At 43.6% G+C, this 70370-nt stretch overlaps 2 protein-coding genes and 1 pseudogene across 3 annotated transcripts; all 3 read right to left on the bottom strand.

The window, feature by feature from the left end:
• Window positions 1–23849: 23849 nt before the first annotated feature.
• LOC310879534 (glutamine synthetase-like) lies at window positions 23850–25756 on the bottom strand (annotated as a pseudogene). The gene is made up of 4 exons: window positions 25643–25756; window positions 25039–25119; window positions 24653–24852; window positions 23850–24143 (listed from the first exon to the last, which is right to left on the bottom strand). The product of its transcript is annotated as a glutamine synthetase-like (transcript).
• Window positions 25757–31270: 5514 nt separating this feature from the next.
• Window positions 31271–57612, bottom strand: mamdc4 (MAM domain containing 4). The gene is made up of 30 exons (XM_083793287.1): window positions 57495–57612; window positions 55921–56077; window positions 54279–54371; window positions 51297–51467; window positions 50690–50815; window positions 50267–50506; window positions 49657–49782; window positions 48536–48688; window positions 46743–46849; window positions 45246–45401; window positions 43896–43989; window positions 43269–43385; window positions 42349–42447; window positions 41961–42098; window positions 41683–41822; window positions 41337–41445; window positions 41067–41171; window positions 40797–40931; window positions 39479–39606; window positions 38413–38626; window positions 37948–38085; window positions 37656–37783; window positions 36922–37012; window positions 35819–35968; window positions 35562–35687; window positions 34864–34988; window positions 34072–34177; window positions 33589–33776; window positions 32574–32660; window positions 31271–32360 (listed from the first exon to the last, which is right to left on the bottom strand). The coding sequence occupies exons 2-30, from the start codon at window positions 55973–55975 to the stop codon at window positions 32322–32324; spliced, it is 3684 nt and encodes a 1227-aa protein (XP_083649413.1). The 5' UTR covers window positions 55976–56077; window positions 57495–57612; the 3' UTR covers window positions 31271–32321.
• A 2177-nt stretch (window positions 57613–59789) lies between these two features.
• On the bottom strand, window positions 59790–62591 carry LOC310879511 (14 kDa phosphohistidine phosphatase-like). Its single transcript, XM_083794255.1, has 3 exons — window positions 62230–62591; window positions 60664–60791; window positions 59790–60109 (listed from the first exon to the last, which is right to left on the bottom strand). Exons 1-3 carry the CDS (start codon window positions 62393–62395, stop codon window positions 60017–60019), a joined length of 387 nt encoding a protein of 128 aa, XP_083650381.1. The 5' UTR covers window positions 62396–62591; the 3' UTR covers window positions 59790–60016.
• Window positions 62592–70370: the final 7779 nt, after the last annotated feature.

Here is a 70370-nt window from a genome sequence, read left to right as displayed (position 1 = left end):
AAGGTTCGGGGACCCCCAGGGACCCCCAGGGACCCCCAAATGGTAACTCTGTCATTCCTCTACCGTTTTGGACGGGGGTGGGCTCATTTGAATCGTGTCGCCCCCTTGGGGCGTCTTTGGGGGTCTCAAGGTTCGGGGACCCCCAGGGACGGTAGAGAAATGACAGTTACCATTTGGGGGTCCCTGGGGGTCCCCGAACCTTGAGACCCCCAAAGACGCCCCCAGGGGGGCGACACGTTTCAATTGAGCCCACCCCCGTCCAAAACGGTAGAGGAATGACAGAGTTACCATTTGGGGGTCCCTGGTCCCTATGTAGCCATGTGCTTGTTTGGTTACGCATGACAAGTAGCCATGTGCTTTTGTTTGGTTCAAAGTCGTGTGCACGAGTTTCAAAGTCGTGCGCACGACTTTGAAAAAGAGGTGGGTTTTTTTAGGAGATTAATTTCTTTTTTTCGATGATTTTTTTTTTTTTCTGCACAAAGTTTTTTTTTTTTCAAAGTTTGAAAAGAAAACTTGGAAGTGAAAAGAAATATATACAAAAAAACAAAAAAAAATAATTTGTCATCCCCTCAAAAAAAATATCTTTCCCCTTTAAAAACATTTTCATCTCCTAAAAAAAAATTGTCATCCCCTCCAAAAAAAATATCTTTCCACTTTAAAAATATTTATTATTTATGTAAAAATAAAAATAAAGCATTGCTGTTTTTACCTGGATTTCCATTTGGAATTTTGGATCTGCACAGTGTCAGTTTAACTGACACCTGTCATGGTCCAGGTTCAATGCGCACTCTGTGAATGTTGTATACAATGTTTCACAAGAGGTAATAAAGACCTTTTTTTGAGTGGTGCAACCACTCCTACAACCAGCAATGTCCGTGCCTATCTATGTGGCTACCTATGTTGTCATGAGCACGAGTATATGACTATAGGGTACCAGTAGGGGGCGCCAGAAACAGAGAGAGGGATAGTGCTGCAATGTTGCCTGCTAATGAGAGAGAGAGAGAGGTGGGGGAGCTGCACCACTCACACGGGTGTGATTTTTTAAATTCAGGGTGAGAACTGAAGAGCGGTCACACCCAATTCAACCACAGTTGTGGTAAATACATACACATGTAACATGAATGGCATACAGCCACTACAAAATACATAATGGACTAAATATAAACTCCTCTTATTTTTCCTATGCTCCAGCTGTTTAAGGTAAAAGTCACAGAGACACACAACCACTCGGCCAGCCCTGGTCAAATGCTCTGAGACAGATGCTTCCATGACAACAGACAAACGCCATGGTTGCCAAGTTACTGGCTGTATCCATGGAAATGGGAACTGATCGGGTCTGTCTGAAGAATCGCTTATTTTTTTCCTCCCCGTCCGGCCACGTTGTGAAGGCTATACCAGTATACCTTTACGCCGGTGCTTCTCAAAGTGGGGTCTAGAGATCTCCAAGGGTCCTTGGGGGGGTTCCAGGGGGTCCCCATGTTGCATGCAGGCAGGTTGATACTAGTAATGAGCCAAATGGTCCATCACAGGCCCCTGGAACATCACCTGTTCCAGGGGGTCCCCAGGAAAAATTGTTAACACATAGCGTCACAATCATTTTAACCACTTTATCCATTTATACGTTGGCTATATTTAAAAATATCAGACAAGCACTTCATGCCATGCTGTGAGCTTCTCTGCTAAATGTTGAAAATGCTTGGAAAATGTTGAATCATTTTGATAATGTTTTAACATCAATCTTCTCTTCTGGCGGTCCGTGTCCTTGACTTTTTTATGTATAGCCTACATCAAACGGTCCTGGTCCTTGCCATTAAAAGGTTTGAGAACCGCTGCTTTACACAATAAAAAAAATATTATCCATTCTGACAGCTCAAAGGTTAAAGGTCAGCCCTCAAATGATGACCTGAGTGTGTGCGTGCGTGCGTGTGCGTGCGTGTGCGTGTGTGAGAGAGAGAGATACAATTATGACACTTTAATAGTGGTGGTCTTGGTCTTGTCTAGTTTACAATTATTTGGGTCTGGTCTGGGGAATATGATCTCCTACACATCACTTCTCTCCTGTTTGGAAACCTAATAAGATCTCTTCTTTATGGATACACATTAAAGTCAGTGTTAATTGAACTCTGAATGTGTATTCCTTTATCAAACTCCCAGAGTTATGTTTGCACCCAGAGTCAGAAATACACGGTGTAATTAATTGTGGACTGGAATGTAATAGGCTACTGTACTACAGCTGAGAATGAGAACTATAATCTGGAATTAAAAGCGTAATCATTGCTCCACCTAGTGGGGAATTGCAGAATGTTTTACTGTACTGTCACAGTGGATCTTTATTTCATTATGTCGTATAGTAGGCTACAATACAATCAAGGAAGAGAAAGGATCCATTAATATGAACTAATAGCCATCAGTGTTCTCAAAGCTTTTCATGTCAAGCACCCCCAAGTTAATATGTATTTGGTCTCAGACCCCATCTGAAAATACTTTTTGCCAGGGACCCCCAAGATTTGTTTATTCAATATGGTTTTACACACATTGCGATGCTTTGTGAGCTTGTAAATCAACTATTTCTTCAGGGTTAAAGTGGCTAAACTAATCTTGAGGATTATTAACATTCTTTGCTGGGGAACTCTTAATTGGAACCCCTTCAAGGACCCGGATCCAACTTTGAGAACCACTGGCCTACATAACGTATAATGTGATTGTGTGCTCACTAAATCAACTGACAAGGTACTGTACTATTAACAGAATATCATAGGTATCCAATTAACAGCAGTGGTAGGTATATAATATATATATTTTACAGGAAGTATTTATAGATATTCATATGGCTCTAAAGTAAATAAGAATAAAACAATGGATTGATAAATAAAACCATATACCATTATTATCTCTTCATCTCGCAGAACACAGTAAACCCCTTAGTGTCTAATAAGTGATATTTAATTGGTACAATATTCTTTTAATATCTTTATTCCCTTATAGTATAATCAATATAAGAGAAATAAATAAAAGCAGAACAAATTGGAACTGAAAAAGTTGAATTTAATAAATTGCTCCAATCAGGGTCCTCCTGATCAGATGAAAATTGGTGTCCCTCTTTTTTGACAAAATAGCCTTTTTTTAACCAAAAACAATATGACTTTAATTTATCCATTTGGAACTCTGACTGAGGTGCTATTTACACGAGGATGGTGTTCATAAAAAACGGCAAAATAAAGTACCGTTTAGCGCTGTCATTTAGACGAGAACGGTGTTCTCAGGAGGTGAAAACGCATCGAAGTGAAACCGCCTCCCAGAGTGGAAATCATTCAGAACACCGTTTCCTATGGTCTCCATATAAACAGGCAAAACGGTGAATCCGCAAAACTTATGACATCATGGCTCATGTTGGTTCACAGCGCATATGTTTATTACATTGATGCAGAGCCATATCATTATGATATAATGGAGTTCCTGAACAAGCCTCCCTCCTCGCCTACAAAGTGCTGCTCATCAGCGATGTTGAATGTAAAACCATGATGTAAATAAAAAGCCTTGTGATAGACGGCAGCCGCGGCAGCAGCGTTTATGTAGCCTAATGTATTATAAACTAGAAAATTCGCAATTTAAAAAAATTGCAGAGTGTGGTTGCCGCAGTGGCTTACATATGCCCCTCCCACTAGTATTGCCAGCCAATTACAATTTCAAGTCACGCCTTAGATCATGCGTAAGTAATTCGGAGGGGATTTAACCCCCGAAATTCATGTTTTTGCGACAAACGGTTACATTTCTCGCATTTGCGGCGCCCCCTATGGATGAAAATGGAATTGCTTTTAGAACTTGGTTGATTGAACCACCCCGGACATGTGATTCAAATTTGGGATGGATTGGACATTCCGTTCGTGATTTATGGCATTTTTTGTGATATAGGCCCCTCCTACTAACTTCGGAAGACGGCCTGAACGATACGCACTTTCAAAATTCTGCAGTTCAGTTTTAATTGGATGGGTCCAGAGATCACGTGTGCCGATTTCTGTGAGATTTGGACAAAATCTGTAGGAGGAAAAGACAAAATTCAAAATGGCGGAAAATCTATCATGGCGGAAATGGGCGTGGCCTATATGGGGAGATGCGTCATGACCCAAGGAATCCAGGGAAAAAATATTTTTTATTTTACGACCTACGGTTCAAGAGTTATAAGCCAAAAGGTAAAGTGGGCTGTTATAGCGCCACCATGAGGCCGACCGATAAAATTTTAGGGTTAAATAATTTTAGGGATAATGTTGAATTATCCCTAAAAGTTTTGTAACTATAGTGATTACAGTCTCCGAGGAACAAATACTTGAATGTGAATTTTTGCCTTTTCCCATTCATGTCAATGGGGAAATTTAAAAATCACTTTCACCTAGAAACTACATTCACACTTTGTTATTCAGCTTACTGTGGAGACACATGCTGGAACTTTTTAGTATTGAGTTTGTGCTTGAAATGTACTGTAATTCGACAATCAATCAATCAATCAATGACCTTGAGCAGTATAAATGACCTTCATAAGATTAGTAAATGACCTTCACCAGTATATATGACCTTCACCAGTATATATGACCTTGACCAGTATAAATGACCTTGACCAGTATGCGGTCCGTGACCATGGACTATAGCCTTTCTCTTTTCCGCGATTTTCACCTTTTTTTTTTCAAATCCTCCGAAATCGAAAAAAAAAGACATACTATTGTATGACCTCCGAGACCATGGATTAATGACCTTGACATGTATAAATGACCTTCACCAGTATAAATGACCTTGATCAGTATAAATGACCTTCACCAGTATAAATGACCTTGATCAGTATAAATGACCTTGACCAGTATAAATGACCTTGATCAGTGTAAATTACCGTGACCAGTATAAATTACCTTGACCAGTATGCAGTCCGACACCATAGACTATATCCCTTCACTTTTCCGCGATTTTCACCTTTTTTTAAATCCTCAACAATGATGAAGAATCGCGCACTATAGCGCGCCGCTCAATGACCTCTGAGACCATGGACCAATGAACCATGTAAATACAACACATTGAGCAGGGCACTGCAGGGAGTTGAACCCCGTTCAATGAACCATGTAAATACAACACATTGAGCAGGGCACTGCAGGGAGTTGAACCCCGTTCAATGAACCATGTAAATACAACACATTGAGCAGGGCACTGCAGGGAGTTGAACCCCATTCAATGAACCATGTAAATACAACACATTGAGCAGGGCACTGCAGGGAGTTGAACCCCGTTCCGGTAAACCAGAAGTACGACACCAGTGCCTTAGGTTTTGTGTTGTCCTTTACAGGTCCTTTCGTTGAAATGTAAATTTTACATTTCAAACAGTAAAGTAATGTATAAAGAAGAGAAACACAAAAGCACAAAAATAACATTTTCGAATTACCTTTGCTTTGATTTTTTAAACTTTCTCTTTTGCCGACCTCCCACATTTCATTCGATGATTAACAAAAAACAGTGTTGGATCTGTAAGGATCCATTTGGTTACACATGCGTGCGTGTGTACATGCTTCGATAACCAGTGTTGGACCTGTAAGGGTCAATTTGGTTACATGTGTTACACTCTCAAAGTTAAAGACCTGTAAGGGTCTATTTGGTTACATGTGTTTGTTACACTCTCAGAATGACAGACCTGTAAGGGTCCATTTGGTTACATGTGTTACACTCTCAGACTTAGACATGGACCAAATGGTCCATTTGGTTACACTAGACCTGTACGTGCCCGTCGGCCACCATATATACTCTCAGAGTTAGAGCTGTAAGGGTCCATTTGGTTACATGTGTTACACTCTCAGAGTTACATTTGGTTAGCGTGTGCATGCACATGTGCGCCCGTGCGTGTGTAGGTGCATGTGTGTGTGCGTGCGTGTGTGCACGCTTCAATAACCACTGTTGGACCCCATGGGGATCAAGGACCTCAGGGAGCCACCCATAATTCACAACGATCACAGCGAACTCTGTTGCGTCACAACTGGTGGCCAACAGTCATAACCAACACCGCCGCCGACCCACAGGAGAATACCATCGCACAGTGGTATCAGACCAACCACAATCAGCCAGCCCTCAAACCAAACCCTTCGACCTAGAAGAACTCGAAACTGCAATGGGAAAGTTGAGCACCTGGGACCTAACGCAAAGACCTGGCTCGTGGGGATACTGAATAAATGCATGGCACAGAAAACCATCCCTTGTCTGGAGAAAGGCCAAAGTGGTTGCAAACCCCAAACCTGGCAAAGACCCATCATCCCCAAAGAGCTACCGACCCATTTCCCTCCTCTGCATCACCTACAAGAGAGGCTGCTACTCCAACGCCTCATTCCACTCATAGACACCAAGCTGACTAAAGACCAAGCTGGTTTCCGTCCCGGCCGTTACTGTGCTGGACAGAGCTCAACCTCACCCAACCTCTGGCTTGCTCAGCTCGCATTCTGAGCTGGCTGGCTTGCCAGAAAGGCTGGTTCTGTTGCTGCAAGGCAGGGCGGAGCAGACTGGGCCAGGCAGACAGAGAGCCAGGCCTCGAGAGAGGCCTGGCTGAGCTGAGTGAGCAAGGCTAGTATGGCTGCAGTGGCTGACTGCAAGGGCTGATATGCTCTGGCTTGGCAGCCTGACTTTCTACACTGGCTGACTGGCGGAGCTGACTGGGCAGGCTTGCTGGCTAGCTGGCTTGCTGAGCTCCCTGAGGGAAGCTTTGGGATGGATCTCTAGGGGCATCGGCTTGTGTTGAGCATTCCAACGGCGTCTACCTTGATCTCCGTCCTAAGAAAGAAAGACAGAAAAAGAAAGACACGCACAAACCCAACTATGCAGCTTCCACCTGAGGAACCGAGACGCGAAAAAAGAACTGAGCGTCACTTGGGATGGTCACAAATTCTCCAACCATACCCACCCCATGTATCTTGGAGTTACACTGGACAGGACCCTCTTCTTCAAAAAACACCTGGAGAACACAAAAGCCACGGTCAACACCCACAATAACATCCTGTGAAAACTAGTGAACTCCAAGAGGGGCGCAGACCCACAAACAATCCGTGCAACTGCCATGGCCCTGTCTTTCTCTACAGCAGAGTATGCCTGCTCAAGCTGGAGCCGATCACGTCACACCAAATTGGTCGACACAGCCCTAAATGACACCTGTCGCATCAACACGGGATGCGTCAAGACAACACCTGTCCCGTGCCTTTATGCACTAGCCGGCACCTCCCCCCGCACATCAGACAACTGTGTATCGCTCAAGATGAATGGAGAACACAGGAGATAGACAGTGAAGTTGGGAATGAACGAAGGAAAGTCTGGAATTAAATGATAGAGAACACCTCACACACACATAGTTTCCTTTTGTGGCTGTTTACATTCGAGGGTTGCCGGTCCTCTCGAACGGAACAGTTTAACGTCATGCCCAGGACGAAAAGATATAGAGAACACCAACATGACAAATAACAGCAGGAAGGCATGGGCCACAATCCACCGTCTTGGCAAAGACCACACCACCCATAATTCACAACGGTCACAGCAAACTCTATTGCATCACAACTGGTGTAGTTATTGGATGGAGCCCGCACACCACCAAAAAAAGAAAAACAACATACTATAGTATGCCCTCCGTGACCATGGACTTTAGCCTTTCGCTTTTCTGCGATTTAACCTTTTTTCAAATCCTCAACAATGATGAAGAATCGTGCACTATAGCGTGCCACTTAATGACCTTGACCAATATCAATGACCTTGAGCAGTATAAATTACCTTCAATAAGACTAGTAAATGACCTTGACCAGTATAAATGACCTTGACAAGTACAAATTACCTTGACCAGTATAAATGACCTTCACCAGTAGAAATGACCGTGACCAGTATATGACTGTGACCAGTATACATGACCTTCATGAGACTAGTAAATGACCTTGACCAGTATAAATGACCTTTATAAGACTAGTAAATGATCTTCACCAGTATAAATGACCTTGACCAGTATGCGGTCCGTGACCATGGACTACAGCCTTTTGCTTTTCCTTGATTTTCACCTTTAAAAAATCCTCAACAATGATGAAGAATCGCGCACTATAGCGCGCCGCTCAATGACCTGAGACCATGGACCAATGAATGAAATACAACACATTGAGCAGGGCACTGCAGGGAGTTGAACCCCGTTCCGGTAAACCAGAAGTCCGACACCAGTGCCTTAGTTTTTGTGTTGTTCATTTAAAGGTCCAGGTGTGCATACGCATGTGCGCCTGTGCGTGTGTAGGTGCATGTGTGCATGTGTGTGTGCACGCTTCAATGACCACTGTTGGACCCAATGGCGATCAAGGACCTCAGGGAGCCACCCATAATTCACAACGGTCACAGCAAACTCTGTTGCATCACAACTGGTGGCCAACAGTCGTAACCAACACCGCCGCCGACCCACAGGAGAATACCATCGCACAGTGGTATCAGACCAACCACAATCAGCCAGCCCTCAAACCAAACCATTCGACCTAGAAGAACTCGAAACCCGGAAAAGCAGCAGGGATTGATGACATACTGGCAGAAATTATACAGCACCTGGAACCTAACGCAAAGACCTGGCTCGTGGGGATGCTGAACACATGCATGGCACAGAAAACCATCCCTTCTGTCTGGAGAAAGGCCAAAGTGGTTGCAATCCCCAAACCTGGCAAAGACCCATCATCCTCAAAGAGCTACCGACCCATTTCCCTCCTCTGCATCACCTACAAGAGAGGCTGCTACTCCAACGCCTCATATCACTCATAGACACCAAGCTGACTAAAGACCAAGCTGGTTTCCGTCCCGTCCTGTGCTGGACAGAGCTCAACCTCACCCAACACATTGAGGATGGGTTTGAGGGAAAACAAATAACTGGAGCAGCAACTGGAGGGCGAAGCAAGCACGCAGGCAGCTTGTGCCTGCCTGCGTGCCTGCCTGCCTTCCTGCCTGCCTTCCTCATGTGGAAACTGCATAGTTGACTTTGTGTGTGTCTTTCTTTTTCTGTCTGTCTTTCTTAGGATGAAGATCAAGGTAGACGCCGTTGGAAGGCTCAACACAAGCCGATGCCCCTAGAGATCCATCCCAAAGCTTCCCTCAGGGAGCCCAGCAAGCCAGCTAGCCAGCAAGCCCGCCCAGTCAGCCAACGCAGCCAGCCAGCTCCGCCAGTCAGCCAGTGTAGAAAGTCAGGCTGACAAGCCAGAGCATATCAGCCCTTGCAGTCCGCCATTGCAGCCATACCAGCCTTGCTCAGTCAGCTCAGCCAGGCCTCTCTCGAGGCCTGGCTCTCTGTCTGCCTGGCCCGGTCTGCCCTGCCCTGCCTTGCAGCAACAGAACCAGCCTTGCTAGCAAGCCAGCCAGCTCAGAATACGAGCTCAGCAAGCCAACGCAGCTGGCAAGCACGCAGTTAGTCTAAACCAGTTTCAGACAGGCAGGCCAAGGCAGACAGACAGGAAGACCGAGGCGCCTAGGCAGGCAGACAGGCCAGGAAGGCAACAAAGTGCAGGCAGGGGGACTATCCGGCCTAAGGCTGCGCTGCAAGGGTTGGAGCCTGGCCAGCTCCTGCTGGTCTTGGCTGAGTGGCTGTGGCTGCACAGTAAGGCTGCGGTAACCTAGTCTGGGCTTGCTGCTGCACTGGCTTGCTCAGCTCGCATTCTGAGCTGGCTGGCTTGCCAGAAAGGCTGGTTCTGTTGCTGCAAGGCAGGGCAGGGCAGACCGGGCCAGGCAGACAGAGAGCCAGGCCTCGAGAGAGGCCTGGCTGAGCTGACTGAGCAAGGCTGGTATGGCTGCAGTGGCTGACTGCAACGGCTGATATGCTCTGGCTTGGCAGCCTGACTTTCTACACTGGCTGACTGGCGGAGCCGACTGGCTGCGTTCGCTGACTGGGCAGGCTTGCTGGCTAGCTGGCTTGCTGAACTCCCTGAGGGAAGCTTTGGGATGGATCTCTAGGGGCATCGGCTTGTGTTGAGCCTTCCAACGGCGTCTACCTTGATCTCCGTCCTAAGAAAGAAAGACAGAAAAAGAAAGACACACACAAACCCAACTATGCAGCTTGCACCTGAGGAACCGAGACGCGAAAAACCGCCACCGACCCACAGGAGAATACCATCGCACAGTGGTATCAGACCAACCTCAATCAGCCAGCCCTCAAACCAAACCCTTCGACCTAGAAGAACTCGAAACTGCAATGGGAAAGTTGAAACCCGGAAAAGCAGCAGGGATTGATGACATACTGGCAGAAATGATACAGCACCTGGGACCTAACGCAAAGACCTGGCTCGTGGGGATACTGAATACATGCATGGCACAGAAAACCATCCCTTCTGTCTGGAGAAAGGTCAAAGTGGTTGCAATCCCCAAACCTGGCAAAGACCCATCATCCCCAAAGAGCTACCGACCCATTTCCCTCCTCTGCATCACCTACAAGAGAGGCTGCTACTCCTGTTTACATTCGAGGGTTGCCGGTCCTCTCGAACGGAACAGTTTAACGTCATGCCCAGGACGAAAAGATATAGAGAACACCAACATGACAAATAACAGCAGGAAGGCATGAGCCACAATCCACCGTCTTGGCAAAGACCACACCACCCATAATTCACAACGGTCACAGCAAACTCTGTTGCATCACAACTGGTGTAGGTATTGGATGGAGCCCGCACATCACAGGTGTAAAAAAAACGTTCTGTATTGAAATACTGACAACGTTTCGATCTATTTGATCTTCATCAGGTCATGTGTACACAAAACATACACTTTTATACTAAGGGAGTGCCCCCATCAACCAATCAAAACACCACATTTTGGTGCCCCTCCCATCACTGCAGGTGTGACACGTCAACCCTGAGTGAGTATGTGGGGACCCAGACATATTGATGTAAATATAGTCTGTTCAGAAATGTTAGTGCCTCTCATAGAGCTTGTAGGTGATGCAGAGGAAGGAAATGGGTCGGTAGCTCTTCGGGGATAATGGGTCTTTGCCAGGTTTAGGGATTGCAACCACTTTGGCCTTTCTCCAGACAGAAGGGATGGTTTTCTGTGCCATGCACGTGTTCAGCATCCCCACAAGCCAGGTCTTTGCGCTAGGTCCCAGGTGCTGTATCATTTCTTCCAGCATGTCATCAATCCCTGCTGCTTTTCCGGGTTTCAACTTTCCCATTGCAGTTTCAAGTTCTTCTAGGTCGAAGGGTTTGGTTTGAGGACTGGCTGATTGTGGTTGGTCTGATACCACTGTGCGATGGTATTCTATGTGGGTCGGTGGCGGTGTTGGTTACGACTGTTGGCCACCAGTTGTGACCAACACCGCCACCGACCCACAGGAGAATACCATCACACAGTGGTATCAGACCAACCTCAATCAGCCAGCCCTCAAACCAAACCCTTCGACCTAGAAGAACTCGAAACTGCAATGGGAAAGTTGAAACCCGGAAAAGCAGCAGGGATTGATGACATACTGGCAGAAATGATACAGCACCTGGGACCTAACGCAAAGACCTGGCTCGTGGGGATACTGAATAAATGCATGGCACAGAAAACCATCCCTTCTGTCTGGAGAAAGGCCAAAGTGGTTGCAATCCCCAAACCTGGCAAAGACCCATCACCCCCAAAGAGCTACCGACCCATTTCCCTCCTCTGCATCACCTACAAGAGAGGCTGCTACTCCAACGCCTCATACCACTCATAGACACCAAGCTGACTAAAGACCAAGCTGGTTTCCGTCCCGTCCTGTGCTGGACAGAGCTCAACCTCACCCAACACATTGAGGATGGGTTTGAGGGAAAACAAATAACTGGAGCAGCATTCAGAGATCTCTCTGCTGCCTACGACACTGTCCAACACCGCACAATGGTCAGGAAAAGCCTCCTCAACAACAGGCGCTTCTATGTCCACTTAAATGACCAGAGGAGTAAATGGAAAGCCCAAAAGAACGGCCTACCACAAGGTAGCCTGCTCGCCCCCTCCTTTTCAATATCTACACAAACGTCCAGCCACTACCCAAAGTAGTAGTACTGGAATGAAATGATAGAACACCTCACACACACATAGTTTCCTTTCGTGGCTGTTTACATTCGAGGGTCGCCGGTCCTCTCGAACGGAACAGTTTAACGTCATGCCCAGGACGAAAAGATATAGAGAACACCAACATGACAAATAACAGCAGGAAGGCATGGGCCACAATCCACCGTCTTGGCAAAGACCACACCACCCATAATTCACAACGGTCACAGCAAACTCTATTGCATCACAACTGGTGTAGTTATTGGATGGAGCCCGCACACCACCAAAAAAAGAAAAACAACATACTATAGTATGCCCTCCGTGACCATGGACTTTAGCCTTTCGCTTTTCTGCGATTTAACCTTTTTTCAAATCCTCAACAATGATGAAGAATCGTGCACTATAGCATGCCACTTAATGACCTTGACCAATATCAATGACCTTGAGCAGTATAAATTACCTTCAATAAGACTAGTAAATTACCTTGACCAGTATAAATGACCTTGACAAGTACAAATGACCTTGACCAGTATAAATGACCTTCACCAGTAGAAATGACCGTGACCAGTATGTATATGACTGTGACCAGTATACATGACCTTCATGAGACTAGTAAATGACCGTGACCAGTATAAATGACCTTTATAAGACTAGTAAATGATCTTCACCAGTATAAATGACCTTGACCAGTATGCGGTCCGTGACCATGGACTATAGCCTTTTGCTTTTCCTTGATTTTCACCTTTAAAAAATCCTCAACAATGATGAAGAATCGCGCACTATAGCGCGCCGCTCAATGACCTGAGACCATGGACCAATGAATGAAATACAACACATTGAGCAGGGCACTGCAGGGAGTTGAACCCCGTTCCGGTAAACCAGAAGTCCAACACCAGTGCCTTAGTTTTTGTGTTGTTGTTCATTTAAAGGTCCAGGTGTGCATACGCATGTGCCCCTGTGTGTGTAGGTGCATGTGTGCATGTGTGTGCACGCTTCAATGACCACTGTTGGACCCAATGGCGATCAAGGACCTCAGGGAGCCACCCATAATTCACAACGGTCACAGCGAACTCTGTTGCATCACAACTGGTGGCCAACAGTTGTAACCAACACCGCCACGACCCACAGGAGAATACCATCGCACAGTGGTATCAGACCAACCACAATCAGCCAGCCCTCAAACCAAACCCTTCGACCTAGAAGAACTCAAAACTGCAATGGGAAAGTTGAAACCCGGAAAAGCAGCAGGGATTGATGACATACTGGCAGAAATTATACAGCACCTGGAACCTAACGCAAAGACCTGGCTCGTGGGGATGCTGAACACATGCATGGCACAGAAAACCATCCCTTCTGTCTGGAGAAAAGCCAAAGTGGTTGCAATCCCCAAACCTGGCAAAGACCCATCATCCTCAAAGAGCTACCGACCCATTTCCCTCCTCTGCATCACCTACAAGAGAGGCTGCTACTCCAACGCCTCATACCACTCATAGACACCAAGCTGACTAAAGACCAAGCTGGTTTCCGTCCCGTCCTGTGCTGGACAGAGCTCAACCTCACCCAACACATTGAGGATGGGTTTGAGGGAAAACAAATAACTGGAGCAGCAACTGGAGGGCGAAGCAAGCACGCAGGCAGCTTGTGCCTGCCTGCGTGCCTGCCTGCCTTCCTCATGTGGAAGCTGCATAGTTGAGTTTGTGTGTGTGTTTCTTTTTCTGTCTTTCTTTCTTAGGACGAAGATCAAGGTAGACGCCGTTGGAAGGCTCAACACAAGCCGATGCCCCTAGAGATCCATCCCAAAGCTTCCCTCAGGGAGTCCAGCAAGCCAGCTAGCCAGCAAGCCCGCCCAGTCAGCCAACGCAGCCAGCCAGCTCCGCCAGTCAGCCAGTGTAGAAAGTCAGGCTGCCAAGCCAGCGCACATCAGCCCTTGCAGTCAACCATTGTAGCCATACCAGCCTTGCTCAGTCAGCTCAGCCAGGCCTCTCTCGAGGCCTGGCTCTCTGTCTGCCTGGCCCGGTCTGCCCCGCCCTGCCTTGCAGCAACAGAACCAGCCTTGCTGGCAAGCCAGCCAGCTCAGAATACGAGCTCAGCAAGCCAGTGCAGCTGGCAAGCACGCAGTTAGTCTAAACCAGTTTCAGACTGGCAGGCCAAGGCAGACAGACAGGAAGACCGAGGCGCCTAGGCAGGCAGACAGGCCAGGAAGGCAACAAAGTGCAGGCAGGGGGACTGTCCGGCCTAAGGCTGCGCTGCAAGGGTTGGAGCCTGGCCAGCTCCTGCTGGTCTAGACTGAGTGGCTGTGGCTGCACAGTAAGGCTGCGGTAACCTAGTCTGGGCTTGCTGCTGCACTGGCTTGCTCAGCTCGCATTCTGAGCTGGCTGGCTTTCCAGAAAGGCTGGTTCTGTTGCTGCAAGGCAGGGCAGGGCAGACCGGGCCAGGCAGACAGAGAGCCAGGCCTCAAGAGAGGCCTGGCTGAGCTGACTGAGCAAGGCTGGTATGGCTGCAATGGCTGACTGCAAGGGCTGATATGCTCTGGCTTGGCAGCCTGACTTTCTACACTGGCTGACTGGCGGAGCTGACTGGCTGCGTTGGCTGACTGGGCAGGCTTGCTGGCTAGCTGGCTTGCTGTGCTCCCTGAGGGAAGCTTTGGGATGGATCTCTAGGGGCATCGGCTAGTGTTGAGCCTTCCTATGGCGTCTACCTTGATCTCCGTCCTAAGAAAGAAAGACAGAAAAAGAAAGACACACAAACCCAACTATGCAGCTTCCACCTGAGGAACCGATACACCCCATGTATCTTGGAGTTACACTGGACAGGACACTCTTCTTCAAAAAAACACCTGGAGAACACAAAAGCCACGGTCAACACCCACAATAACATCCTGTGAAAACTAGTGAACTCCCAAGTGGGGCGCAGACCCACAAACAATCCGTGCAACTGCCATGGCCCTGTCTTTCTCTACAGCAGAGTATGCCTGCTCAAGCTGGAGCCGATCACGTCACACCAAATTGGTCGACACAGCCCTAAATGACACCTGTCGCATCATCACGGGATGGGTCAAGACAACACCTGTCCCGTCCGTGCCTTTATGCGCTAGCCGGCACCTCCCCCCGCACATCAGACGACTGTGTAACGCTCAAGATGAATGGAAAACACAGGAGATAGACAGTGAAGTCTGGAATGAAATGATAGAGAACACCTCACACACACAGTTTCCTTTCGTGGCCGTTTACATTCGAGGGTCGCCGGTCCTCTCGAACGGAACAGTTTAACGTCATGCCCAGGACGAAAAGATATAGAGAACACCAACATGACAAATAACAGCAGGAAGGCATGGGCCACAATCCACCGTCTTGGCAAAGACCACACCACCCATAATTCACAACGGTCACAGCAAACTCTGTTGCATCACAACTGGTGTAGGTATTGGATGGAGCCCGCACACCACAGGTATAAGAAAGACGTGATGCAGAGGAGGGAAATGGGTCGGTAGCTCTTCGGGGATAATGGGTCTTTGCCAGGTTTAGGGATTGCAACTACTCCAGCCTTTTTCCAAACAGAAGGGATGGTTTTCTGTGCTATGCATGTGTTCAGCATCCCCACAAGCCAGGTCCTTGCGATAGGTCCCAGGTGCTGTATCATTTCTGCCAGTATGCCATCAATCCCTGCTGCTTTTCCGGGTTTCAACTTTCCCATTGCAGTTTCACGTTCTTATAAGTCGAAGGGTTTGGTTTGAGGGCTGGCTGATTGTGGTTGGTCTGATACCAATGGTATTCTATGTGGGTCGGTGGCGGTGTTGGTTACAACTGTTGGCCACCAGTTGTGACCAAGACCGCCACCGACCCACAGGAGAATACCATCGCACAGTGGTATCAGACCAACCACAATCAGCCAGCCCTCAAACCAAACCCTTCGACCTAGAAGAACTTGAAACTGCAATGGGAAAGTTGAAACCCGGAAAAGCAGCAGGGATTGATGACCTACTGGCAGAAATGTTACAGCACCTGGGACCCAACGCAAAGACCTGGCTTGTGGGGATGCTGAACACATGCATAGCACAGAAAACCATCCCTTCTGTCTGGGAAAAGGCCAAAGTGGTTGCAATCCCTAAACCTGGCAAAGACCCATTATCCACAAAGAGCTACCGACCCATTTCCCTCTGCATCACCTACAAGGCTATATGAGAAGCTGCTACTCCAACGCCTTGTTGCCACTCATAGATACCAAGTTGACTAAAGACCAAGCTGGTTTCCGTCCCAGCCGCTCCTGTGCTGGACAGAGCTCAACCTCACCCAACACATTGAGGATGGGTTTGAGGGGAAACAAATAACTGGAGCAGCATTCAGAGATCTCTCTGCTGCCTACGACACTGTCCAACACCGCACAATGGTCAGGAAAAGCCTCCTCAACAACAGGCGCTTCTATGTCCAGTTAAATGACCAGAGGAGTAATTGGAAAGCCCAAAAGAACGGCCTCCAACAAGGTAGCGTGCTCGCCCCCCTCCTTTTCAATATCTACACAAACGACCAGCCACTACCCAATGCCTAATGCCAGCGTTTCATCTACGCCGACAACCTCTGCATTACGACCCAACAAGCAGACTTCCAGAAGATTGAGTCTGTCCTTGAAAGTGCCCTCCAAGAAATGTCAAGCTACTACAATACAACCACCTGAAACCCAACCTATAGAGAACACCTCACACACACATAATTTCCTTTCGTGGCCGTTTACATTCGAGGGTCGCTGGTCCTCTCGAACGGAACAGTTTAACGTCATGCCCAGGACGAAAAGATATAGAGAACACCAACATGTCAAATAACAGCAGGAAGGCATGGGCCACAATCCACCGTCTTGGCAAAAACCACACCACCCATAATTCACAACGGTCACAGCAAACTCTGTTGCATCACAACTGGTGTAGGTATTGGATGGAGCCCGCACACCACAGGTATAAGAAAGACGTTCTTTGTTGAAATACTGACAGCGTTTCGATCCATTTGATCTTCATCAGGTCATGTGTACACAAAACATACACTTTTATACTAAGGGAGTGCCCCCATTAAACAATCAAAATACCACATTTTGGTGCCCCTCCCATCACTGCAGGTGTGACACGTCAACCCTGAGTGAGTAGGTGGGGACCCAGACATATTGATGTAAATATAGTCTGTTCAGAAATTGTAGTGCCTCTCATAGAGCTTGTAGGTGATGCAGAGGAGGGAAATGGGTCGGTAGCTCTTCGGGGATAATGGGTCTTTGCCAGGTTTAGGGATTGCAACTACTCCAGCCTTTTTCCAAACAGAAGGGATGGTTTTCTGTGCTATGCATGTGTTCAGCATCCCCACAAGCCAGGTCCTTGCGATAGGTCCCAGGTGCTGTATCATTTCTGCCAGTATGCCATCAATCCCTGCTGCTTTTCCGGGTTTCAACTTTCCCATTGCAGTTTCACGTTCTTCTAAGTCGAAGGGTTTGGTTTGAGGGCTGGCTGATTGTGGTTGGTCTGATACCACTGTGCGATGGTATTCTATGTGGGTCGGTGGCGGTGTTGGTTACAACTGTTGGCCACCAGTTGTGACCAAGACCGCCACCGACCCACAGGAGAATACCATCGCACAGTGGTATCAGACCAACCACAATCAGCCAGCCCTCAAACCAAACCCTTCGACCTAGAAGAACTTGAAACTGCAATGGGAAAGTTGAAACCCGGAAAAGCAGCAGGGATTGATGACCTACTGGCAGAAATGTTACAGCACCTGGGACCCAACGCAAAGACCTGGCTTGTGGGGATGCTGAACACATGCATAGCACAGAAAACCATCCCTTCTGTCTGGGAAAAGGCCAACGTGGTTGCAATCCCTAAACCTGGCATAGACCCATTATCCACAAAGAGCTACCGACCCATTTCCCTCTGCATCACCTACAAGGCTATATGAGAAGCTGCTACTCCAACGCCTTGTTGCCACTCATAGATACCAAGCTGACTAAAGACCAAGCTGGTTTCCGTCCCAGCCGCTCCTGTGCTGGACAGAGCTCAACCTCACCCAACACATTGAGGATGGGTTTGAGGGGAAACAAATAACTGGAGCAGCATTCAGAGATCTCTCTGCTGCCTACGACACTGTCCAACACCGCACAATGGTCAGGAAAAGCCTCCTCAACAACAGGCGCTTCTATGTTCAGTTAAATGACCAGAGGAGTAAATGGAAAGCCGAAAAGAACGGCTTCCCACAAGGTAGCGCGCTCGCCCCCCTCCTTTTCAATATCTAAACAAACGACCAGCCACTTGAAACCCAACCCATCAAAAACCCAACTATGCAGCTTCCACCTGAGGAACCGAGACGCAAAAAAATAACTGAGCATCACAAACTCTCAAACCATACCCACCCCATGTAACTTGGAGTTACACTGGACAGTTTAACGTCATGCCCAGGACGAAAAGTTATAGAGAACACCAACATGACAAACCCTACACTTAAACCCTCTATATTTAATAAAAAACAATTCTGGACAGGAATCCTGTATTGCAGGGGTGCCCAAAAGGTACATCGTGATCTACCAGTAATCACAAAGGCTGTGCAGGTAGACCATATGGCATGCCCCTGTATATAATCTATCACTTGAATTAAGGTGACTTGACACCAGCTCAAATGTTGCACACAAACATCAGTAGCAAAAGTACAAAGTTATTGTGACAGTAATAATTGCTATAGTGTGTGTTCAGTAACAGGAATATTCCTGTCTCTCCAGCTCTTTAATAAATAGAAAAGGGTTTAATCAGGAGTTGTAGTAGCCACAGGATAATCTAAGCGGTGGATATTGCTCTTGTCTTCATGTCTTTATGTATGTAAATTGTCTTGTTGTTTGTGTTATGTCAAATGCGTGTATATGTGTTCTGCATATACTTGGCTGCTGTGTTGCAAGTTACTGAACACACACTATAGCAATGATTACTGTCACACTATAGAGCTATTTAACACTGTTACTGAACACACACTCTATAGTAATGATTACTGTCACAATACAGAGCAATTTAATTTAGGTAACCAAATTGACCCCAATAGTAGATCTTTACACTCTCAATAGTTCAATTGTTGTTAAGCATCTGCTTAATTTCCAAAAAACTACACAATTAGAGAATGTAGAAGATTGCTACTTTTGATCCTTGGATTATATAATGCTGATTGTAGCATAGCGATAGTGGTTAGTGACTGAGCTTTGTTAACATGAGTGCCCGGGATCGTTTCCCACCAATTTCAAAGAATGTTTGTTGCTTCGTGCCAATTTTCACAGAATGTTTGTCCTTTTACCTACCAGACAATACTCTTCTCACCTCTAGTCGATTATTTATTCAGCGTTTGAGCCACGGACCAACATTTGAGGCCATCTAGTCTCTCAGACCCATTTGAGCCACTGACCACCATTGTGAGAGTCTATTAATGTGAAATGGTGGTCCGTGGCTCAAACATGTTATCACTTTTGAAGTTACTTGTTGTGTTTAGATATGTAAATACTACTCTTTAAAGCCGTGTTTCGGTAGTCGAGTGGGTACTGTCGACGGTTAGTAAACATTGAGGCCGGGCATAGTTGTTTATAAACCTTCGACACTAACCATTCGGCTACTGAAACTCTGTTTCACAGTTTCGTACAAACATCATATATAAACATCATAACAAGTAACTTCAAGTGATAGACGTTTGAACACACAAACAACAACAGCGTTAAGTATTAAATAACATTTATCACTTACTTGCTCCGAAGACCGATGGTGACGTGGCACGTTCCAAACAAACACTGACCAAACCTACCTCCACGCGTCTCTTCCGTATTTGAGGGCGGCGGCACTTCCTTCCGGTGTGAGGCCACGCCCGCGAGATGGTGACGTGGCACTTCCAAACAAAATTTTACAATAACGTTATTTGTCAGAAAGGAAGCCATTGAGGGTTAAAATGGGTCTTAATGCTTCCAACTCATATAACTGTCACCAACAACACTTTTAATGATATTACATGAAGCAGACAGCCCTGTGATGAAACCTTTAGCATTACACTGTGGTTAATACGTTTTTATTCACAATGGAATGTTATTGTACTCTTAATATATCATGGTGTAGCACAGCACAGTAGATTCATATTTCAATCGATCTGGGATGTTAAAATTGTGCAAAACTCTGTTCAATGAATGGCCTCTTCTGCTACATTAAAATTACTAAACATTAAACGTTACTTATACCTGTTATTGAGACTCCTATAGAGCATGTTGACATGGATAGCTTGGTTAGTAGTATCTCTGTTGATTAAATTAATAGCCTATTTTATTAGACAAAAATGTAGAACAGTAGTGTCATAGAGTGGAAAATGCCATTTGGTTTAATGTCACAGAATGCAGTGCCACGTAGAGCAGCATGATAAATGGTTAACTTTATAGTGTGTTAAAAAATGGCAGATCTGCAAGTTCAGTGTCTTGAATGAGATGTGCTGTGAGTTTGCATATCTGCTATTTCCCAGCATAGGACCGTTGCACAGTGAAGTATAAACAAGGCTTTAGGATTTAGAAAGTCGTTTTTAGAATCCTCCTCCTCAGGAGCATATCCACGGATATCCATCTCACTAGTTTTGTCACAAACTGATGTCATTTTGAATTCTGCAATTGACCGTTATTACCACAACGTGGCAGATAAGCCTACTTTTTGATTCAATATTGCAAATGGGGCTTTAAAATGTCTATGGCAATGTCAGTTTTAAGTGGTTGGTTAATTGGTCAGTTATTTATTATAAATAAGTGCATTTTATTGTTGGTGATAATAAAATAAACTACACTGGATCACGCGCACGCACACACGACATACACACACTTTCTTTCTGACAGAAAACATTACACCGCATTATACTACTTTAAGAATGTTTAACATGTTTTATCATCTGTGATTCTGTGCGAATAATGACATTAATAGCGAGCATTATAACTGATATTTTCCCTTTTATCATTCAACAGCTTTATTGAACGTAGATTCAATTACATTTGTCTTGCTGTGTTTGTTTCTGCTCAGCAGATACAATTTAAGTCATATCAGATCATCGGCATTAGAAAAATATTTAAAAAACAAAACGTTCCACACAGAGAAAAAAAAGCCCTTTAAATACAAATATAAAAAAAGAGTACCGGTATATAAACAGACCCAACTTTTCAAAATAAAATAAAGCACATATGACACTAATGACCTAAGCATGTGTGACGATCGTTGGTATGATTGATTGCAGCTGTTATGCGGCACAGTGGCAGATTTATCCTGACTGGCTAGGAAGCTTCTATCATTTTAACAACACAGATGTGGAGTAATGCTTCAATTATGCTCCGCCGCTAGCTCTGGTCCATACTAGCCCTAATGCCCTTTGCTGCCGTTGCATTAACTAAGGCAATGTGACTCTTGTCTTCCTGCCCTCGTATGAAATGCAGACCAGCCTCTCCTCCTCTGCTTGCGAAAATAAAAATAACGTTTTACCTATACTCACCAATACAAAGGCGGCTTGTGTTATTAGAAAGCTTACTTCCCTTAGTGGACGCACTCGGAGCCCCCCACCACACGTACACAATGCACAAGAAAAATAATTTGAGTTACTCTAGCGAGTTTCCTGCGAGGGCAAGTCACATAGCCGTAATGCAACGCAGCAAAGGGCATTAGGGCTATGGACCAGAGCTACTCCAACGCATGCCCATATCGTGCGCTAAAGATTGCCGCTCCACAAGCACCTTATAGATCGGCTATTTTTGGCCGATCTATAAGGTGAGTCGGAGCATAATAAGCATTACTCTACAGCTGCTGGCGTTGGACGTACAGTATGTATGTAGATCGGCTATTTTCAGCTCACGGCACCGCCAATACGACCCGAGTATAGGTGTAGATTTATTTTAGCTTTAGTAATCAATCATGTCATCATCCATGCCGATCTCCAGGTAGGCTACTGCTGCGTGGGCTCCGACTCGTAGCTATCCACAGGAAACCACGAGTCGTACCAGGAAGTTGTACTCTCGGGCGCAGGTGCTGTCGTCGTGGGCGCCGCCGTCGTCGTTGTCGTCGTCGTGGCTTCCGTCGTCGTCGTCGTGGAGGACTGTCGTGCTTTCTGAAGGCGGAGCCGGCGCAGGCGCATCTGCCGGAGCCTCCGGAGGCGCTCTGCGTTGTGCGACTGCGAGTCAACCGCCGTCCCGTCTCGTGCGCTCGTTGTTGTCGTCGTCGTCGTCGTTGTTGTTGTTGTCGTTGTAGTGGCGGTCGCTTTGGGCACGAGTCGGATGGGTCTCTTTCCGTGGAGCGCCATGATCTGCTTGATGCGGTCCCAGTTGGACTTGGCCAGGTGGAAGCCGCACTTGGTGGCTCCGCTGTCGTAGCCCACCATGCACAGCCGGGTCTGAGGGGTGTGGCCGTCGGCCTTGGCCGTCACCCGGTACTCCCCGGGGTTCAGCAGGCGCCAGTAATCACCGCCGGCAGCTGGATGAACACACGGAGAAGGGCACAGACGCAGAAATGTATAAGGTGTGTTCCAGTGTTGTACATTTCGTCGACTAATACTATGACGTAAAAATGTTTGTCGACTACCTTATTTCACTGGCGAAAACTGAATAAAAAACTAAATGAAAATGAAGCTATAATGACTGAGTAAAATGTTAGGGAGGGACTAGTGGACAAGAGATCCAGTTTAAGTTATTTTATACTTGGTTGCATGCTGAATTTTGGACCCAAACTAATATTGCCTACATGATTGTTTATTCCAATTCAGTCTGATCGTTTAAACCTTTTGATGTTTAGATAAAGAGGAAATTATCAGCAAGTAAACAGTTAGAGGGTACTCTTATTTTGAAGAGATCGTCCACCGGAAGTCTTAAATTAGCTCACTAGATTAGCTCACTAGACGCTGCCCTTAAATAGTCAATACAGACATGAGTCCCTTTGCTGGCAGCGTCCTCAGTGGTCTAGCGGTCTAGACGCCCGACTTCTTAATACAACTTTATAGAACTTCACGGGTTCAAACCCCTTTGATGTTTTTCTCAATCATTGATTCACAATATACCAGAATGCACGTTTAATCATAATACATAAAGCAGACAGCCCTGTGATTAAACCTTCAGCATTACATTACACTGCAACCCCACTGTGGCTAATACCTTTTTATTCACAATGCCAAGTTATTGTACTCCTAATAATATATCATGGTGTAGTCTAGCTCTGGTTTGATTGATTGATTTAAATATTTTATTAATAGTTTGTAGAATTACAGTAGGCCTACATTTCAAGCACAAACTCAATACAAAGACTGTTAACTGTGAGTGGACGACCCAATTAAGCATTACACTTGTTTAAGAGGGTCCACATTGTTCAATTCATCAAAAGTCCACATTGTTCAATTCATCAGTGAAATAATAAAGTGTCACAGTTACAAGAGTCTGGTTGCCCATTCGGGCAACCACACTAAATATATACCATCCCGTGGCGCGCCCAGAGCCGTGTTGCGCAGGCTTGCGTGAAGGTTTCTTCTTCTTGTACGTGGGTGACCTGTCTATTTGGCAGCCCGTTATCGCCACCTAGCGACAGTATAGCATAATAGCACATCATATCATAACGTGTGCGTTCTCGTGTAAAGGGTAAGAAAAAATTAGAACGCAACGGGACTTTGACGTGTTATATGGAGATGGTCGCCGTCTAAAAGAGGCCTGAGACTGCACAAATGGAACCATAAGTGTCCTTTTGGTTCATTTGTAAACTCTTGTGTTAAAATTACAAAATGGATAAAATGACACAGAGAGAATCTTACTGTGTATGCAGATTGTCAAGTATCCACTTGTGGACACATTCATTCCTCCAGTCCCTCGAGCAGGCATGTGTGTGCGATGGCCACCACATACGGGTCGCAGTTGGCCGCCGGGTGCCGGTCCTCGAAGTATAGCCACGCTGCTCCTGTCCCACCTGTAGCGGGATGCGGATGCTGGCCGCGCGGTTGGCCACGCCCACAGAGAAGTCGTTGATGTGGGCGGTCTCGTGCAGGCCTGTCAGACGCCTCTTGTTGTCCTGTCCTCCGCATGGGTCGTAGATCAAGATGTGTGCGGCGTGATTGTTGCCCAGCTTCTCTATGGCCTGCTCAATGTGTCTGCAACACAATAGTAGTAGAGAAAACAAACAAGCACACGCAGGTGTGAGAGGACAAAAATCTCTGTCTCTCAGATCTGGTATATAATAGTGTGTGTGTCAGTGTGTGTGTGTGTGTGTGTGTGTGCGTGTGCGTGTGCGTGTGTGGCGTGCGTGCGTGCGTGCGTGGTAAATGGTGCATTTATATAGCGTAGAGCCTTTATCCAAGGCGCTTTACGTAGATTGTGCATTACATTCACCCATTCACACACACATTCATACACCGATTGCGTGGAAGCCATGCAAGGTACCAACCAGCACATCGGGAGCAATTTGGGGTTCAGAGTCTTGCCCAAGGACACTTCGACATGTAGACAGGAGGAGCTGGGATTCGAACCGCCGACCCATGGATCATTGGACGACGTGCTCTACCTCTTGAGCCACAGTCGCCCCTCTTGCGTGCGTGCGTGTGTGCGTGAGTGGATGCGTGCATGCATGCGTGGATGCGTGCGTGCGTGCATGTGCACTCACTGCAGTCCACCTTCCTCCCTCATAAGCTTGGTGCTGACATTAGTATGACAGCCAGCACCATTCCAGTTGCCTTTCATGGGCTTGGGGTCCATGGTGGCGAGGACCCCGAAGTCCTCGCACACACGGTGCAGAATGAAACGGGCCACCCACAGATGGTCCCCTATCTCAATCCCCTCACAGGGGCCGACTTGGAACTCCCACTGGAATACGAGAAACAGCAGAGCAGGAAAGTGGAAAAGAGAGGAGAGAGAGGCGTAAAGAAAAACAAGATGAGTGCAGAAACACAAAATCAAGTTGTCATACAGTACAACTACGTTAATGTGAGAAATGTAATCCGGGGTGTATTTCCTTCCACTGTGCTACATTGTAATAACTAGACTACTTGCCTGAGAAGGCATAACCTCAGCGTTGGTGCCACATATTTTGTCCGTAAACATTGCCTGCGCCCACGCCACAGTAGTATGGGCCTTCAGATGGAAAACAAAGGATGACTGTTCAGTGTTGTTTCAATCCTTTCAAATCTAATGCGTATACAAATGTTTATTTGCCAATGCACTGTCCTCACTGTTCATTCATCCACTGCAAAGCTCACTCAGAGATACAGCTGCAATCTAGATCAGATTTTAATGAATACATAATTGTATTTTTCTCCTATCTGTATGGTATGGACTATGGACTATGGACTCAGTACAGCCTGGAGCTTGAGCCTGGAGCTCATAAGCGCAATATCTCCCCTGGCCGAGGATTGCCTCTTAAGCCCAAACCACACCGGTATAGAGACTCCTTGGGACAAAACCGATTTACGGTTTAATGGTGTGATTGACCTTAAAAAACGTCTCGTCCCGACCCAACCCTTTGGTGTGGTTTGGGCCAGAGCGGTAGGCATCTCTCATCTCTCATGAGAGTGACCCAAGTTTAAATCAAGGGTAGGACAAACATTAGTATTAGTATTTTATTGTGTACTTGAGCCATATGTGTGCTACAGTATACCTTGGGGTCCAGGATATCCATTCTGAGGCCAACTAAAAGGGTGTCCATCGATTCCTAACGTGTGTATTCTTGCTCCATGCCAAACCAGATGCAGTGCTCCTTAACCTTCTCCATCACTTTCCTGCACTGGAACCGTTGGTTTGATTCTGGATTTGGGGGGGAAGGCAGTGGAAGTGATTCAACTGATTGGTGGAAGTGAGTCCCAGGTCCCTATACCCAACAGGGACCCCTGGTTAATTACCATACACATTGGTGGTAGGCTAAAAAAACATACCAAGACAACAAGTAAAGCCTCACAAAACCCACTATGAAAACTATAACACACACACACACACACACACACAGACTCAAATCCCTCGAAACAGTCCCGTGCAGCTCTTTTACAGTTCATCCTGTAGCCCTGGCAATGACTCACTGGCTACAGAAGAAAAAACAACACTCATGCAGGCAGGCCAAGAATCTGCATAAATGTTACAATGTCCAATCTGTGCCTGGCAGTTGCAGACATAAACTTAGAACATTATCAGTTGGTAATACAACACAGCTTGCATGTAATTTCAATAAATGTTATGTTTATTTTTTCTCTCTCCTCATTCTCCATCCAAGATGTCTTTCCTGCCAAACTACCACCGAAGAAACATATCTACAGCACAGTCAGTCATCTCAAACTTCACCAGAGAACTTATAGAGCAGCAGCCCTACCACTGTGACCAGTGTGGGGAAACGGTTCACGATGGATGCTCATCTCAAATGTCAAAGAATTCACACAGGAGAGAAGCCATACCACTGTGACCAATGTGGGAAACAGTTCACAATAGACACTCATCTCAAACTTCAGATAATTTACACAGGTGAGAAGCCATACCACTGTGACCAATGTGGGAAAAGGTTCAGCGACAGCCATAATCTCAAAGTTCACCAGAGAATTCACACAAGAGAGAAGCACTACCACTGTGACCAATGTGGGAAACAGTTTAGCCACAGCGGTAGTCTCAAAGGTCACCAGAGAATTCACACAGGAGAAAAGCCCTATGAGTGTGACCAATGTGGCAAAAGGTTCACCCTAGACACTCATCTCAAACTTCAGAGAATTCATCAGAGAATTCACACATTAGAGAAGCCCTACCACTGTGACCGGTGTGGGAAACGGTTCAGCCACAGCAGTAATCTCAGACTTCATCAGATAATTCACACAGGAGTGAAGCCCTACCACTGTGACGAGTGTGGGAAACGGTTCAGCACCAACGGTAATCTCAAACGTCATCAGGGAACTCATTGAAGAGAGAAGACCTATACCACTGAGGCAAAATCTTCTCAGTAAAGTCTCACCTCTAAGCCCAAACCACACCAATGATTCACCATGCAACTCCTTGCAACATCCAACTATTTGCAACCATTATCCCCAATGGCAGTTGCATTTGTGTGGTTGACCATAAAATGGTTGAGTTGTGACCAGTTGCAGACTTGCAGTGAGTAGTTGCAACTGGTGTGATTCGGGCTTAACAAGACCCTTTAGTTGCACATGTTTTACAACAACTAGTGAAAATAGCAGATCTACCAGCTCGCAACGTTGTGAGCTTGTAGATTGGCTATTTTGACTACTTCTTAGACATTTGTTTTCTAGTCCAAATGGGGACAGAGTCAGTGTTCTTAGACAAGTGAGGCTACTTCATAATATATAACACAAAATAATGTGTGCCAAACTTGGTCAGTGTTTTGGATAAAGCAAGAGTCCAGAGGGAAGCACGCACATCTCTAAAGAATTCTTCAGGTGCTGAAAAAAAAATACGTACAGGGAAAAGGAAGGAGGTCCGCACACTGTTCTACAGCTCCCAGAGTAATTTATTTGAAGAGGACAAGGTTTCGACCAACAACAGGTCTTCGTCAGGTATACGTCATACTTGACGAAGACCTGTTGTGGGTCAAAACGTCCAAATGGACAAAATACAAAATGGGGCCAGACAAAAAAAATTACTTACACATGGAATAATACAGTGGTACATGGAATGTGGATACAATAAGGGCAGGTTTATCTTTACATTACAATTATTTTCTGCCTCACTAAAATATTACTTACAAATACTATACTAAAATGTGCTTGGCTCTCTTTCTCACTCTCTCTCCCTTGTTCTTTCTACTGCAGCCTTTATTCATACCAAATATACACCTGCCCAGCATGGGTAGGCACTAGTAGGCAGAGCCTGTAAATGCATACTGCTTCAATTCAATCTGATACATTTCTCTAATTATATCCACCAGGTGTGGGCGTGGTTTTTGCCCGTCTGCCCATGGCCAATCTCGCAAACCACTTCACCGATCAGCATCGAATTTCTTGTGCCAGCCCAGCAGGGGCTACGCTTGCTTGTGCCGTGTGTTAGTCTTGCCCAAAGTTTTGCCATCATCACTTAAATCATTCTTTAGTAGGCCGACACATTGCACTTATCACTGTTACACTTTCATAATTAGTATTTTTGTTTTCTTATTGGTTGTCCCGACTCCCCGGTATAGAGAGTGCACAGTAAAATCCTCAGTGTTAATTTACAACAATTACAATGGAACCAAAAGGACCCATAAGGGCCAGGGGTCCCTGTTGGGTAGGGACCTGGGACTCACTTCCACCATCGAATCAGCAACAAGAGCCATATCAAAATTGCACAGTAGGCTCTAAGGCTACTGTTTGTACACAGTACTTATATTAGGCTACATTATGTTTGTTAAAGTTTCATGTTGAAATTAAAGCATCCACATAATTGTCTTGGTCACAATAATGCTAGGGATTTATTTTCTATTCTATACAATATAAGGATCTGACACAAAAATCCTTTACACACACAGCCTACAAGCTAGGTCAAGAGACTCCACAGAAAGCAGAGAAAATGGGCCCCCTGCAATCATTACAAATTTCAGTGTGCACATCCAGCTGCACATCATCAGCATATATAGGCCAATTAGCCAATATATGCCTGACGTGAAACAATCAACAGCAGATAGCAGTCATACATACTATAAAGAAGTCACAAAACGACATTCTTTTGCTTAAAGATTCCACATGGTGCACAATATAGGCTACCGATCAGGAAAAATAAAATTAAAGAAGCCTTTAAAAGGAACTGCATATATAGGTCCCATTCATACAGCTACAGAGAGGGATGAGAGGTCATGTGTGTTGTTGTGAGTCTGTATATATCCGCCATATACCGTATGTTCATCTTGTCTCTTCATTATGCTTTTCTCACAATCCGACAACCCTTTCGTGATTGTCTCCATCGTTCCGTCCTGGTGGGCTGGCTGCTCACACTCCAGGCTCCCTGCACCTGAATACTGTAAGAAAGAGGAATTTCACAGTAAAGCTGATAAAAATGTTTTAGCAGGAGTCCTTGTGGGGGTCCCCATTTGATTGATAGTAGCCTTAGTAGGCCTATGAACCAAATTCCTTAACGGATCCATTGGGTTCTATTTGCACTTTCTCAGAGTTTTGTAGGCCTACATTGGGGTCCTAATCCAATAGGCTATAATCAAACTGGGGATCTTTCAAATTAAAGATAATCCTGGTCTGGTTTTTGGCTGTAGCATTAACACAATTCAACATCCTACTCCATTTCCCGAAATGAAAAGCATTGATTCGTCTAATACGGTACCGTTTAGTTTTTATGTGTAAATTCAAACCTCACCTTGAATACAACATGGGTCCTGGCGGCCGTTTGCGGGGCTTATTCGCCTGCCGCCGGTACTGCATGACTCCACAGAACAGCTCATGAGCTATCATCACATACAGCAGGAAGATGAGCACTGCAGGGTCCATGTCCTCTCTACGGTACCAACTGCGGTGCCGGTGTGCAGAGTGACTCGATCTGCAGAGTGCAGACACAGAACTGAAGGCAGTGCACTGTGCACGGAGACACTGACCGTCAACGTTTAATTGCCACCGTAGTCCCCGTAAAAAGCGTGCCGCGTGCGTGACAACACAGTCAATGTAAAGATAATTCTGCAGGTAGCCTATACGGTGCCCAGTCCAATTTGACCGTTAGGTCCTCAGACAAGCTGCAGCCGCGGCGCTGTCACCTGACCCAGTATCATAATCATACTCGATTCCATCTCCGGTAATAATGTCACCATGATCAGTCTCTTCATCTAAAGAGCATTATCGATATGTGCTACAAATACAATTAACAGTTCGAGCGGATCGGATAGGTAAATACGCTGAGCATAACAGTATAGCCTATATTGAATTTCTATCATTCAAGCGCGCCAATTATTAAGGAGTCAAGGACACATTGTTGTCGTAGACGTAGAGACTGGATGCTGACAGCCCAGGAGGTTGGTCAGCATCCCAATTAGTTCATGAAGCGAGAGCTGCGTTTATCAGAATCGGGCACAGTCAGCCAGCCTATCTGCAGAGTTTTCATATTAAGGGTACATGCACATTCTTCCTCAGCATGTGTGTGTGTGTGTACACACACACACACACACACACACACACACACACACACACACACACACACACATAGGCCTGAGTGAATAAAAATGCTCAAAAAAGGACCACCAACATAAGCAACATTCTTTAAGCATTTTGAACTTTAATTAGACAAATCTCAATTACAGGATTAAAATTAATTTGAACCCATGCAACATTCATCCATAACTAGACCTTTATACTAAACCATGCAGTCCAAGATCACAAGAGGTCAACTTCCTGGAATCCTCGATCACTTTCGGTTTCACTGACTCCCCTCTCTCTACACAACACTAAAACGGTAAAATCCTCAGTGATTCATTTGTAACTTGAGTGTACACATAAATATTTAGTCACACTAATTTTTGACGATTTTATCGTTTGTCTAATTAACTTCTCTCTCGACTAGCAGCATTGCTCCCAAAATAACAAGCCTCACTTAAAGTCAACTTCTGCATGGACTTTACATCAGCTGTCAGTTCTGCACTTTATGGGCTATATAGTAGACCTTGATGTTAAGGAGGTTCATACTACTTCTATCCATACTATGGTAGCCTTTGTCCATCTGACTTTCCAACATGGTCTCATCAGAAAACATGCACTGGATACACTTAACACCCAGTAGGCCCGTTTTCAACAAAACAATATATTTTACTTAGTTTTACCTATATGCCCAACTTATTGTCTTGTATACTAGTCCTAATATGTTACATTATCTCTTCGTATACACAGTAAAGAGCTGATTATTATAACTTATAGCTGTTGAATTTATTGAAATAAAGTGGTTATTTTATTGCTGGGAAATATCCCTGAAGAGTTTCTAATACATATTATTGATATTTAATCAAGATCCTCAAGTAAGAAAGCGATCACACGACGCTGGTACCAACAGGACCCACCAACGAAAGAACATTAGATGGACATTAATGAGGAACTGTATGTTATGGAAAAACTAACATTCATACTTAAGAGGATAAGTTCTATAAAGAGTGGGAGAAGTGGGATCTCTTCTTTCAGCCTGGCGATAATGTATGACGATTCCAATGAATGCATCTTGTAATATGAATAATGAAGCCTTGTTTTTCTTTTCTTTTCTTTTTTCGTATTGTCTTTTTTCCCCCCGTCTTTGTCTTTTCATCAATACAAATTAAGTGAAAAAAAAAGAAATTAATAAAGTGGTTCTACTACAGAAACATTACTTTTTTACACGTCCTTGATAATAGGTGCGCCGTCAGCGCAGGCTTGAGCCTCGTGAGGTAGGCCTATACTCTCCTGAGTGAGCAGCTCTCCGAGTGAGTGGCCACGCTGAGCAGCCTTCCTGTGTGGACCTATAGCCTACCAACGGTATCCAGAATGCTCAACTTAAAACGTGCTTGCCCTCGTTTGCTTCCGCCGACTGCTCGGTGGGGCGGTTCTTGTATTATTGAGAATAAGATTATAAATAAATTGAGGGTTAGGCATAGTTTTACTCGGGTTAAAACAAGTTTAGGAGTTAGCTTTTGGCACCATTTTACTGAGATTAAGGTTAGGAATAAGGTTAGGTTTAACCGTTTAATTAAGGATAGTTTACTTATAGGTTACATTTAGGAATACCAGCCTGAGCAGTTGATAACCCGCTAACCCGGGGAGACTGTGTTTTGAGGCGAGTTTGTTGGTATTAATACCAACCAGTTGGACAGTAACAAAGTACATTTACTTGAGTACTATACTAAAGTAACACATTTTGAGTATCTGTACTTGTACTTGAGCATTTGTATTTTTGGATGACTTTCAGTCCACCACAATTCATAGATGACTCTGCATTTATCTTTCACAGACTTTAAGAACGCTGCTGCAGCCCTCCTCTTTTACTCATCTGATACAGACATTGTATTTTGACTCCACTATATTTCTAGGAAGAAGGAAAGGTACACTATGAATTAACCACTATTTCAAGTATAGTGAAAATTGGAGATCTACAAGCTTTGTCCACCACCGACATGTTCACAGGAGAGCTCCGCCTCGTAGCCAAATCTATGGCGGCTTCACTAATTTATCCTTCACAATGGATCACGGTGTTTTCCAGTGTGTGTGTGTGTGTGTGTGTGTGTGTGTGTGTGTTTGTGTGTGTGCGTGTACGCGTGCGTGCGTGTGTGTGTGCAAAGACGACACAAGCAGTTCTGCTGCTGTGATATCGCCTCAATTGTTGAGCGCCACCTCCTGGTGGCAGGAACCCATTTTGCCGACTCAGGCCACCTCCATCTCCCTGACCACCGGTTCACTCTCCTGTCAGGACAGCAGGAAGTACATCAAGATGAGAACAACCTACTGCAACATCAATCAGCTGTGAGGGAAACATCCCCACAGCTGTACTGTATGTGTGTGATAAGGTTTATAACTGCGGCTAAAGTTTGGTGTGTCCTCACGCTCATAATCAATATAATGCAAAACATAAAAAATAAACAAATATATAGACTATGGATATTTAAATTCCCTTACAGAGATTGTCACATTGACATTGTCGAACCCAGCCATCATTTGAGGATTCTGCACTGTTGGGAGTGTTGGCACAGGGACGCGGTCCTGCTGTGGAATAGTTAAATGCGACATTTATTTACACATCAAATAATAGTAGCACCAGTAACATAGGACTATTTGTGCAGGATATTTCATACAGTTCACAGATAGATGCTAGACCATTTTGTGATCTACTGATGCCCATTGCACAGATCAATGCTCATATAAACTAGCGTGTCATTATTGTCGGGCAGAAACATTGTCTCCCTATTTCAACTCTTTGGGTTTTTTTGTTTAGTTCTTTCTGCAAATTAACACCAACTTGTCATACTACAGTGTCACACAAAGTAGCAAAATTAAGTTGCTTGTAGATCTGCTATTTGTGAAACTTTTTTCAATTAAAAGTATTGAGAAGAGTACAAGCTTGTGAAGAGATTGTGACTAAATAACTACATTGGATCCATAGAAATAAAGGTTATTTTTTCCATTTCCTGAAAAGTGACTAGTACTGTATTTTGACATAATTATAATAATATTAATAATAATACATATTATTTATAAGGCGCCTTTCAGGGCACTCAAGGTTGCCGTACAGGTTAAAAACAGTACAAGAACACAGTTAAAACAAAACACAGCTTGCAGCAGAAGACACAGAGATCACACAGAGTCAAAGGCCTGCCTAAACAGGTGGGTTTTGAGGTGAGTTTGAAATATGGTGATAGAGTCCATGTTTCTGATGTCAGGGGGGAGGGAGTCCCAGAGGTGAGGGGCAGAGCGGCTGAAGGCTCTTGAGCCCATGGTGGAGAGACGGGCTGGGAGGACTTTCAGGGTGAGGGAGGAGGCAGACCTGAGAGACCGGGTGGGGATGTTGACGTGGACAAGGTCAGACAGGTATGGGGGGGCGAGGTTATGAATGGCCTTGAATGTGTGGAGAACACACAAGGTTTCCACTGACGTACAACGTCAGTGTCCATATAAGGATGACTGATATACTCACTGTGAGATCAGGCTCATATATTTCATTGCTGAAACCATCAGCTCCAGACACCGGTGGGATAGCATCCATCTTGGCTCTCTCACGTGTTCGCAGGTAGTAGTACAGTAAGCCACACAGTGTGCCCACCAGCAACAAAACAACAATGACCGATGCTGCAATACCTCCTTTATCGTCTTGGGGTGGATTGGCTGAGGGAGATTGGGTACTGTTAGATATTATCTGAAGTAGATATAACTAAATATGCAATGAAGAGAACTTAAATGTTTCATATACTGTGGGGTTGACGATAGGTAAGTCAGGCATACAGTGGCTATAAAAAGCATACACTTCCATTAACATAAGATTGCTCCTGTGTCTTTGAACACTGTAGGGAAAGCACCTGGTCTTGACTTTCAAAGTCTTTCGACAGCCACTGTATGGATAGAGAAATTATGAGGATACTGTATTATTGCCTGGTGGGGAATTTGTTTGCTGTTGTCTTACTTGTCAATGGATCTGTTACTTTTCCAGCACAGTCGATACCTATGGTGTATTCAATATCATCCAAAGCCAGAACTCCTGCAGAGCCTTTGATTCCTTCAAGCAAAATCTGATAACATATAGGAACATAGGATATAATCAACACTTAAACTACATACACAGTAAGGTTTGTGAGCATGCTGTATATCTAGAACAGTGGTTCACAACTTAACTTTGGTTCCTCGGATCCCCAACAACTGCCGTTATATTAGTTTTCTACCGATCTTAGCCGGGCAAACTCATCCCGATTACATAACTAGAATTACAATAATACCAGGTGAATGCAACATCCTGGGACTGCAGGATGGAATACCAGTTGTACTAAGGGTCCACAGGACCAGGTTTTGGGAATCACAGATCTAAGTTGTATACAGAAAGGTATGCAGGATATATTACAAGACATCGCTGAAGGAAAAAATCTGATTTAAAGCTGTTGCAGGTATCTGGGTTTGAAGCACCTTGGTCCGGTTGGGTTTAAGGAGCAGCACAGCATCGTTTTAAGTCTCTAGTCTTGCTTTCTTTTCAAAGACTATGATTATTTCAAATAAGTGGGACATTACATTACTGGTGGTTGAAAAGGTAGTATCCATTACGTCCATTATTGAGAATGAGATCAATATGTCAATGATGTTTAGTTATGTTCAATTTGAGAGACTGGATAATTTGTATTGTACTGTATATCTCACAGGTTTATTTATTCATGTATTCATTCATTCATCTATCATATCCAGACATTACACTTGTGTTGAGTCTCACCTGGTAATCCTGAGTAGAGATAATGTTAATGTCAAAGCGTTGCCACACTCCTCCCACCTCAGTTAGTGTTAGCAGCGTTACTACTTCAGCTTTAGTTCGCTTCTTCACCTTCAACTGGCTGTCAGCTGTATACGCAGATGTAACATATTACAGTATTCATTATTATTATGTCTTTCCAACCAATCACCACCACTAAACAATTTAAAACGTGCTCGGACACAGCCAGGGACACAGCCAGGGACGCACATAGCTGTCTATAGGGGGGTCGCACCACTCAAACCAATAATAACCCTACCAATTTGTTTGTGTGTATTTGTTGTAAAAAATGACAACTGATTTAGGTGACCCCTCTAGTGCCACCACTTTGGTGGGTGGACTGTATTAAACTTAAACATGCTCCCAGGAGGAAGAACCCTAACAAATTGAGTGATTACCATGTGCTATCCTGTAACAGCACCCTCAAATCATGACATGTCAACTTTGCACGCAAGATATTGCATGATAATCCAATGGGAAGATTGCAGGATGAACCATACGGAACCATTTGTACACACTCAGAGTTAAATGAACACAGAGGACGCCACATTGTACATTGAGGTCCTAGAGATATAATATTTTATCAAATGGGGGACCAACGCATATCAAACTGGGTGTCCTTGAAACTCAAAAGGTTGAGAAGCACTGGTGTAGTTGCTTACAAGATGATGGCCTGTGAGCCCAGAATCTGAGGCAGGTGCCCTTGGTTGGGGGAAGGTGTGCACTCAGCAGCAATGCGTTGTCAGTGGCTGGGGTTCGACTGCTGCTGGGAAGGAACAGGAAGTGACCTGCGTGGAAAATGAAAACGTGTCAGTCTTGCTTTACACCTTGCATATCTTGGTTGCAAACTATGGGTCACGACTCACACACACGCACGCAAGCCGACGCACACCCGCATCACATGATGTTGTTTTGTTACCTCTCTCGGTCTGCAGGGTGTGGTCATGAGCAGGGGTAGGGAAATGTTTCTCTGCCTCTTGGCTGGTCAGCTCCCAGTCCAATTTGTCCTGATGGTGACTCTGAGTGTTGCTCCAGCCACACAGACCTCGCTCCAGGCTACATTTGGAACCTGACACATTGGATAACACAACAACACATTGGTTGTATTTAAAATTTTTAAACCGTTTTCTTATACTGTCGTGTAAAATGTTTTCATGTTATGTAATGTCATTTATTTCCTGGGGACCCCATAGGAAGAGCAGCTGCTGCAAAAGGTAGTAGTAGCTAATGGGTCATTGTTAGGCACCAAATGGACGATTACAGGTCTGTAACCATGAGAGCATACAAATAGAACCAAATGGACCCTTACAGGTCCATTTGTACGCTCTCAGAGTTATGGGGGTCCGAGGCCTAATGCATACCAAACTGGGGTCCTTGAAACTAAAAGGTTTGAGAATCACTGGTCGAACACACCACAATGACACAGGAATGCTATAACAGTACATTACAGTAAGCCCATTACATCAAATTATCAATGAATTAATAAGTCATCATTCATTTCTATAATTTTTATCACACAATTTTGTTACTCATTTTTTCACCCAGTGTCAATTATCTAATGTAGTCCTGGGCTCTACACTCTCCCCGCCAACCTGGGGAGAGCAACGGCCTGACCTCATGCCGCTTCTTTTCACCTGACAGGGAGGAGTTTCCCCGGTTGGACTTAGCACATGGAAGGAACACGTTATTCCGACCAGTTCCTTTCCCCTCCACCAGGCGCCCTGGCTGGCCAGGGGGAGGCAGTTTAGAGACCAGGATTACTGCATGTTTTTTGTGAGGGTATACCTACCCTAGGGCACACAGGGAGAACATGCAAACTCCACACAGAAAGGCCCTTTGTGTCATATCATTAATATTATAATTATGTTTCTAAATTCGAATCAAATATTTTGTATTAGTATACTCTCCGCTCATCTATTGGACAATACCTAGGAATTGCATATGCAATGGAAGTCCATCAAGTGGGCTGATCCAGAGAAACACTGGAATTAAAACCGCAAGCTAATAGGCCATTGTACAAACCTTGATCTTGACATGGGTGACCTGAGAGAACGACGTCATCAATTGCAATGTGAGTGTTGTCACCCCCTGCTCCAGATGCCTCAAATTCCAGCTACAACAACAAAGTAGACCGTCATGTTGTGAACTTGTAGATTGTCTATTTTCAGGCTAAATAGATTAGGCATACAGAGAAAAAAGGAGGGGAGCCTAGTGTACACGAATCCACGGAGCATCATAACTGCGCTGTCAATCGGCTCTCATTATGGTTATGGTTGCCAGCTGGTGGATTCGTCTATGGGGGGACTCCAGTCAACAATATCTAAAGTTTAAGTGGTTAAAATATGAGCAAAATGCAGTGTCTGATGCATTTTTACAAAATGTTTCTTGACTAGCATATCAATGTACGTACTAGGCTCTCAGCTCAAGTAGTATGTATTTACTATATTTTGTTTTGTATCTCTTTCTTTCTATTTTATGTAATACTCCTTTTGCAAACTGATAGTTTACCTTATGTAAAAAATAAAGCAAAATTATTTAAAAGAATTATCTATTGAAATAGATATTCAATAGATAATAATAAAAATAATAGATATCCACAATTCAGTAAACAAATAATTTAAATGAAATGAAATAATAATTAACTAATAATAATTAATAATACATTTTCTATCCTCTATTGGCAAATTAATTGGCAAATTAACTGAAGCCATGAATGAATTAAGGACAGTGCTCCTGTGACGTCCATTTGTCTGTACCTGCCAGTCCACAAGGGTAGTGGTGATGTTGCCGCTGGCATGGCGCCACTCATCTCCCTGGTCCAGATTATCAGAGAAGACCACGACTCTCTCCCCCTCCACCGGCTTCATGTACACAGTGAGAGAACCTGGCATACACGTAGAAATGCATAGGAAACTAGGGTGGTGCGGCTTATATTCAGGTGCGCTTCATAGTCCGGAAATTACGGTAAAAAAAATTGTAATCGATAGATTAATCCCTATAAAATAATGCATAATTATGTGCAGCCAGTATCTAGCTCTACTGTCTTACCAGGATAGTCTCCACCATTGTGATACCAGAAATGGACACACTGTGTCATCAAAGATCCAATGCGTACAGGGGACGACAGAGTAGTTGTACTTCCTGCCGCAAGGACACTCTTGCCGGTTTCTGCCATCATGTAGAAACCTACAAGTCAAATATAATCACAGGATTAGTATAAATGGATCATATGAGTCTGCAAAATGAAGTCTGGTACTGTACATGTTGCTTAATAACCAGCTAACTTGTAACACTGTGTAACTGATAGACTTCAATGATCCAATACAACGAGAGTCAAAAGCAACAGCAGAATAAGCTGTTTGGCATTTGCAGATTTATTCATGGACACAACCCACCTAGTCAGCTCAACTCATAATCTAACAAACACAAATGTCCTTTTTTTCCTGATGTTAACATACCAAACTAGGGGTCCTTGAATTGAGAACTTTGAGCCTTACATAACTTATTTCTCACCCTTTTCAGTCTCCAGAGTGTGATCTACGCTAGGGCCATTGATTGAGGTTTTTCCGTTTCTGAGGAGCCAGTTGATGGCACCAGTGCTTTTGTAGCCACAATGCTGGCCTTCGAACGAACACATCCTGGCCACCGAGCAGGTACGCTCCTGGAAAGCCACGTCGTCGATGGCCACCCGTCCATCAAAGCCGAAGCGAACAGCCTCGAACACCAGCTGTTCAGAGTTTAGTGTGTGTAGAGTGAGAGTAACAATGTATAGAGCAAAATGTGAAGCTAATGTTAACTACATTAACACTGACGAAAAAAAAGAGAAGCTAACATAGATCTACAAGCTTAAAACATGTTGGGATTCAAGAAGGTGTGAGCTTGCAGATCTGCCATTTCAGCAAATTCGTCATAAAACTACAGTACCGGTAAGTAAAGGTTGAAGCGAGTCGCAAGAAGAGCTCACAGATCAGGAATGGAGTTTATGATCTTGTTTTACTCAGCCCTTATCATAGTAGTTGCCCATGGCAGACGTCTGTCCTCAGCTCACCAAAAATCTAAATCTAAAAATTTAAAGTAAACTGTTGGAATCAGCATATCTCACATTTCTGTGCTTGTGACATGTGCTATTGGGGTTGACAGATGAGCACAAGGTGGCGCTAATGTACAAGTCTTTGTTTAGAATGATCACAGAGGTTTTGTTGAGGGGGGATTAACAAAATAACTAATTCTGGATATGGGAAGTAAATTTGTCAGGTTTAGCTTGGTTTTAGATACATTTAATTAAATAAGTTTGTAGCAAACAAACGCTTATGATATTAACATGTTTTGCAAGATAATCTTTAGCCTGGCATTAACAGACTGATCGCGTGGATCACTCAAAGCCTGTTATATAGTCCCCTGCAAGCCATCTACAAGCTCACAACGGACAACGTGCCATGTTGCGAGCTTTTAGATCGCTATTTTTGCTTCATTTTAAGAGGTTTTCTTGGATGACATAGGGGTAGTTGAGTTTTTAAAGAAAAAAAAAAAGAAAAAAAAGAAAACATGAAACTTCATGGGGTTTGAACTCATACTGTACCTGGAACCTGGAGTGCCGGTCGGGTACTGTGCAGTGGCCCTCATGCCATACATTTCCATGGGCACCAGTTCGGGTCCAGAGCAGATCTTCATCTCCTGAGCTATCCAGCAATTTAACATTAAGCACACCTGCGTGGAGAACAGCAGTGTCAAGTATGAAGGAAGCAATGGGGAGAAAGATGTGTGAAACTGAGAAAATAGTCATAGATGCAGGACAGTCTGACCTTGTTTTGTTTTTACTTTAAGCGATAATTGAAAAGATTCACATAAACCATAGTATACAATGTAAAGGTTTCATGACATTAATCTTCCTTTATTTTTGGATTTATGACCTCAATTACACCCAAACAAACTGAACTTTGAACATTCAGTGGACTTTCTGTGTGCTGGGGTTTTCTCTGTGTGTTCTGAAGCCTTTTGAGCTGCAATAAAAACAGGAGAAATCCCTCAACAGTGACATCTGCTGACAAATTGTTATGTCATATATGGGATGTGTGGACTGTTACATCATCACAGTCCACAGGCAAATCAGAACTAGTTTGAGCCAAATTATTCAGACCACAGAAAATCTACTGAAAGTTCAGGTTTTTCCTTTTTCGGGTGGCCATGGTAAGAAAAATTACCTCGTTTGTATTTGTTTTATTATTCCAATTAAGTTCAAGGACAAGATAATATCTCGTCCGGACAAGATATGATCTCATCCGGACGCAATTATCTCCTCCGGACAAGATGTTATCTCATCCGGACAAGATAATATCTCGTCCGGACAAGATATTATCTCGTCCTTGAACTTAATTGGAATAATAAAACAAATACAAATCACACCTGTGTGAAGTGAGGGGCGCTAATATATTAAAGTCTAACTCATGTTGATTAGGTGATGTAATGGTGATATAAAACAAACGGTGCCAACACAAACATTAAACGCCCCCACTTTGAAAACCACTGCTCTAAGTCGGTGGTTCCCAAACTTTTTCATGTCAAGGACCCCCAAATTGACAGTAATGAGCCTGCGGACCCCCATTTGAAAAGATATGCCAGGGATATAGCAGTGATTCTCAACCCGTTACATTTCAAGGACCCCCAGTTTGACATGCGTTAGGCTACGGACACCCATTTAATGGCATTTCTATCTCTGAGACCCAATTTACATTGTAAAATCAATGTTAATTTAACTCTAAGAGTGTACACATGGAACCAAACGGACCCGTTAGGGCCTATTTGGTTCCATTTGTACACTCTGAGTTACAGACCCATAATGGTCCATTTGGTTCCAAACTATCATTTAGTCCACTTTGGGAACCACTGCTCCAGCTCACCCGTCTGCGGCCCATAGAGTTTGTAATAGAAGGTGAGACAGCGTTCTTTAGAGCTCCCTGCTTGTGGAAACGACAGCAGGCGGCCGATGGCACCACGCAGTTCTGGATCCCAAACGTCTACAACTAGACTTTTACCTGGATGTGGAACGAGTGGGAAGGGCATGAGGGTCAGCATTGGTATAGTAGTTTGTTTGGATGAATCCTAATGGTTGGTTGGTAGCTACGTAGTAAGGCAGGCAGGCAGGCAGACAAGACAGGCGTTTATCGTACCGACTCCAATGGTGTGATCCATCCCAGGAAGAACAGTCCAGTCAAAGTTATCAGTCTTATCCTGGTACCAGCCACAAAGGCCATCTTCAAAGTTACATGCCAGCTCTGTCCAGAAGAGAATCATTTAAGTCAGATAATGTATTCATGTAGAAATGGGACCAAATGTACCCAAACTAAAAAAAGGTTTGAATTTTATGCTGAAGCAGTTATGAAACACATACCCGTATGTACAGTATGTACCATGTAAAACCACATTTCAGGCTACTGCACCTGTTGGAGAATGTGGCAGATAGTCGGCGTGGCAGTTATGGTAGCGCACGTTGCTCACTTTGAGCAGAGCGCAGTGGCACAGCTTTTTAGCACGAGCTTCAAACGCCAGCTAGGGAAGGGAAAGCCCAACACAGATTGATTAATTATTAAAGCTTAAAGTTTGTTCAGGCCACGAGTAATTACAGTACAGGTGTCGACATGCCGACACCATCACGCAATGACGTCGGAATCAGGCGAGGAGTGTCCACTGAGACACATGTTAAGGAATCTGAATTGAATGGCATTGTTTGGTTTTTCATGCGTGCGTTTGAAGAACTGATCAACCCTTGGCCCAATTAAAGTGTACCTGGAAACGATATTTCCTGGCTCCTAAGGGGACCTCAGCCGACATCCATGCTTCTGGATCTTGACCCGTCTTTCCACTGTACTCCCAAAGCTTAGGCTGGATGCCCAGCCGGCTGTCTATCACCCTGAGGGACACCTCACCTACAGGACCCAAAGTACAAAGTTACCAAGAATATCAACACGCATGGATCAGGGGTGCAGCAGTTTCTCAAAATAAATCGATTTAATCGATTATAAAAACAATTATCAATAATTTAATTTATGGTAAGTAGTGTGTACCAATGTGTATTGGATTTCCAGTCAGGGCATAGGAGAAACTGACGGTGCATGCTGGACCAGAGGGACCCAGGAGAGGAGTCAGTGTCTGGGCCTCTGTTAGCTGCTGGCCTGGGGCACCGGTTACATACAGGTACTCATCTGAGAGAGACACGGAGAGAAAGTACTGATAACGTTTAAGAGACACAGGTATCTCCTATCTATATCTATAATAAAAAACAATGAAGTTGTTAACACACACGTGTGTGCACACACAAATGAGGAGTGTGAGCGACCGAGAGAGAGAGAGAGAGAGAGAGAGAGAGAGAGAGAGAGAGAGAGAGAGAGGAGTAATGCTAAATATATGTATCTAGAATATATCTGTAACACGCGCACACACACACTATTGTACCGTTGTCAGTTTCATTGTACTTCTCGTGCAGCACCCATTGTTGACTTCCTACACTTGCATCAGTCCAACCAGCACTCCCCCGAGCAGTGGAGAAATCACCTGAGGAGCAAACCAATGTCATTCTACAAAATACAAATAACACAGTAACTTGCAACAAAAACTAAAATAAATATTAATTGGAAATGGAAATGGTTTGAAACAGATATTTTCCAACACAAACACAAATAATACATGAACAAGATAAAATACAAATCATGGGGTTAATGCCTATATTCTAAATAACACACCGTCATAATCTGTAACTCTGAGAGCGTACAGATGGAACCAAATAGACTCTCAGAGTTGGGATTCTACAGTGTAGATTGTGGTCACAGAGATAGAAAAGTTTATCAAATCAAATGGGGATCCCTGCATGGCCACTTGCATATCAAACTGAAATGACAATAATAACTGTCTTATAACTGACTTTATAGACCGCACAAAGTGATCAGAGCCACACTGTAATTAGACCCTTAATGTTAAAGAGAGCTCCAGGAGGACTATGGAGGACTGGATGGTATGTCAACCACCATGGCCACAGTTCCATTCCATCTGGAGGCCTATGTTGCATGTCTTTCAGCCTATCTGAATTCACTCGACACTGACACAAAAAAGAATCCTGAAGATATTGTCGGGAAGAAACGGCTTTTCCCCCTATTTATTTCTTATATGAATGCCCTCTCTCGTCACACAAAAGTAGCAAAAATAGCTTGTAGATCTGCTGTTTTAGTAACAATTCTGTTTGTGCTCTGGTGTCATTACATAGTTGGGGAGGAACGCTGAAAATAACCTTTAGTTTAGTTGAAAAAGTTATACAGTATGAATTTTAAATGGAACATGCTTATATAACGAATTATTCAATCAGCGTAATAGGAACTGACCGCAGCTGGCTTCATCCTCTGCATTCTCACAGTCAGGGTTGAAATTACACATCAGCTCAGGCTTATCAGTGCAGGGATGTCCGGGGGGGTCCGGGAGGGTTGTATTAGGCTGAGAGACTGTTAAAAGAAGAGAGTGAGAGTGTTTACCGGTCCCCTGCAAGGGGAGAAATTACTTTTCTGCATGCACCCAGCAGATGGATGCTGGGATGGCTCAGATGAGCACATGGGGGATGCTGGTAGGAGTCAAGTGTCGTGCTTGGGGACACTGCCACACGTAGACTGGGCGAGCCACTGCAGGTCGAAGCAGCGACCTTCCAATTCCCAGACGGCCGCCCTCAAGACAGAGATCATCTTACTGTGAAATCCCCAGTGTTCAATCCTCAATGTTCTCTGAGAGTGTACAAATAAAACTCTGAGAGTATACAAGTGAAACCAAATGGACCTGTGAGGGTCCATTTGGTTTGATTTATATACTCTCAGATATATAAATGGATAAAGTAACACTGAGGAGTTTACTGTGTACAGAGGACATACTGTTTCAGATGTTAACTGTTTTTCAAAGTCTTATCCAGCAGAAGAATGCTTGTATTTTCTTGTGAGTGTAGTGGTGATCTTAAAGGCTGATACCGTTTATTGCCACACGGCATTCAGGAGACATCATAATGCTGTCGATTGCAATCCCTCCATACGCGAAATCCCTCATTGCTGCCATGAATATAATCTATAAGGAAATCATTGACAGAGAAACACTTGAGAGAAGAACGGTGGATACGGTGCCAATGAACTTAATTCCACTTCATACGTGCCGTTACAAAGGTCATCTCACAGGCAAGAAACCAAAGACTGTATAGAGCGTCGCAGTCGCGCCCCCTACCAGGGCCCAGGAAATTATTCCCTGTTGATTTTCCTCATAGACTTTTCAAAAAGTATTTATTTAAAGACCTTTTTGGCCTCGTACAAAGCCAACTCGAGTTGTGACAAATCATGACAACAAACACAATTCTTTGGGCCAAACTAATGGGCCAAAGAATTAGAAAGAAGAAAAAAACGGCAGGTTAAAAGACTTTTTTTGTTGTTTTTCTTCTTTGTACCGTAATTTCCGTACTATAAGCCGCACCTGAATATAAGCCGCACCAGCCAAATTTAGGGAAAATCCCATATACAAGCCGCACCGGACTATAAGCCGCACCGGACTATAAGCCGCAGCTACGTTAGCTCAGAGCCTGAGATGGCTCTGCGTTAGCTGTAAAAATCCATAGATTAGCCGCACCGTTGTATAAGCCGCAGGGTTCAAATCATGGGTAAAAAGCCGCGGCTTATAGTCCGGAAATTACGGTAATTATTTGTTTGGTCCAACATGTTGTGTTTATTGTCATGATTTGTCACGCCTCGAGTTGGCTTTGTCCGCGGCGTAACCGTCTTTAAATAAATACTTTTTGAAATGTCTATGGGAAAAATGCTTTGGGAATCATTTCCTGGGCCTGGCATCGTCATGAAAGGGGGCGGGATTACGACGCCCTATAGCTTTACATAAAACAAACTAGGCATGTAATGCTAAGTTCCTATAATTTCATATAATTTCACCATCTATCAACACAATGAGAGAATATAAGAATATCCAGATCATAGGTTTAACTATCAAAAATATTATCTCCACACCTATAGTATACTATAGTATAGATAGTTGTAGAATTCTGTACTAAATCTACAGTATAGTAAAGTTTGTTGTAGAACTCTGTACTAAATCTACAGTTATTCTGACAAAAAACATATATGTATCTCTTATGGGCATCCCCGCTGGCACAAGATATTTTCAAATTGCGCGGCCCTTGACATAAAAATGTTTGAGAAGCGCTGATCTTGTGTACACTAAACAGACGGATCTTGTGTACACTAAATAATTAACATATTAGTATTTATTTACATATTTATGATACTGTACATCTTGCAAACTTAGACATCTGATCAATTACTCACGTGAAAATGTGAGTCAGAGACAATCTCCACTTCTGCCTTCACCCAAAGGTCCCCCAAAGCACCACCCCTCTCCCACACAGGGTAGATCTTAGTATCTGCCACAAGTACAGTTAGACCGCCGGACCTTGGGCCAAACTGATGTGTGTACATCACCATCTACAGGAGGACAAATATGTTCAACATGTGGTTCATGTTACAAATGGGATCATCAATGTATCCGACATGATGTACGTTAATTATGTAAAACACGTCTCAATTCTCTAAAAATTTAATTTTTAGAGTATTGGACTCTTTAATCAGAAGGGCTTTCACTCAGGCCATGAGGACGATCAGATGAGTGTAGGGGTGCAACATTAGTTGATCAGACTAATCTATTTAGTTGATTATTGACACACAAACAAATCATGTCAATTCTTGATAGCTATAAAATAATCACACCTATGTGAAGTGATGGGCGCTCTTATCAATTCACCACACATCATCTCATTCCGTCTGCACTTTTATCTTCAATGTTTGCGTTTACACAAACCCGGAAAGCTGGGCATAGGAGGAGCTAGCGCCACTCAAAAATGTACCCCGTTTTTATCCTCAATTTAGTTAATATGCCAATGTATTCCTCCCCACACACATTTCTTTTTTTTTTTTTCTGTTTTTGGCTTTTCTGACTTTATTGATAGTATCAAGTGAAGATAGACAGGAAAGAGGGAGAGAGAGAGAGAGGGGGAGACATGCAGCAAAGGTAGTCGTGAACGGGACTCGAACACGCAACGCGCTGTCAGGGAAGAGCCTACAGTATATGTGGCATGCGCCTGGACCACTAGGCCAGCCCCCCCCCAAACACATGTGTGTTGTCGCCGCAGCCCGTTGGAATACATGCAGTGACCAATATCACCGTCCCCACCCCAGAACACGGGCCAATTGTGTTCGCATAGACGCCCGACAAAGCCGGTTGCAGTAAGCATACCATTTTCTTTTTATATACATATAAAAAGAAAATCGCTTCAAGGGGCATGACACCCTAGGGCTGTTCCACTTCAAGTGAAAAACTACAGCAGATAAAAACATGTCAGACTATTAATAATCAATCAATTAATAATGATCTTACACCTATGATCTTCATAGGTGTGTCCAGAGCCAAAGGTTGCATGCCAATGTACAAGTGTAATATTTTAATAATTTATTGACACACCTCAAATCGAACACACCCATCATTAATTTGATTTGCTGCAGCTGTGTTGCTTAAATCACAGTGCACTATTAGTACTAGTACAAAGCATTATAGTACTGTGTACTATAGTGCACAGTGATGGCAGCCTGCCATGTTTTTACCCTGCTGTAGTTGTTCACCTGAAGTGGAAACAAACCTAGGGTGACTTTCAAGATGTTTCGCTTGATCAGCTTAGTAATCGGTAGAATAATCGCTAAAACAAGAAATAATAGATAGTTGCAGCTAGATTACTGCAATGACAAAGGACAGGTGTGGGTGGGCGGGGTTACCTTGCAGGGATGTGTGCTATTGGTAGGCTCAAGGAGAGGACTCTGAAAAGATGCCCAATCCATTCCCAACAGACCCCCATCAGGCACGGTGACATAAAGGAAGTGACCTGTAGTGGAACAAAATGTACAGTACAGTACTATAAGAATGCATACAAATTACAAATTACGTCTACCAACTCGAGAATGTGGAGAGAATTCTGTTGGAAGAACCTAATGAGATTTTAAAATTTAAAATTAAGTCAAGACAAGTGTGGCCACAAGGAGGCGGGCCACGCTCATATATTCTGGTCTTGTCCTAAAATTCAGAAATACTGGCAGGATATCCACTCCACCATTCTGAGTTTTAAGATACCTCAGACTTGTTCCTTTTTATTGCTGGGAAATAACCCTGAAGAGTTTCTAATTTTCTAATACATACATAAATATTTAATCAAAATCCTCTTAGCAACAAGTAAGAAAGCGATCACACGACGCTGGTACCAACAGGACCCACCAATGAAAGAACATTGGATGGACATTACTGAGGAACTGTATGTTATGGAAAATCACACCTGTGTGAACTGACTGGTGCAACTTCCCCTCTCTCTCTCTCTCTCTCTCTCTCTGGCAACAGAGCAGCACTATCTCTCTGTTTCTGGCACAGCGCCCCTACTGGTACTAATAGTCATATGTTTAATACTGGTGCTCAGATACACATAGGCGGGTGAACACGGACATTGCTGGTTGTAGGAGTGGTTGCACCGCTCAAAAACTAACATTCATACTTAAGACTACAAGAGGATAAGTTCTATAAAAAGTGGGAAAAGTGGGATCTCTTCTTTCAGCCTAGCGATAATGTATGAGGATTTCAATGAATGTATCTTGTAATATGAATAATGCAGCCTTGTTTTTGTTTTTCTCCCTTTTCTTTTTTTGTTGTCTGTCTTTTCATCAAGTTAAAAAAAAGAAAAAAATAATGCATACAAATTAAAATACAAAATATCTCTGTAACGCACACACAAAAACGTTGGCATGTTTTTATCATATTTTAAGTGAAAATAGATCCGCCAGACACTACAGTACATTATCATGCTTATTAGACGGCTAGTTACCTAAGAATTAAATCAATGGCAGAGCTGCCAACCTGCACACATTATGTGTACCAACCACGCAATTCTAGGTGTCTATACGCCTAGAATTGCGTGGTTGGTACACAAAATGTGTGCAGGTTGGCAGCTCTGCAATGGCAACGTGAATGATTGATTAAAAAAAATAAACCGTGAGCTTACAAGCTTCTGTTGTCATAGCCGGGTAAACAAAGTTGTATGCTATACAGAACAGACTTGCCAGAACGCCTTAATCAACCAATCAGAATCGAGTACTCAACAACATTGTTTAATACAAAGTGATAAATGTGTAACAAGAAATGCCAAATGTAGATTAAAAAGCACTGTTTGTCAACCACCATGGGATCTAAATGTAGTGTTATGGGTCTATAATTACAAATGTACAGTACACCCTCAGAGTTAAATGAACACTGAGGATTTTAACCACTTACAATCTGTGTTGTGGGGAAAACAGCTATTTTCAGGAAAGACATTTAATGTAAAGTGAAAACAGAAAAGTATAATTTAACCCTGGGGGACTTTTCTCAACCAGGTATGGGGTTGAAGTGGTTAAACTAGTGTAGTTTGGGGACCCAGAGATAACCAATTGTATCAAATTGGGGTCCATGGCCTAATCATGCATATCAAACTGGGAGTCTTTGAATTTCAGAATTTTAGCATCATCATCATTTCTGAATTGCCACCGACCTGAAGCACTGTTTTGGGAATGGTCCCTTCCTGGTCCTTTCAGGGGATCGGTGGTAGAGATGTTTTCCTGACTGGTCAGCTGCCATTTTAAACTGGAAAAAGACCGCAGGTCCCAATTGCACAAGCCTGTCTCAAAGTCACATCCCCAATAGTCTGAAGGCACAAGAAAGAATATCTCACAACAGCGCAACTTTTGAATTGAGCACATTTTTATATTTTATTTAAAAAGAAAACTCCTCTCTCTCTCACACACACACACACACACACACACACACACACACACACACACACACACACACACACACACACACACACACACACACACACACACACACACACACACACACACACACACACACACACACACACACACACACACACACACACACACACTTACAATGCCAGTGTGCCAGTAATTTCCCTAAGACAAGTGGAGAATTAAAAAAGTACATGCTTACATGCCCTTTTATCAGTATGTGCCATAAAGATACAGCACGTTCCTGGAAATCTTCTGAACATGGCAACTAGCATTGTTCGTGAGCATTATTGATTCATATTAACTCCAGTGTTTCATTATGCATCTGAATTATTATTATCATCATTATCCATAGCATGTCATGTTATGTACTGCATGTAAAAAAAACAGAGGTGACCGGAGCTTTTGCTGTGGCCGACTCGAGGCTTCACGTTAAAGCTGCGCAGTCGATGGACACTTTTAAATCCTGCCCAACTCTTTCCGTTATGTGCTGTTTCTGTGCCTTTATAGTAAGGACCAATTATATGATGATATGTTGAAAATGGGCAAAGGGCATCCGGCCTGATTCACTACGTTCGTCTTTTTCTCACTTCGCTACTAAGTCTGGCCAGGGTCCTATATGAATCCTATTTCCATTACATAGACAAGTCAGAAGAAGTGACTTGAGTTTTACATTGGGCAACACTGGTCACAGACCAATCAGAAGCCACAAGTGGTTTTCTCCCATATGAGCACGGAGATAGGAGGCTTTCCAGTGAACTGGAAAGCTGTGAAGCGAAGCGAGAAAAAGAAAACGCTGAATGTAGCAAGCAGTCTGGATCCCAGGCTACCTTTAAGCGTACAGGATATCTCCCTGACATCTTACCACATGCCTCCTCGTCGCTCCGGTCGCCACAGTCATCGCTGCCGTCACAGACCAGGCGCATGGCCACGCAGCCCTCACGCTTACATTCATGCATCCCTTCTGGACACTCCTTTCCTGGAAGTGGTACTGATGACAGGGAGAGACCAGACCAACATACATTATCAGAACCACTAGACAACATAGAGAAGACATGGTGAATGACAATGAGGAAGACTGGGATACCATTTGTTTTAAAAAACAAGATTAATACACTCAGTAGAGTGCACACAATGTCAAATAAATGTAGCTCATAGAATAGAATAGAGTATACAAATGTTTCTCTGGATAAGAGCACCTGCTAAAAGCCCCAAGAGGCCGTGGTTTGCCATAGATTTTGGTGAGGCACCACCACGCGGAGCAGAGTGCCTTTTATAAAATCGTTGAACAGAGAAGAGAGGTCGCACAGCTCGTAGTCACGATGCAAATAATATACTTTTATTTACCAACGTTTGACAGGGTATTATGTTATAGGCCATTAGGGTATATGTTATACCCTGTAATATCAGGGTATATGTTATACCAATATACCCTGAAGAAGGGTATATTATCGACACCTGCATTGACTACTTACTGGGCAGGGCACAATCCAAGAACTCCATGTGGTCAACAGCGACATCACCTTTATTCCCTTGCGAGCGCTGGGAATGGAGGTGGATGCGGAAGGTCGAGGGAATGCGGCCAAGGAAAACGGTGGCCTCCCTCCAGCCACGCACGCTAGTTATCTCTGGACGCCATGTAATAGTCTCGTGGGAGCCTGAACGCACCACCGAGGCCCACAGAGGTGTGGAACCCAGCGGCTGCCCTTTTTTACCTATGACGGGCAGAGAGAAACACTTTGTTAGGCAGGATTTGTCACCGCAAGTCAGATGATCAGTTTTGTGAAAAACAAACAAAATGATACACACACACACACACACACACACACACACACACAAAGAGAGGTTGAGAACAACTGTACTAGTTTATGTTGAACAACATACAGTAGCAGGCCTACCTGAATCCCAGAGGAAGTATTTCAGGCGAAGGCGGCACGTTGGTGCAGAGTCCCGCATTTCTGGTGACACCAAGACTGTAGACATCTGAACATCCGACGTCACCGCATTCACTCCCATATAAAAGCCTGTAAAACGTGTTATTGTACATAGTATAGTTCAGTGGTTCTCACAGTGTGGTCCGGAGACCTCCATGGGTCCTTGAGGGGGTTCCAGCTAAATGAGTTTATATAGCATCACAATCACTTTAAGGCTGTTTAACCCTATTTTATGATTCAGAAGTTGGTCAAAAATCGACACGCTCATAGTGCATTGAACAGCATTCCGCAAGTTGTGAACATTTTAACACAAATCTTCACCTATGGGTATCCCTGGCTGGCACACAATATTTTCAAATGGTGGTCTACGGCCAAATACATATTAATTCATCGACACATTATTGAAAATGAACGCCTAATAATGCTTGGCAGCATGAGGTACTGTTCATATGTCAACATATCATTCTACCTACAGTATTGAGCAAAACAGAACTGTATGTGTATTGGATTAGGATAGGATAATTGGTTAAGGGATTGTGTATTATTATCTATCACGTAAACAGCACTATACCTGAGCTTGTCCCAGTGGTGAAGTCTGAAGAAGGTCCAATGTTTGCATGACAGGGACTGGGGTTTCCTCTGCTATACTTCTGCCATTGATATGTGGGATCCGTAGATGGGACAGTCCAGCCACAGTCTCCGGGGGACTCAAAATCACACATGAAGCCCCTTGATGTATATCCTGAGGTTTTGGGGTGGAGACACAACAACAATTAGACACACATGGTCTACTACTGTTACAGTGCTGTAGCTCAGCAGCAATAGTAGCTTGTTTGAAATGGAGGTTTTTCACTCAGGGCCCGCGACACCGCTTAACCCATTCAATCCGGGAAAGCCGTGTCATTTTAGACTTTACAGCTATACAGAATATAGAACATTGTTGGCTATTCAAAAACAGCAGATGAATGGCCTGGGCCGTGGCTCAGCGGTCCAGGCCCCTTGGCTGGTATGCCAGCTTTACAGTGTGTCATGCGTTCGAGTCCCGAACTCCCCCCTTCCCCCCCCGTCTACCTACCGTCACCTGTCAAATAAAGGCAAAAAAGCCCCCAAAAATATGTTAGAAACTAGACAAAGTGCCAATCGGCACAGGTCTCCACCAGGGCAGGTCAGGTTGTGGCCTCATGGTGGCGCTATAACAGGCTGTTGAGGAAGATTTGGGCCGGAGGTTCGTGTTGGAGGGATGCAGGTACAATGTTTTTTCATGTGTGCATACATAAGTTGTACAGATCGATGCAGTTATAGCTAAAAACAGGAATTGGCCTGTTATAGCGCCACCGTGAGGCTGATTTTGAGGAGAAAATTGTGGCATGTCGTCCTCGGCCTAGTGAAAATGTGCGTGTATAATTTAACGGAAATTGCACACTGTGTTTGTGATTTGTGGCCTTTTTTCGAAATGGACGAATCGTGTGAGCTTTGGAAGCCAATCTTAGCCAATCAGGATGGAAGATGGGAAATGGTGGCGCTCCGTGTTGATCACATGACTATGGAGATAGTGTATACCGATTTGCGTGAAATTTGGATAAAATCTGAAGGAGTAATAATAGAAAATGTGTTTTACATATGTCGGCCTCCTGGTGGCGCTATAAAGAGCAGATGTGAAAAATTCCAGGCAAAGGTTTTTCCTTGGCCTCTAGGGAGTTGGCATACAAAGTTATCCACAGATCCGTGCAGTTAGAGGTAAAAACACTTTTCGGCCAGTTATAGCGCCCAGAGCCGAAGAGTTTGATCAATCCTCAAGGGCCCCCCCCCCCCCCCCCCCCCCGCAGCCCCGCCTCCCCGCCCCCCCCCCCCCCCCCCCCCCCCCGCCGCAGCGCGGAAAAAAATAAGTTGTTTTCGCTGGTACTTTTAAAGCAGCTTCTATAGGCCAATGTCCAAGCCAAGGTGAGGACTTTCAGGACTATATTATTATTATTATGAGAGAGAGAGAGAGAGAGAGAGAGAGAGAGAGAGAGAGAGAGAGAGAGAGAGAGGGAGGGAGATATAGAGAGATACGGAGGGAGAGAGAGAGAGATCATAGGCGGCGGGTGCGTTTTACCTTTGCGTAGGCTACAGAATTGCATTGGGGGGGGGGACTGCCGCCGCGGATTTATTTATTTATTTCCCAAATATTCTAAAAATGAGTTCTTTAGCATACTTTTACCAATGAATTAGCCTATACACAGACAGCGACTGATCAGCCTATTTTGGACGATATGGGTCTTTTCTCGAGTCAGTGTGTAGTCTCACTAGTCTGTGGTTAGGTCTCTTTGGTGGATCAGTGTTATTATGTCACGCCTCAAGAACTACTACAAAAGAAACCCGATTAGCACTTTTTAACACCTCTTGGACGGCCGGTGTCTCTCAAGACAGACTGTTGCCTGAGGAACAACAGGGGAGGCGCTGTTTTCCCGAATATTTGACGATGGGATTCTCAGATTGCCGGCGGAGAGGTCCAAAATGTTCGGAATTCCCAGAAAATATGTAATGTAAATGTAAAATGTCCACGAAAATCTTCATGGGGGCCGAAAGGGGCCCTAGGATTCTTCATGGGGGCCATGGCCCCGTGGCCCCCACAGACTCTACGTCGCTGATAGCGCCACCTTGAGTCTGAGTTGAAATTGTTCATGTGGAATTTCATCCTCGGCCTAGTGGGAATGTGGGTGCACAATTTCACGGAAATCACGCGATGTGTTCATGATTTGCAGCATTTTGTTTGAAACTGAGCACTCCTGTGAACTTTGGAAGCCAATCTTAACCAATCAGGATGGAGTGTGAGAAATCTGAAATTGAATTGAATGGCTCTAGAGAGACTGTGTACCAATTTGCGTGATGTTTGGACAAAATCTGTAGGTGTACTGTGCAAAAACCTTTTTTGCACAAAGCGGCCTCCTGGTGGCGCTATAACAGGCCGTTCTGGAAAGTTTGGGGCAGAGGTTCATCGTTGGCATCCAGGGAGTGTGTGTGCAAAATGTGGCATCGACCGGGTTAACGGTGGCCGAGATTAGCTGCTCACGGACACACGGACGGACGGACGGACACACGGACGGACACACACACGGACGGACGGAGTGCAAAACATACTCTCCCCACATGCCTTCGGCCTGGTGGAGACAATAAATAGCAGATAAACAGGTTCATAAATACATAATTTTGGGGGTCCTTATTTTAGCACCACTGATATAGCAAGATACGTTCTTCAGAAAACAGGATTTAGAAGACATTCTGTAGAATCGGCCTCAGGTGTTAATGGCTTTCATGTTTAATGTTTTAATTGATTCAAATCATGACTCATGATTTGTGGCTTTTCTCTTCTTTTTTTACTTTCGTACGACACGAAAAGTGTGGGATCATTTTTACAACATGAATAAAAAATGAGGGGGTAAAAAACACAGCCTATATATTCTTCAGTACCATTAGGCTATGTCTCAAATGAAACCTTCATACCGAGCATAGTACTTTCTGGCCTTGAGGTGATCCAAAACATCCCACAATAATGAAGCTTTAAGAGTCTCACCACACATGTCTTCATCGCTGCAGTCTTCACAGTCGCATATAAAGTCACACTTCCCTTCTGGAGCCTGGCACTCATGTCCTTGTGTCCTCACAACTGTGTAATAAAAGAGTCTCATCATAAAGGTATTGGAAATGTTATTGCTTTTGTACTTGTTTAGAGCTTCATGTATGTCCTTTTTGTAAATTCATTGTTTACTTGGTAGATATCTGGGGTCGCAAATTAGCCTCGGCTATAAAAGCCCATAAACAATGCAACGGTTTCATGATTTTATAACTTTCCCCATTTCCTGTCAGTCTATTGTCCTATCAAAAAAGGCATAAACGCCACAAAAACTTAAAAATAAAATAACGTTTAATATTACACAAGTTTAAATATTGAAGAAGAATCCACTTTGTATAACAGTTTTAGGATCAGAAAACACAAATTTGTCGTTAAACCAGCTGACAACGTGTGCGTGCGATAACAGATCTTTGATTCTAATTAATTCTATTTTATCCAAATATTTTCAATGTATGACATTTGAAAGCTTACAATTTGCACTTGCATAATCAATGAAACCAATCAATATTTCAACCAAAATAAAATGTGCGACATTAACACCCTACTCTTTTGCAGAATTTTGCAAAATCTGCAAAAGTTGCGAGAATAGCCGATGTGTAACTTCAAAACACCTCACAATGTGTCCTGTTTTAAGCTTGTACAGTAAATCTGATATTTTACCTTTGCCTCTAAATATATGTAGGCTACCAATGAACTTAAGGCATCCTTGTGACTAAATAACTACATTGGGACACGTCATTTTTCTAAGTAACGGTTTTCTACATACAAGGTCTCTGCCCGACAGCAACAATATAATAAAAGTAAAAGATTACAGCTTGATTAAAGTTCCCTTGATGGCTCAAAGCGCTAACCCTTTTCAGAACTCATTACCCTCAATGATTTATGTAACAGCTAATGTGAACAGGCTCAAAGTCCAGCTGGCAGGCAATGAGTTTAACACCAGTGAAAAACGTTATTTATCCAACCAAAGGTCTCTGACTAAGAGTCAAGATCCAAGATTCTGTTCTTTATTGTGACAGTAATTACAGGATGTCAGAGGACATAAAAAAAACAGCTTTGATACCGCTGATACCACGCTAGGTCTATTATGGGTCTGACAGGAACTACACATACTGTACAAGTAAGAATTTATGACTTAACATGAGCTTCCTTCTCTTCCAAGGCAGAGAAAGTGTCTTTACATGATAGCAATTATAGGTCCTATAAGTGATATTTGATCAAATAAGTGATAAATAGCTCTATATTTAGGTAGTAATCACAGCTATAGTGTTACAGGGTCCACATCTCTCCAGCTCTTTAGTACTACACATGCAATGCAATTTCATGTCGGGATACCAGTTTCACTGAACAAACTTCACTTTCCCATACTTTGATAGCATGACAGAACACTGATTGAAGACATTTCTGATTAACGTATGGTTCTTAAACATGCTCTTTCCAGTGTAGACTTTATTAGGATCGATGTTAGTTTAATATATAAAACAGACATTCTAAACACATACTATGTAGATGTGAGCTTGTAGATTAAAAAAATATAGAAATGTTTTGTAGTTAAGCAGTTTAAAGCCATCGGCCTACTTACCCCATTGAAGTGTGAACAACAGGATTAGGGATAGGTTTCTCCAATGCAACTCCATCTCCTTGCTTCTCTTCCCTTGGACCAATGAAGGTCTATACACTACGAGTCACCTCCGTTACTCTGAAGTCCTCCCTGGTTCCCTCTGACCAACTCTCCCTTTCTAGAAGATAACAGCTGGACTTTACATCTACCAGACATGAATCTGCAACAGCCTTCAGTCATAAAACCATCTCTAGGAACCAGGCCACATATTGTGCAACGCACAGAAAAAGGTGACACGCTGTGAATTTTTGTAACATGTCAACTGCAAACCACTTAGAACAGTGGTTCCCAAAGTGGGGTCCGGGGACCCCCAGGGGTAAATGAGGGAGTTCCAGGGGATCCTGGAATAGTTTGGAACCAAATGGACTCTTATGGGTCTGTAACTCTGAGTGGAACCAAACGGGTTAGGGTCCGTTTGGTTCCATTTGTACACTCAGAGTAAAATTAACGAGTCCCAGAAATAGAAATGCCATTAAATGGAGGTCCGTAGCCTAATGCATGTCAAACTGGGGGTCCTTAAAATGTAACAGGTTGAGAATCACTGCTAGAGCCGTAAAAATCTTCTTATGGGGGTCCCTGGCATATCTTTTCAAATGGGGGTCCGCGGGCTCATTACTGTCAATTTGGGGGTCCTTGACATGAAAAGGTTTGGGAACCACCGACTTAGAAAATAACGTCTCCTCCAAACTAAGTTCTAGGACAGTGAGTGTGACATCACCAGGGACATTATGTATGCCATAACTGCTGAAAGCATGTGACAACATGCATTCAATCATCATCGCCATTAATAAAATACAATACGTGAATAAGTGAATCTACTGAATTGCACGTGCCTCTATGAACTGTTAGATAAGGACCAACCAACACTGGCATACTGGCTTTCAAGTAGTAAGTGGCCAAGCAACATGATGAATCTGACATCAAGTTTGGTCTTTGGACAGATTCATATGATTTTGCCCATATATTGTCTTTTGAGTTTACAGAGTTCATTACCCGACATGGCCTCAACGCTGCGTGCAATAAATAGGGCGTGTCCGACGTTATGAGTGACAGCCTGTCACCACGTGTCAATGTGTGTGTCTGCTTACTCTGCTAATGAGTCGACTGAGAAACTATGTAGCTAAATTAATAAGTCTTGAAACAAGCAAATTGTATCACTATTTGCTACTTCCGTAACACTGGTGTAGTGTGTTCCTAGTCTAAGAGTTCCGCTGTGGTTGTGTGAGAGGATCAAAGCCAGCAGGTGCACTCGGCTGGGGAGAAGTACAGACACTCACCACTTCTCTGTAGCACAGCAGCTGGATTATACACAATTTGTACATTTTCAGCAATAAATAGACCATTCAGAAACTGATAGTTTAGCATCAGTATTTTTTAGCTAACATCAGGTGTATATGCCTATTTCAGAGCACACAGATGAGCTTTTCTTAACTATGACGCTTAGCTTCTTGCAGGCTCAGCTTTGCTTGGCATTTAATACCTTAACTCACTGAAATGATGTGTGCTAAATGCATTATGGAATCTTGCACACTCACCCACATTGATGGTTTAGGGGGCTCACAATTCTTGGGAATCTCAGCACTGAAGTATTAAATTAGTGCCTGCGTGGAACTCGGAGAAGACACTGCACTCACTGGGTAGTTGAGTGAGCACATTGAAACAAACTTAGATGCCTTTCTGTTCAAAATACATGTGACAATTAGATCTACAAAATTCAATCCAATTTTATTAATATAGCACATTTCATATGACAATAGATTCAATGTGCTGCCTTTATAATGAAGACCATATGAATCGATGTGTCTCGACAGCCTATCTTTACAGAATTAAGTGTCATTTTTTTAACAAACAAATTTTACAACAACTTTTAATTTTAACATTAACAATTTACTAACACTGTAGCAGCGCTGAGTGATTAACAATCATTTTGAAGGGCTTTCAGTTCATTAATAATTTACCAGTCGTCAGTGGGAAGAAATGGGGAGCCAGTAACACAAAATCATTGCTAAGATGTCCTGCTATCCTGCACAGAACTGTAATAGTATTATACAGTTAAGTTCCCATCCTACTATAAATGCACCATGTATCTGCACGTGTGTACGTCTGTAATCCACGTAACTCGAGAACAGTTTGCCCCACGACTTCAAATTTGGCACAGGCATTCCACACCACCACACTGAGTGCAGTGCCCGGTCTGGAGTCCATCAGATAGCCGGTTATCCAGAACCAGCACCCTGTCCAGGCCCTGTTGTCGAGCAAGATGGGTGTGCTTCGGAAGATTCATGCAATGATCTCCAGAACAGAAACTAAATCGAAGTCAGTGTTCGGCAGCACGCTTATTTTTTTAAAGCAGTACGAGTAATGTTAACCAGAACACCTTTGACGTGGACAGTTCATCCAACATCATTAACCAGACCAACTGTAAAAACACATTTTGATATCCACCAACCGTGCCCGGGTGGATCTGATGTAGTGGCACTGGCAGCCTTTGATGACTGTAGTGATGATCAGAAGGATTCTCTGATGGCCTCTCTCAAAGCTTGGTGGTACAAAATAATGGGGCATTAAATTTGAATTAAACTTTAGATTTGATGGAATTCTTGCCTTCAACGTCCTCAACGCACCAACTTTCAACTTCAAGTAAACAAGTTCATCATTCTTCAACAAGAGATGGGAAACTCCTCTGTGGTGCTGATTGCTGAATGAACCAGACACTGTTGGCTCCACTGACAAACATTGTTGGCAAACAATGCGGCGCAGCATCGATTCCTGGACTTCCAAAAAAGCCCACTTTGGCCCAAGTAGGAGGAGAGCAGAACTGGAAACCCCCAGAAGTACTGCTGCTCCCGCCAAGGGGGTGAGTAAAATACAATATACTGTATAGTATACTATCAATTGTTTTACAAAATTGCCCTTGAAAATGTGATTGTTTTTCGTTAGTTTTTTTGCTCAGGCTACAGGAGTCTCCAGGTATATCATGACACCTAGTATTAAGTAATGATGACCAGCAGTAGTTTGTAAATTATTGTGCCGACTATATCTGTTCAGAAATGCATTTTGGCAAGGAAACTAAAAAATTCAATCAATTATTTTTCAATGACACATAAAAAACACCAATCGCTCAGCACTACTACAGATATCACTATTACACATCTCATCCTGGCAAACACTCCGGTTTACTGAAAGCCATATTTGTAGTTTGAGATATTGAAGACTGAAAAATGGATGGAAACAAACAGGGCAACATGCCAATGTCCGCCATGTTAAAGGAGAGTTCCACACTAGCCGTTTTTTACTTAATTCTGTTGATAATGTGTGAAAAAATGGATCCCGTGGTTGCGGAAGGAATATAACACCACTCCATGGACTCCTTTTCCACATCATCTAGACCAGATGTAAACCGCTAAATCAGTATGGAACACTGAGTCGGCTTGTATAATTTTTTTGGTGACGAATGGATACGCGTCTACATAAAAGAAAAACGGCTAGTGGGGAACTCTCCTCGTGTGATGATGAAAGGCTTGTCACTTTTTATTTTACTTTTATCTCATTTATGCATCATCAATGTAAGACAAAAACAACTAATTGAGCCAATTAGTCTGGTGCTAACCTAGTGACACTGGACATCAGTCTTGATCTCGACTCATGAGGCGTAGCTGCAAATGGCTCCTCATTGGGTCCGGTGTCAGTTGTAACATCTGGCCCAGCTTTCCTCCTATGTCCAGCTTTGAGGGTTTGTGTAAACACAAACATTGAATGCCATTGACAATGAATGGCCAGTTTTGAGTGTTTGTCCTAACACAAACACTGAATGCCATTGACAATGAATGGTGAGATTTGAGTGTATGTTTAAACAAAAACATTGAAGATAAAGGTGAGGACGCCAATTGTGATTGACCGGAATGAGGTGATGAATGATGTATGATGATAAGAGCGCCCCTCACTTAACACAGGAGTGATTTATTTGTTTAAATATGTTTGGAAAACTATTGGTTAAATGTTAACAGACGTTCAGTCCAGGAGAAAGAATGGTCAATAGAGGGTGGTCTATTGGAGGTCAGTATCCTTCATTATCCCAGGTCACCTCATATTCTGGATATTGGGCCTTCAGTTTCTCTGTAGACACTTGATGATTAGCTCTTCCAAATCCCTGTAAGGAAAATCATGGTGATTGTAAGCTTGAATGATTTAGAATACAACAAGCTAACCCTAACGTTCCCATTCTGGGCATGTCGTGGTTAGGGATGCTCCGATCAGGTTTTTTGGGACCGATCACGATCACCGATTTATTTTCTCATGATCGGCCGATACAGATGTTGTGCGTAAGGGGAATTCTTTGAATATTTCCTAAATTATTATATGTCAAAATGCACGTAAAAACTGTTTCTGTGTGTGGGGAGGAATGTTTAGGCTTGTCACAAAGATGCAAAGTGATATTACACTAATATATATTAAACATTCTGCCAAAATATATAGTTGCAACAGTTGCTCACAGCGCTGTGAGCTTGTAGATCGGCTATTTTCAGTGAAGAGATTTGGTGTAGACGTTAACACTTAAACCCTCCATCTGCATTCAGGGCTCCATAATAGATCCACTAGAATCAATGTACCTCTAATAAATAAATACAGCTGTGACATGTTCATTGTGAGCTTGTAGATCAGCTATTTTTGCATTATGTTCACCCAAGAATGGGGACACCTCACCATGGAGTAGCCGTAGACATGAATCTTCTTTGTCTGCGGCTCATGTCGGATCCTCCCTCCACCCACACACTCACAGTCCAGCAGTCCTCCCTTCTCCAGCTCCGAGGACACCTTCTCATAGATGTCCGCTGAAAGCAAAGATATATATATACACACAGTACAGTGACTTACTACAGTCACATCCTCTGTGTCAATCTACTCCATTAAAGTGTATATAGGCCTATTATACAAATCTTCTAGGGGTATCTAGCACAAAACCTTTTCAGATGGGGTGTCCGCGGCCAAACTCACATCATTTTGGGGGTCCTTATTGGTGCGAAAAACTGATTTAGAAGGCATTTTAGAGTCAGCCTCAGCTTAGCTCTGTTCCATACCCTTCCTGCTTTCGATTCTGCGAATTTCTGCCCTGCAGTAAAGGCCTATTCATAGTCTGGATTTTCGGTGGTGAAGTGACCAGAGAGAACAGAGAGAAGGGCTGGAGCGGTGGCGGTGGTTTGCTCTTCACCGCGGCTCGTGACGTCATGTTGTAGTTCGGTGACCCCACCACCGAAAATCCAGACTATGTATGAGCCTTAAGGCTATGGGACAAACGGGGTTAAATCTCAAATCGAAATCAGACCAGCCTCTCCTCTTTAGTGGAAATCTCACGAACGTTTGACGTTTTGGCCAAAAGGGGATATTGTTTCCACCGGAAAAAAAACATTTTTAGTTACTCCGCTGCGCCCTCTACTGATATTGCCCAGAGAACTGCCTCATAGAGAATATTTTTCCTCCGGTGGAAAGAAATCCCTTTCTGGCCAAAAAGTACCGTTTATACGCGTGGTGGGGGGCTCAGAGTGCTTCCACTAAGGAAAGTAGGCTTTCTATTGACACAACCCGTGTTTGTATTGGTGAGTAGGTCAAACGTTCGTGAGATTTCCAATAAAGAGGAGAGGCTGGTCTGATTTCGATTTGAGATTTAACCCTGTTTGTCCCATAGCCTTACTGCAGGGCAGAAATTCGCAGAATCGAAAGCAGGAAGGGTATGAATCAGAGCTAAAGGTAAGAGTGATTTTGAGGCACAAACGTTCCTTTTCGACGTTAGGGGCGGGGTTATCTTTTAGACTCTCGTAGAGAGATTCGTCAGAATCGAAAAAACCCTCTACGAGAATCTAAATGTTTGGGCTAAGCTAGCCTCAGCTCAGGTCTTAATGAGTTATCTGATCTCACAGTGTACTAAACAGGGTCAATTTGTCCATTTGTGTCCATTTGCACGCACAGTTAAATTAACACTCAGTCAGGACTGAATAGTGTACAGCCAGTATAGAGTTTATTCAGAGTATGATGACAATGAGCTCCATTTTGACTTGGACTTTCTCTACCGTTTGATTATGGGACAGTTTGAATAAAATGTAAAGTGATTTAACACAGTAAATATTTAATATTATAGCCTGGCGATGTGACACTTGACTTAACCACTAAACCTTATATATCGACTCAGTACACTACACCAAGGCTCTTTGCACCCAGCACAGAATAGGGGACCATAACATAATGGTTAATTGGTTATAATGCATATTTGCTTACCGTGATATTCTGCCCAGGCAGATCCTCGTACAATAATTACCTCCGAGTCGTCTCCTTCCTCTTTACTGTGAACATGTATGAGAACATATTTAAAAACACCCGTGGGGTCGATCACAGCTTGCCGAATGTTGGCCATCGATGCTGCAGCCTTCGTTTGAGTGCACATTTTAACGAACTGCTTCTTAGATGTCGTGCTTATTATGAATGGTGAAAATGGCACAGGAGTCCGGATCGCTGCTAATTCTACCTCGTGAAATGGTTTGACACCAAGACCAGTTGTTGTCGTTCTTGGTGTTGTTGTTGTTGTTGCTATAATTTGGAGGTTTTAGAGACACCAAACGTACGTGCACACTGTCACTAGCTAACCCACAGCACAGCACGCCGACGGTCACATTTGTAGTTGCACACTTCCGTCACACAAAGGATTGCGGTAGTTGAAGTTTAGGCACTGCTCTCTCGCTCTACTTCTGCATTATTGAGTTTACAGTACAGTGGCCACTACTACTAGGTGTCATTAGCCACCCATCTTAAACATGTTTTAAGTTTAAATAAATACAAGTGACCTGGCCATACGCCCTTTCATCCTGTCCTGTCAGAAACGCACTATGGCTGCCCCTTGATAGTTAACATTATATAGATATTCCACTGTTACGTTCTTAGTTTACGCATGTTTCATGATAAATGCTTTTTATGGGATGTATTCCCATGCTTTTTTGTTCTTGCTTAATGTAAATCGCTCTGGATTAAGAGCGTCTGCTAAATGCCTAAATTGTAAATTGTACTACAAAATAAAAATAAGAAAATTGCCCATTGCAGGATGCAGGGCTGGTGATACAGCTGGTTGGGAAAAGATGAGTCTTTACAGCTTACTATTCAACAGCAAAATAAATACTATATTTATGACCAGTATGACTAGTATTATATCCACTATCATATTTATATGATTTAGATACCAAAGGGCTATTAAAACAAAGTGAGCTTGCATTGTTCTATTCAAAATAAAAAAGCATGCACACTGATACAATCCATGTGGAGGTTCTTCAATTGAAAATCAAAACCTTTATTTTCATAGGAAAGATCCCCTTATCGGCAGAGTAGTAAAGTGCATCCATTTATCCATTTGTAACTGCAGAGTGTACAAATACATGTAGTTTTGCAAAGCCGAGCCCTCCAATCTCACACCACTCAGAAAAAGAAAACCTGCTGGGAGTCCCCACTGTTCTACCAGACCAAATGGACTTGTCACACAAGTAAGGTAAGTAAGTGCACAGGGGCTACTTGGTTTCTCGAGGCTCTGTGGTTGCATCAGTAGCCTATGCTCCCAATTCAAATTACATTCAAAGTAGATGTTCGATGTTCCCAGGTTCAGTTTAACATGAGGGCAACCTTTTCTTTTCCCTTCCAAGTTCCCATTGGTTTGGAGAGGAGTCCGAATGATGCCCAGTGTGAGAAGAACATAACAGCCTATTCAACCTGGTGTCCCTATCTTAGGCCTGTCAGTGTACACTGTACAGTAGTACATTTAATAAAAACAAACAAAAAAACAAACAATCTATAAACTCACAACAAGCTTGTGTTTGTGTTGTGAGCTTGTGGATTAGCTACTGGCACTGTGTCTTATGTTATGACGAAGCAAAAATCAGGCTTAAGTGGTCAACAAGATGCACTGATGCAGACACACACACACACACACACACACACACACACACACACACACACGCACACGCACACACACGCACAAAGCAGTATGGAGACACATACACACAGTAACTCACTGGAGAAGCTGCATGCCCACTGTTGCTCCTAGATAGGCTGCAGTGAGAGCATGTGCATGGCTATGGGGATGCCTTTTAGTGGCTGGTCCAGACATGCTCTCTGGCCTGCCAGTGCCTTCTGGCCTGCATTGCTGGATATCCTTCCACTTGAGTTATCATAGTAAACAACTTGTATTATCTTGTCCTTGATTTTTACTTTCAAGGAATGTTTGTTATTGTAACCCACTTTGGTCATGACTGCAATGATACACATTTGGGATTTAGTGAGGGTCATGGTAATGCCACAGGCCAATTAAAGGCCCATTCATAGTCTGGACTTTCGGTGATGAGGTGACCACCACTCCAGTGGTGAGCTGACCACCGGAGCTGAAATAACATTGAGCGGTGGTGAGTAAAAACAGAGAGAAGGGCTGGAGCGGTGGCGGTGGTTTGCTCTTCACCGCAGCTCGTGACGTCATGTTGTAGTTCGGTGGTCACCTAACCACCGAAAATCCAGACTATGTATGAGCCTTAAGCCACTGAATTATAACTTGGTGGTTAATTATTTTTTTACAAATGTTATGATGCCATTGCTGTCATTGGGAATTTCTTTTGACATACAAATGGAATCACACACATGTGTTTTCCTCCTGACAGCAACTTTATGTAACTTGTAAGAGCCTAGATGTCTCCACTAGCAGACTGATAGCTATTGTTTTGGTACAGCCTATCTTGTTATGATTCAGCTTGTCCTTGTGTAGCGGTTAGATCTGACTCTGAGGCCTGTGCTCCTTATTAGCAGAACTACCGCACCACCAACTCAAGTGTTATTTTACTTCTCTCCATGATATCATGTACATTAAAGCATAACCATCACCACCTATAGAATAATATTGTCTCCGACTCCTATTGCCCCATCAATTACTGATTGATCCAGGTTTCCACGGCAGTATGAAACTGGAGCAACCAGAGGAAAGCACATGTGTGAACACGCAAACTCCACAATTAAAAAATATAAAACATAATTTATGAACTGTAATTTGTCTTGGGGCTGTATGCTGGCAGGCTGACCAGATGATCGCTGTCACTGACATACATACTGTGTTATATAGGCCAATGCTATTATTTTTGGCATGCCACTTGTCCCAGTATAACCTAGTGTACTGTATGTGGCCACACAGCAAAATCCTGCATAGCATGTAGAAATTTAATCTTGTACACAGTTACAAATAGAAAAAATAAATCCTATGAGTACTGTGCATAGGCCTTCTTTAGAATATAATGCATAGTTGAGCGTGCACGTTTAACATGAAACATTTAACATGAAATGTAAGTATTTTACCTTGGGGCTGTCTTGTAAAGTTCTTGACTGTCTTGGCGTTAATAATGGTCCTCTCATTGTGCTGTCAAACCCAGGCATGCATGAGAGTATGTGATTGTTGCGCTAAGGAAATAGGGAAATACACATAACACACAAAACACATGTGCTTTGCAGGACCACAGATGCTCACAGATACGGATAGACATTTGAAGCCATAAGAAGACTGCACAGCGATAAGAAGACCTCACAGAGGCCTGAGCCGTGGCTGAGTGGTTCAGCCTAGGTCCCAGGGACCCCATGAGCTCTGGGGTCCCTGGGCCTGGGTTAGGGTTGGGGTATTAGGCCTCTGCACTAATCCACCTCTGGCTGCAGGAGCAGGAAGAGAGAGGTGGGGGTAAAACTAGAGAAGGTAAAACTTGAACATGACTCCAGTATCTCTTATAAGGCTCTTTTGTGATCCAATCCATGGAGTGATGCTACCGTTTATAGTATGCTACTCTCACACATGCACGACAGGAAGTTTGTGTTACTCGATGCTGCATAAAATGCTGACATTCACACAGTGTAAAGATATCCAATCTGACTTGCTATGAACTCCAGAGCATTTTGTTTTGCTGTCAAGAGGGCAAATAAGAAGCTGTCGGCCACTTGAATGAGTTGAGCAGCGACAGTATACTGTATACTCGCTGGGTTTTCATTACCAAACATCCTGGTTTCACCTACAGGCTGCAACCAGAATGTTTTGCATTTAACTCAGCGCCGGCTACCAGTATGTACCAGTAGGTCAGGTCAAGCTATATATATATTCAGTGAAGAAGTGGTCACACAGGCTCTGCTCCAACAGTGTTTATTTGTGTTAAAACACCATTTTAAAATTAGGACAATAGGCAATAAAAAACTATTGTGATACAAAACATAATTCAAAATACTAATAATAATAATTCAGTGGGCAATCATAGGGCAAAACATTAATGTCCTGGACTGGGCCGTGGCTCAGCGGTCCAGGCACCTTGGCTGGTAATCCAGTCTGGCAGTGTGCCGTGGGTTCGACTCCCGATCCCGACAGCCTTTATTGCATGTCATTCCCCATATTTCCTGTCAGCCTACTGTCTGTCCCTCCATAAAAAGTATAAAATAAAGACGAAAGCCACAAAAAAAACATTAAAGAAAAAACATTAATTTCCTAATGTGGCACCATAAGGCTAAAACATTCATGATCTGGCAGAAACAATACATGAAATATGACTGTGTAGGCCATCCTACAAAGTTTTGTAACAAACCATACCGGTACATAAAAAACTGAAATATATTTAAAAAATAATAATAATAATAATACAACTAACAAATACAACAGGGTTCTTGGCCCGCAATTAATCACTAGAAATGAACAGTTAACAGTTTTCATTAAATCAAACAATTGTATGGCAGTTGTCTGTGAGCCTGTTTTAGTCATAATCAAAAACATGTGTGTGTGTGTGTGTGTGTGTGTGTGTGTGTGTGTGTGTGTGTGTGTGTGTGTGTTACTGCTTGTGGACAAGGCATTTTGTTAAAATGAACGTGTCTGTAGACCCAAAAGCAGGCTCAGATAAAAAAACAAATAAAAATGTCTCATCCTGATAACATTGGTACCACATTTGAATGTATACCGCATGCAATGACAAGTCGACTGACTTCCCGTGCATGTGAAGAAAAAGCATCTTGGATAAAACCAGATCTGGCCTTAACTCAGCTCACCTCAGAGCCAACCATTGGGCACCCACGGTTCGTCATCGTCTACACAAACATGCCACACCATGATGCAGTTATAGTTCAGTAGAAAAAGCAGTGTCATTAAAACCAGGGCTATCCCAGCGAATGCCACCACAAAGAGGCACTTGCGAGAGTGGCAGAAGACCCCCGTCTGCCAATGAGCTGGATCCTCCACCCTGCCCTCCTCCAGGAGTTTGGGGTCGGGGCGCGGTTTTAGACAGCTTTTAATCCATGAGACAGGGGAGTGGACTGAAAGGGTGCTCTGGGGAGTTTCAGTTCCAGTGCATGGTCTTGTCTCCTCCATCTTGGCAGGTGGCGCTTATATTCTTCTCTGTGACAGGTCCGAGAGATCTACGAAGAAAAATCCCAATTGTAAATAGAAATCTGACAGCATCTGGTATTTCTTAATGCTAGTTAATGTTTCATATGCTTTAATTAATTCCCTATATGCCAGACAGAGCTCTGAGGTCTGCTGACATTCTGTTCTGTTGCTGGTTGTTCCCAAAATCAGACAAAAATGCAGGGGTGGGGGCGCCCACTGGCCAAGTGGTCCAGGCGCATGCCACATATAGGCTTTGGCCTGACAGCGTGTTCGAGTCCCGTTCATGACGACCTTTGCTGCATGTCTCTCCCCTTCTCTCTCTCCTTCTTTCCTGTCTATCTTCACTTGATACTATCAATAAAGGCAGATAAGCCAAAACCAAATCTTGGGGTGCTGGGGTGACCACGCCTCTGTTGCCCCCAGGTTCTGGAACAGACGGCCCCTTCCTATCCCCACTGAAGACCCACTTATTTTCCCTTGCTTTTAATCATCTGTGAGAGTACTTATCTACGGTTTAAAAATAAAATCTTGAAAAAACTACTTTTAAAACATTTTCACAACACAAATCTTGCAACTACACTTTGGAAACAACATGCTTTGGCTTACTGGCAACGTGACTAAGACATTTGGTGCTGATCAGTCCAGTGATTAGACAAACAAACTGATTAGACAAACCTGATTAGACAAACAAACACTGACACACAGACTGACCCTCTCATAGAAGGATAGCAGCGGTCATCGTCACAATAACAGATTCTACTGCCCACATTACTGTATAGATAGAGTGTCCGTGCAAAAAGCAGCACAGGAAAAGCCGATTTTATAGTTGAATGTCAAACCTGCATACCTACAGTACAGATACCAATAGTGAGATGGAACAACCAGAGGGTATTAAGGTGTAATCTAGTAGAAATCAAAAGTTGGTGTACAAGCTAAAGATAGAAAACTAACTATGGGATAAACAGTCAGATTTGAGTGAAAAGGAGTGAAAAGGAGATTTGAGTGAAAAGTAATTATTTTGGATTGATAAAAATGCACTGAAGGCTGTGAAAGCTGTATTGAAGATGATGACAGATAGGCCTACTGTAAATGAGTGACAATTTCACAGGAGAGGTATTCGAGTATGTGATGAAACTGCAAGCTAGGACATGCAAGATAGTAAACCTTGGGAGTCGTAGGAATTTTAAATCTTGGAGAGTAACACCTTGTGACCAATATTGAACTACACTGATGATGCAGAAATTATGAATGATTCCAGTTCCTGTTAAATCTGTAAATTTAACTCAAGAGTGTGCAAAAGGATCCATTTGGTTCCATTTATACTATACACTATAGAGAGGGTATGTGCAAGCATAAAGTTAGTGGCAAATCAAGTGGCAAAGTGAGTTTAATGCAATTATATAAGACATTTCTGTTTGGATGCATAGGCTGTCAAGGCCAGAAATAAATGTTTTGCCACTCTGTACTGGTGTTCCTGCATAACTTCCGGGTATGATGAGGATGTCACGCGCATACCCTCTATACCAGGAATAGTCATAATACAGAACTGTAGCTACAGGCATACAGTAATGTGTATAGAGTGGAACAACAGGTTATTGTGTAAGCCTAAATAGTCCTTTGGCTTCATGGGAAACACACCAGTTTATTATTTACTCATTCCGGTCATCACTGAATGACAAGAAGATCCTAAAGGACATTCTTGTCATACATTTGAATAGGCAATATGGACAGTAGGTCAGCATGGCTACCTCTATGGACTAGAAACTAGTCTTTCTGCATTAGATAAAGCCACAGATGCAAGTTGCTTCCCTACACAAGGGGCTGTGTGCATAGATCCTACAACAAAAGTATTCATAGATCATAGCTTAGATCCTACAACAAAAGTATTCATATATCATAGCATATAAACACTGGACAGTATGTGTGAATTATGTGTATCAAACTATCAATGTATATACATTTATGTGAGTGCAGTCTTAAAATGCTATAAGTGTCATGTGAGCCAGTGTGTAAATATTGAGGTAGGTGTGTGAGGGTGCTACAGTACAGCATGTGCAGTTTTGAAGTTGCTGTACACATCACACATTGTTTTCTGAGCTCTTCTTTTGTCATTGTAGAATGTACAGACTATTACATTTTATTGAGGTATCTTGACTGTTATCTGTTAAGTAAGTTTATGACTGAGCAGTATGGGCCGTCAGTGCAAGAATAGGAAATTGTCATTTTTAATCGTTATTAGTACTGACATGCAGTCTAAGTCAGTGCCACTGGTCTAAGTAAATAGGCATCCATTTATTAATACTGACCAGCAGTTAACCCAGCCCAGTGTCTCTGTCCATGCCTCTGTGGTGCTGAAATGGTCAAATGATGCCTCCCCCTCTCTCTCATGCCTCCCCCTCTCTCTCATGCATTTCCAGACAGAGACTGGTGGGAAAGATTAGATGCATGGCTTTTAAGAAAACATGGGCTACGGGCTACAGCCACCCTGATTTCTGCCGAACCCGGTCGGTCCATTCGGTAATCCGCCCCTGATCACGTGCACCACACAGGCAATGATGGAGATTTGCGCTCTGCTGAGCAGCCCTTTCCAACACTGGGTGGGTATGCATGCCAGAAAAAACAATTCAACTCTCTCTAGTGAAAACCACCAAGTTTCTCTCAACAGTTCATGTTTTAACCACATGAACCATAGCATCCCTGTTCTTGGGCAAACACTACAGTTTAGTGAAAAGAGTAGATCTACAAGCTCACAATGCATCCCAACCCAACGCGTTGTGCACTTGCAGACCAACTATTCAGTAAAGAGATTTGGTGAAGAGGGGAATACGAGAAGACACTAGAGACCTGGGCGACCATGTAATCTTATATAGGGTTTAAAATGAGATCAAGCCCCATCTACAAATACTGTCAAATGTCTCATTATGACTGCCATCTATGAGCTGACTGTCCGTTACTACACGACACATACAGTATAATGTTACGAAAATCAAAGCAT

The sequence above is a fragment of the Protomyctophum parallelum genome, assembly GCF_964188405.1.
Source record: "Protomyctophum parallelum genome assembly, chromosome: 21".
NCBI classification, from domain to species: domain Eukaryota; kingdom Metazoa; phylum Chordata; class Actinopteri; order Myctophiformes; family Myctophidae; genus Protomyctophum; species Protomyctophum parallelum.
This window is presented reverse-complemented; position numbering and strand designations above follow the sequence as displayed.

Excerpts from the sequence above, each read along its gene's own strand:
- mamdc4 (XM_083793287.1), bottom strand. The coding sequence starts at position 55,975 with ATGGAGTTGCATTGGAGAAACCTATCCCTAATCCTGTTGTTCACACTT. Across the intron at positions 42,448-43,268 it reads AGAGGATGAAGCCAGCTGCG|GTGATTTCTCCACTGCTCGG; the intron begins GTCAGTTCCTAT and ends TTTGCTCCTCAG. Across the intron at positions 34,178-34,863 it reads TCTCTACTCAGGATTACCAG|ATTTTGCTTGAAGGAATCAA; the intron begins GTGAGACTCAAC and ends ATATGTTATCAG.
- LOC310879511 (XM_083794255.1), bottom strand. The coding sequence starts at position 62,395 with ATGTGCACTCAAACGAAGGCTGCAGCATCGATGGCCAACATTCGGCAA. Across the intron at positions 60,792-62,229 it reads TGCCTGGGCAGAATATCACG|CGGACATCTATGAGAAGGTG; the intron begins GTAAGCAAATAT and ends CTTTGCTTTCAG. Across the intron at positions 60,110-60,663 it reads ATGTCTACGGCTACTCCATG|GGATTTGGAAGAGCTAATCA; the intron begins GTGAGGTGTCCC and ends TTTTCCTTACAG.